Source organism: Vigna angularis, chromosome 6 (assembly GCF_016808095.1).
Source record: "Vigna angularis cultivar LongXiaoDou No.4 chromosome 6, ASM1680809v1, whole genome shotgun sequence".
NCBI classification, from domain to species: domain Eukaryota; kingdom Viridiplantae; phylum Streptophyta; class Magnoliopsida; order Fabales; family Fabaceae; genus Vigna; species Vigna angularis.
Window position 1 is genome coordinate 3,688,608 of NC_068975.1, and position 72,089 is coordinate 3,760,696.

At 34.7% G+C, this 72,089-nt stretch overlaps 5 protein-coding genes across 7 annotated transcripts; 2 read left to right on the forward strand and 3 right to left on the reverse strand.

The window, feature by feature from the left end:
- Positions 1-3,524: 3,524 nt before the first annotated feature.
- Positions 3,525-17,654, reverse strand: LOC108343253 (uncharacterized). Of its 3 annotated transcripts, none has more exons than XM_017581406.2 (10): positions 17,377-17,654; positions 17,047-17,075; positions 12,992-13,142; positions 12,693-12,805; positions 11,414-11,492; positions 11,121-11,149; positions 10,367-10,460; positions 10,043-10,132; positions 9,760-9,949; positions 3,525-4,105 (listed from the first exon to the last, which is right to left on the reverse strand). In XM_017581406.2, exons 2-10 carry the CDS (start codon positions 17,073-17,075, stop codon positions 3,813-3,815), a joined length of 1,068 nt encoding a protein of 355 aa, XP_017436895.2. In that variant the 5' UTR covers positions 17,377-17,654; the 3' UTR covers positions 3,525-3,812. The 3 variants fall into 3 exon arrangements, with proteins under 3 accessions (XP_017436895.2, XP_017436896.2, XP_017436897.2); XM_017581407.2 differs by having other exon boundaries at positions 17,047-17,113; XM_017581408.2 differs by lacking the exon at positions 17,047-17,075.
- Positions 17,655-31,288: 13,634 nt separating this feature from the next.
- Positions 31,289-36,925, forward strand: LOC108341175 (protein trichome birefringence-like 43). The gene is made up of 5 exons (XM_017578831.2): positions 31,289-31,721; positions 34,425-34,596; positions 36,022-36,197; positions 36,268-36,426; positions 36,508-36,925. The coding sequence occupies exons 1-5, from the start codon at positions 31,468-31,470 to the stop codon at positions 36,806-36,808; spliced, it is 1,062 nt and encodes a 353-aa protein (XP_017434320.1). The 5' UTR covers positions 31,289-31,467; the 3' UTR covers positions 36,809-36,925.
- Positions 36,926-37,961: 1,036 nt separating this feature from the next.
- LOC108341258 (egg cell-secreted protein 1.1) lies at positions 37,962-38,504 on the reverse strand. The gene has a single exon (XM_017578954.1). It carries the CDS (start codon positions 38,352-38,354, stop codon positions 37,962-37,964), a length of 393 nt encoding a protein of 130 aa, XP_017434443.1. The 5' UTR covers positions 38,355-38,504.
- An 11,723-nt stretch (positions 38,505-50,227) lies between these two features.
- Positions 50,228-50,544, forward strand: LOC108341257 (uncharacterized). Its single transcript, XM_017578953.2, has 2 exons — positions 50,228-50,343; positions 50,427-50,544. Exons 1-2 carry the CDS (start codon positions 50,276-50,278, stop codon positions 50,542-50,544), a joined length of 186 nt encoding a protein of 61 aa, XP_017434442.1. The 5' UTR covers positions 50,228-50,275.
- A 1,657-nt stretch (positions 50,545-52,201) lies between these two features.
- LOC108341256 (probable E3 ubiquitin-protein ligase LUL3) lies at positions 52,202-54,816 on the reverse strand. The gene is made up of 2 exons (XM_017578952.1): positions 54,723-54,816; positions 52,202-52,566 (listed from the first exon to the last, which is right to left on the reverse strand). Exons 1-2 carry the CDS (start codon positions 54,814-54,816, stop codon positions 52,202-52,204), a joined length of 459 nt encoding a protein of 152 aa, XP_017434441.1.
- Positions 54,817-72,089: the final 17,273 nt, after the last annotated feature.

The window sequence follows — 72,089 nt, forward strand, 5'->3', positions numbered from 1 at the left end:
ACCAGCTATTGGTTGAGAGTGAAGCAACAAGATAGAGAATTTTTCTCTTCAAAGATAAAATTTTCTGTTCTAATAGTCTTAGATTTCTTGTAAGTTATTATATATGTACATTTTATTTTAGTAATTTTACACTATTAAAATGGGATGTTATATAAAATATAATATTTTTTAACAAATTATTTAAATGTATTTATTATAACTATATATATCCATCTGAATTTTTGTAATAAATCTTGCAAAGTCTTTTAATATATTTTGTGAAAAGTAAAGTATGAATATTAATAATTTTTTTTAACAATTTCTTTTATATATAAGGTCATAATGATCAATGAATATAAATAATGTTATGAGATGTATAGAGGTTGGAATTAGCCAACTTGGCCCAGAATGTGATTGCATATAGAAAACATAACCTATAATTAATTAAATTAAATATGTATACATATGAACTTTATTAACTATGCATTTGATACATTCGCTTTTTTCTATAACTATTAAAACATAAATTCGAATATTTTTGTGTTTATCCGAAACAACACAATGGTTCAAAACAAGTTGTAAATTATTATTTGTTAGCCTTCTTTGGAGAAAATGCTATAATTGTTTATGAATTCTTTGTATTTGGATACTTTAATTATTTAAATGTAAATTAATAAATATATGTTTTGTTTTACGAGATAGTGGTACAATGTTTTTCAAAACTTATCAGAACAAATAAATTTTAAAGAACAGGATTGATGACAAAAAGAGGGATTATTTTGATATTCATTTTGGGCATAGAGGCATTTTCAATAAATATTTTAAGAGTGATAAAACTCTTTTATAGAAATATGAATTTTTTTAGAATGTTAAATATATAAAATATACTAAAAATTTAAAAAACTTTAAATAATATATTAATTTATATATAAAAAGAAATTGAGGAGACAAGGCCCCTTTTTTTCTAACTAAGCACCGTCACTGACTTTGGATAAGGACATTAAGGTCCAATCAATAAAGATAGGAACGTGAGTTATGAATGACTTGATTTTATAACTCTTGGACTTCATAAAGAGGATATTATTATTATTATTTTTCAAAATTCATATCTATTTCAAGTATAATATTTGGTACTTGTAATTAAAAATATAATAAAAATTATAAAAGAAACTCAATTTTTCACTCTAAATTATATTATTCCAATTAAAGAAAGGACATTTCTTCTAATATTTATTTGGTGCAGTAGGAACCCCTCCATTGTAATATACCATGTTTAATCTCTCAGTAGGTTATTATTTTCGGCGTGAATCTCAAATAGGTCTATTTTTCTTCAGCGTCTCAATTGAGTTTTTTTTTGTAAAATTGAAGCAATTAGAGGTCTATCGTCAAATTAATCAAACGTCCGTTAAGAGAGTGTTATGTGGCATGCTGACAGTGTAATTTTAAATTATGTGACATTAAAAACGTGTCTTAATTGTATTTATTTTATTTTTAATTAAAAATGAAGTGTACATAGTGGAAATATAATATAAGTAAGGGCAAAATTGGGAAATCAATTAAAAGTAAGTGTTGAAAGCTCTATTCTCTTCTGCGAAATCAATCGAAATCAAAATCGAATTGGGAGAAGTTGAGGTCTAGGGTTCCTTGATACTACGACATGATATTCAAAGGGACATTGTAACGCTTACAATAGTTAGCAAGACGGTGACCCGTCTCCTCAATCCTTTCAGAGGGACGAAATCCTGGTTGGGAAAACTTTATCCCTGTGATCCTTAACTTGGGAGGACCACCCTCTCTGTTTGATAAAAACTTTATAAGAATTGGCCATAGGAAACCATATAGGATGCCAAAATCAATGATATGGCCGGTTTCTGATTTTGCAGTAGCTTCCATAATCATTGTGTTTGCAAAGAAATATGTAAAGTTTTTGAAAGGGGTGGAAGATAGAAACACTTCATATGCCTTCACGTACTCTGCAGCAGTAATCCTCTGAGAGTTCAAGAAAGAAAATTGTTCATGACTGGCATAACCAACCCCAACCAAGCATGCATGAAGAACATTGGCGAAGTAGTGAGCTACCTTCTGCGATGCATCTCCAAAGGGAGAAGAGTGTTGCCGAATTTGCGTTAGTAATTTGGTGGCAGCTCTAATGTCATTGGCATACATCAGTAGAAGATTCCTCAAATCTACAGTTTCCTTCTTCCTCCCTTTTTTCTTTGATCAGTCCTTCCCTCCATCTCGCTCCTCACCTTTCACTACTCCACTCTGCAAGGAGTTGTGTTCACTACCCAGGTTTTCCACACTCAGAAACACCCGATCTATAGCATTTGTTCACTACCCACGATTTCCAAAATTACTTTTTTGTTCTTCACCGTTTGAATGGAGACCAGTTACAAGCTTAGGGCCAAAAGGAAGAAGCTTGGTAGTTTCCTCTAATCCTCTCCTGAATTGGGAAACAGAATCAACATCATTGAACATATTTTGTGTCAATAGTTTGGCGATAGAAGAATCCAAACATGTGATCCATGACTAACAGTAAATGAAGGTGGCTGAGAAAAGACAACGATATTTCCAGTTGCACATGCACAGTTATTTCAAGTCGATGTTCTTCACCCACCAACACTCGCGCTTCCAATTGAACAACAAGGATTTTGTGGATGAGTGACGAGCCCTAAAATTCAAATTTCCCCAATTTCATTTCGATTTCGCAATTGCAGAGAGAGTGGGGCTTTCAGCAGAAAGTAGAATATGAATTCCCAACTTTGCCCTTTCTTTAAATAAATTTTCACTCTGTTTACTTAATTTTTTAATTCAAAATTTAAAATAAAAGAATTGACACACTTTTTAATGACATGTATGTTAAAACTACAATGTCAGCATGTCAGGTGACAGAATCCTTAACGTCGTTTGATTAATTTGACAAAAAGTCTTTATTTACATCAATTTTACAAAAATAAAGAATCAATTAAGACGCCAAAAAAGAAAGAGACATATTTGAGATTCTGAACAAAAATAGAGACTTAGTGATACACTAAACCTAATATACCACTTCCAATTACAAGTACTATTGTTCTTATGCAATCATGCTTCCAATGTCTTTGATGACTCAATGTTCTTAAGCAATGGATAGGACAGACAGTTCTTTTTTCATTCTGAAATTTATATTTTAAAAAATATAATCTTGTCGTTATAACGCAGACAAGGAGCTTAATTAACATCCACTTTTTTGAAATTTTATTTCATTACCACTAGTTTTTAATAATATCACAATAATAGAGTTAATTCTTAGTTTTCTTTTCTAAAATGTAAGGTGTAGGTAAAGATACTTCAAGAAAATCATGTTAAATAATAAATTAGTAAAGTAATTTAGTTAAATATAAAATATACTTAAGTTAAAAGTGAAACAAACCCAAGTCTCCTTAATCCATCAAATGGAAATTCGTTTTAAAAGAAACAAGTCAAATGCATGTTTAAATATGATTCATGTTTCTCGACCTAAAAAAGTATATGATTGGTACGTACCAAGGAGTGTTCAAAACAAAAGCTAAGAAATCAAAAGAATAAAACTACCTTGTTATGTTTAAAATTAGTCTTTGCATTTACATCAGTAAATAAACAACAATAGCCATGACTCAATCTCCCATGTCATCCATTGTTTGGCCACTTCAATCTCTCATGAAGTTGAAGAATATCTTAACATCAATAGTTCATGACTCAATTTGGCCATATTTCCACGTCATCGAGCAACAAATATTATACAGAAGCTATGAATTCTTGCTTCAGCCCAAACATGATCCAAGTGTTGGTAACGTGCAACAGCTAGCAAACAGACACTAAGATGTGGGTCGAGTTAATGTAAGATCCTTGATGGAGACAAATGCCACCTTCTTTGGCATAGAATGGAGTTTATCATTGGTAGAAGACCTTGATGATGTATGCAAAACAGCTTGCTGTGAAGATTCGTTGATGGAGGTTTTTGTGGTGTCTTCATTTTCTCCTTCCTCACGGTACACAGTCATCTTAGTGTCAAATTGTGATGAGTCAGTCGACAAATCAGTATTCATATTATCTACATGACAGAGATCTTCTTTGGCAGCAACAGCTTCCACTCCCTCAAGCTGATCATCTACACAACACAATTTACTAAAATTTGGTTAAAACAAAGGTATCGACCATAAACAATCTCTTTGCGTATATGCCAAGATAAATTTACGTACAATGACTTTCCCTCATACCTTAACATAGATAAGAGCTTTCTGAAACAAGGGAACATTACCACAAACAAAGGGGAGAGAAAAGTAATTATTTTATTTGTGATTTGTATACAATTTCATGCATGTAATCACTAGCAGAAACTATTAACAATTGAGATGCCATTTTCTAAGCCCAATAGAAAGAAATCTATAGAGTATACGAAAACAAGCAAAGATGACAAGAACAATGCAACAGCAATAGTCTTATTCTAGTAGGTAAGTTTGGTCACATTGACCAGGCAATGTAATTGGGTTTGGCTAAAAACTAAGTTCTCAATTATATTATTCATCATGAGATCCCTTTTAAAAATTTCTGCTAATATTCTTCTCTGGTGACATGATCAATTCAATCGAATTATGTTAGGGGCTGACAAGTATATGAGAGAAGGAGGTAAAGGAGAGAAAGAGAAGGGGACCGAACGGTAGAAAGGGAGAGCAGGAGGGCCAAACGGTTGGAAGCATCCTCACTGCTGTGGCAGTTAGGATGGGCGGGAAATTAATTAGAGTAACAAGAGAGATATTCAACAAAGGATAATTAGAGTAATAAAGTCATATCTCAGTATATTATTACATATAAGTTAAATATAGTAAATAAGGCTAAAGATATTCGTATAAGATAATTATAATAAATAGGGTTATTTTCAATTATTCATTACCTTTTTGGGAGGGAATTAATTAGTATAAATAAAGGGGAAACCTAGGGTTAAAGGTATGTTTTGATTTGTGAGTTTTGTAAGAGAGGTTATGCTCTCAAGTAACTGACGGAGATCCTCCAGTTATTGTTTGCTTTCTTTGATTCAGTTGTTTCCATTCAATAAAAGAGGTTTATTAAGTGTTGAAGCGACAGAGAAGAGTAAGAAACGTCATGGAGGGGAGGATGAGTGCAGTCGAAGTCAAATTGGAGCACGAGGGGTTAAATTAGGAAAGCATGCAGGTGTCCATAGGCGTAATGGAGACGAAGATGGAAGCAATCTGCAAGAATTTACAAGAGTTGATGAGAATGATGACAGTACGAACCCATCACCTAGATGGGAAGTCAGACGGAAGTCAGGGGTCCGTTAATGGGAAAGTCAACAAGGAGAGGGCGAGAAGGATGAAGGACCTTTGAATTGGAGAAGGGTAGAGTTACCCGTTATCGAAGGGAGTGATCCATTGAACTGGATCAATAGGACAAATAAATTCTTCAAGTTACAAGGGGTGTCTGAGGAGGAAAAGTTGCATCTGGCGTACATCAGCATGGAAGGTAGTGCAGGATTCTCGTTCAGATTCTGGAGGGAACAAACCGACGACCCAAACGTGGACGGGAATGAAGGAGGCAATAGTGGTACTATTCGGAGGCAGTTAGGGACTAGTCTTTGAGAGACTAGCAGCCATTAAGCAAACAGGCTCGGTGGAGGAATACATCCAGGAATTTGAAATTCTGGTGGGACAGACAAAAGGAGTGACCAAAGCATAGCTGATGGGATACTTCATGGCAGGTTTACAGGATGGAATTCGAAAGCAAGTGCGATTGCTTGATCCGAGAGAGTTGATGATAGCTATGAGGATGGCGAGGGACGTGGAGGACGTCCAAGGGGGCGTGAAGGTTGGGAGTGGAAGTATGAGCAGAAATCAATCCTGGGGAAGACTGACCGGTTTTGGCACGCGTTTGGAGCCCAGTCGACCCAACCAAAACCGATCGGGAGTGACTGTAGGAAACCGAGCGGGAACCAGGAGAACAGGGGCGCAAGAGGAAGAGATGGATCACACAGGAGTGCAATAGACCGATCGGTCGCCAACAACAGAGAAAGAACCATAAGGAATGCGAGGGTATTTCACGAGCCTAGAGGACTACCTCTAGACAGGGGCATGGTTCATCATATTCCATTAAAAGAAGGTACGAATCCAGTGAACGTAAGGCCATACCGTTATCCCCATGTGATGAAGGGGGAGATTGAGAAGCAGGTGGCCGAGATGCTAAAGACTGGGGTCATAAGGCCGAGCACCAGTCCATATTCGAGTTCGGTAATACTAGTGAAGAAGAAGGATGGCAGCTGGAGATTTTGTGTGGATTATAGAGCCCTTAACCGGGCAACACCAGATAAATTTTCTATCCCACTGATAGAGGAATTGTTAGATGAATTGAGAGGGACCAAGTACTTTTCGAAGGTGGATTTGAAGTCTGATTACCACCAAATTCGGATGGGAGAAGGGAACATAGAGAAAACGGCCTTTCGGACTCACCAGGGTCATTACGAATTCATGGTGATGTCGTTCGGTCTCACCAATGCGCCAGCTACCTTCCAAAGTGCGATGAACAACCTGATGCAGCCTTACCTGAGGAAATTCGTACTCGTGTTCTTTGATGCTATATTGGTATATAGCTGATCCTGGGAGAAGCACTTAGATCATGTCGGTTTAGTGCTAGGGAGTCTCGAGGAGAACAGATGGGTGGCCAATAGAAAAAAATGAGTTTGGCAAAACTCAGATAAGCTATTTGGGTCATCGAATATCAGAGAGGGGTGTAGAGATGGATCAGGACAAAGTAAGGGCTGTGGTAGATTGGGAGAAGCCCAAGACGGTGAAAGCTTTGAGGGGGTTTCTGGGCCTGACAGGGTACTATAGGCGGTTTGTGAAGGATTATGGGAAAACTACTAAACCTTTGACTGATCTTCTTAAAAAATGGCAGTTTACATGGACAGAGCAAGCGGAGGAAGCCATGTCAAGATTAAAGAAGGTCGTTACCACTGCACCCGTGCTGGTTTTGCCTGACTTTGACCAATCGTTCCATATTAAGTGTGATGCATCGGGAAGAGGGATAGGAGCGGTTCTCACACAAGGGAAGAGGCCTATTGCTTTCTTCAGCAAGGCATTATCGAAGGGATCGTTGAGTAAGTCGATCTATGAGAAGAAATTGATGGCGTTGGTCCTGGCCATACAACACTGAAGGCCCTATCTATTGGGTCAAAATTTTGTGGTTCACACTGATCAAAGAAGCCTGAAGTACCTTTTGGAGCAGCACATCACCACTCAGAATCAACAAAATTGGATAGCGAAACTCCTGGGTATGACTTTGAGATTTTGTACAAGTCGGGGGTCACCAACAGAGTAGCAGACGCCCTATCTCGAAAGAAGGAGGAGGACACAGAGGAGGAAAAGGAGTTGAGCACTGTGGCCAGACCTTATTGGCAAGATTTCAGGGAGATTCTGGAGGAGGTTGAAGCAGATGAAGCGTTAAAGAAGGTGATAGAAGACTTAAGAAAGGACCCCAACTCGTCCCTCGTTTACTCTAGAACATGATCGATTACACTATAAGGGGAGGCTTGTGATTTCAGCTCACTCGGCCTGGGTGCCTAAGTTGATAGCAGAGTTTCATACGACTTAAACAGGAGGGCATTCAGGGGTCTATCGGACTTATCGCAAGGTAGCACAATCACTTTACTGGATAGGAATGAAGAAAGCAGTGACTGACTTTGTTGCAAGCTGCCTGGTATGCCAACAGCATAAATATTTGTCATCCTCTCTGTAGGGGTTGCTGCAACCGTTACCCATACCCAACGCCATTTGGGAGGAGATAAGTATGGATTTTATCATGAAGTTGCCTAAGTCCCACGGGTATGATGTTGTGCTGGTAGTAGTAGATCGCCTCAGCAAATATGGACATTTCATACCACTGAAACACCCCTATTCCGCCCGTACCATAGCTAAAGTGTTTGTAAAGGAGATTGTCCGATTGCATGGGGTACCCATATCTATCGTGAGTGATAGGGATCCACTGTTTCTGAGTATTTTTTGGAAGGAGTTGTTTAAACTGCAGAGAACTCAACTGAAGATGAGCATAGCCTATCATCCTGAATCCGATGGGCATACCGAGGTAGTGAACAGGGTGTTGGAGGGTTATCTCAGATGCTTTTGCTCAGAACAACCAAAGGGATGGAGCATAGTACTACCCTGGGCGGAATATTGATACAATACCAGCTATCAGGAGGCGGTGGGATGTACTCCATTTGAAATAGTTATGGGAGATCTACCCCTTCTTTGCACAAGTTCATACCAGGGGAGACCTTAATGGAAGCAGTCGGCCAAGAGTTACAAACAAGGGACGAAGCACTAAAACAACTAAAGTTCCATCTAGCAAGGGCCCAGGAACTGATGGTGAAGCAGGCTGACAAAGCAAGGAGACCAACAGATGTGGAGGTGAGAGATTGGGTGTACTTGAAGATCAGACCACACCGACAGACCTCGATGTCGTCCAGACTGCATCCTAAACTAGCCGCTCGGTATTTTGGACCTTTCCAGGTCATACAGAGATAGGAGAAGTGGCTTTTAACCTTCAACTTCCAGATACCGCACGAATACATCCAGTTTTCCATGTATCGCAATTGAAGAAGGTCGTGGGGGAGAGGAGTGTGGAGAAGGAGTTGCCAATAGATTTGCAGGTGGAGGGACCGTCTTTTTGGCCAATCAGAGTTTTGGATAGAAGACAAGTATAGCAAGGAGAGGACGAGGGGCAACAAGTGTTAATAGAATGGCAGGAGGGAGGACTGGATGGGGCGACATGGGAAGATGCCATGACCATCAGAGATCAATATCCAGACTTCAACCTTGAGGACAAGGTTGATCTTCAGGCGGTGGGTAATGTTAGAGACTGGCAAGTATATGAGAGAAGGAGGTATAGGAGAGAAAGAGAAGGGGACCGAACAGTAGAGGACCAGGGTCGAACAGTTGAAAGCAGCGAGGAAGCATCCTAACTACTGTGGCAGTTAGGATGGGCGGGAAATTAATTAGAGTAACAAGAGAGATATTCAGAGAAGATATTCAGCAAAAGATAATTAGAGTAATAAAGCCACATCTTAGTATATTATTACGTATAAGTTAAATATAGTAAATAAGACTAAAGATATTCGTATCAGATAATTATAATAAATAGGGTTATTTTCTATTATTCATTACTTTTTGGGAGGGAATTAATTAGTATAAATAAAGGGGAAACCTAGGGTTAAAGGTATGTTTTGATTTGTGAGTTTTGTAAGAGAAGTTATGCTCTCAAGTAACTGACGGAGATCTTGCTCCCAGTTATTGTTTGCTTTCTTTGATTCAGTTGTTTCCATTTAGTAAAAGAGGTTTATTCAACTATTTTTCATTGTTCCTTATCTGTGAGAATGTGTGAGTGAGCGTTCTAGTTACGTCCTATACTCGGGTACGTAACAAATTACTTAGTATTGTGTCATTTAATAGCACTCGACTGTAGCCCAACGTTGACAATAATAACTAAATAAACAGAACATTGGCTCACAATTATTCTGAACAGAAAAAGAGAAGCTACAGAATATAAGTCATATCAACAAGATACAAATTCCGTGCTTTCTTATATAAAATGCTTGACTGCCGTAATATAGTAATATGAAAAGGAAAAAATTGTTTCAAACAACAGAAAGACGTTCAATATAAAACAGTTAAACTGCCATGAACTGAACTAACACAATTAAATAGTAAAATAGACTTCGAGAATACGCAACAGCAGAAACAAGCACATCATGGTTCTTACCCCCGAGAAAAGAGTCAATACTATTATAATTCACATTTGAAGTTTGGACAGAGGCATGTTCATTAGAGTCCTCGGCTTGACTTTCATTTTTCCTTTTATGCATCCTCTCGTGTAATATAAACTTGTCTGAATTCCAAACACAATCTAATGTAATATAATCATCACTAAGAGGATAGAAATCTCTAAAAACCTGCATCAATAGGATATATCAATAAGGGAGAAGAAAATACATCAGCCTATCATTTTACATTCATATGTGGAAAACTTAGAGGAACAAACTAACCTCAATTCCATTAAGAGTTATTTTTGTTGACTGTTTGGTTATAGAGAGAGAAGAAACCATGTTGAACAATGAAACAACATCAAGTAATATCTGTGCAAGGAGTATAAAAGAGGTTCAAGTCAATTCGATCAATAATGCTATATGATAAATGCATGATCATAGTGAGTAAAATCTACGTTTTACGGTATCTAATATCAATCTAATAATGTCTTTTACTTACCAGCTAATTAGAAAAAAAGTACCTCTGCATTAGCTTACATTAGATAAATTGCAACTTAATAAATGATATAGCCAAGATTAAATACATAAACTTGGAAAACTTACTTGTTGAACCAAGACTCGAAGACGTGCAAGCAAAGCCATTATTGTAAGAGAAAATCCCATAAAAAAGGATTGTGCAAACAATACCGATACCTCACTATTAAATAGTCAAGGAAACAACTTTTATTTTGCAATTTTAACAGATTCTCATAAAATGATAAAAAGGAATACTAAAGGGCCTCTAGTTCTCTGACATTAATTGTGATAAAAACTTTCAAGGGTTTGTGTATTCTACTTCTCCAAAGTATAGAGCAGAATGATGATTCATGGATAAAATAAAAGACCAAAATCTCACATTAGATAACCATAACCAATCAAAATCAGAAATGTAACACTTCAAAATCAACATAATATGGGACTGTTGAAGGGAAGAGGAGATGAAATCAACACTGGCAAGTACGAATTAAGAAGTCCATGTTTCAATGAAAATCTAGATCAACCAACAAACACGGTGGGAAAAAAATCAGCATAAACAAAGAAACAAAAAGATAGAACACCAAAAAAAGTCCAGCATTAAGTTAGTGCATATAATCAAAGTAAATGTAAGTAAGCTCCTTATGTTTTACAAATAGCATTGTAGTTAAACGGGGGAAAGATAATGAAAAAATAACACCACAATCCTATTGGGAGCATGTTATAAGAAATAAGAAAAAATATTAGCATCATGCCATGATCGTAGTATGGCCAATTTATTAAATTATGAGCATGAGCCAAGTATTAAAATACAAATCACAATATGACAGTAGCAGATGGATACGAAGCAGCCTTGAGTATTGGTTCAACCATCTGCATAAGAAAACAAAACATAAATTGAAATAAGGGAGCAGGTTCCATAAATATAAACAATCCCATTATGATGCATAGGGAAAATTATTTCAATTAGAATCATACAATTTGTACCAAATCCTCATTATAATTATAGTGCATTGTATACATGGAAAGAGGACAGCTACTGACCTACGACAGTATATATATATGTTGATCTTAGGGTACTAAGTAAGGAAAACATTTAGAATTTAGAGCAACAATATTATTGATCAGCAATTTCACCTCAGCTAATAAGCGTGCAGCTCCTAACAATCGCTCCATAAAATTGTGCTTTTCACCATCACATTTTCTCCTTTTTAAGCTGTTAAAGAACAGTATGTCAAACACTATCATCATCAACATGACAGGAGTTATAAATTATAATATCATCATATGTAAGAATACCGCTGCATGATCCATATTCACACATTTAATATGTGTACAGCACACAGATCTATATAATGGTTTAAAAATAGTCATTTCCTATTTTTATGAGATCATGTAAATGAGAATTTCAAAGTTTTCCGTTTCTTATTTTTTTTCTCTTTGCCTTGTGTTAGGAATAAAAAAAAGGAGAGTAGAGACCGAACAGTAAGGCAATGGGGGAGTTTAGACCGAACGACATCAAGAAGGGAGGAGGGAAGTTAAAGACCGAACGGCAAGGCAATGGGGGAGCACAGACCGAACGACATCAAGAAGGGAGGATGGGAAGTAGAGACCGAACGGTAAGGCAAAGGGGGAGCATAGACCGAACGGTAAGGCAAAGGGGGAGCATAGACCGAACGACATCAAGAAGGGAGGATGGGAAGTAGAGACCGAACAGTAAGGCAAAGGGGGAGCATAGACCGAACGGCATCAAGAAGGGAGGATGGGAAGTAGAGGCCGAACGGTAAGGCAAAGGGGGAGCATAGACCGAATGACATCAGGAAGGGAGGATGTGGTCAAAGACCGAACGGTAGATATACGCTAGTACCGAACGATATTCAGTAGAAGTAGTTTAGGGTTAGCAGAAGGGTAGGGCGCGGGAAGACGACACTATAAATAGTCTTCCTGTAACCTAATTCCAGGAGGTTATTATCCTTTGGGTAAAGACTGGGCATATTTGCCATTGGAGGAAGATAGGCTTCCTTGGGGGAGATTACACTTGTAATTTTCTTTACATTACAGAATCAATAATACATACTTACATACTTTTATTTCTATTGTTCTAGTGTTTGCGTGAGAAGAGAGCGTAGATTTAGGTTACTCGTATAAAGTAACCTAACACCTTGCACAAACTACACATAAGGAAAAGGCAAAAAAAAATTCAACATCTTAGAAACAAATAATCCTCGTGACAAAGTGCTAAGCACCAGAGACTAATTGCCTGATATATCGTCACAATATAAATATAAATACAACATATTTTAAACATCCAATCATACTTCCTTGCCATTAGCACAATTGTATAGCTAAATTAATTCTTCGAACACGATTTGGGAAACACCAAGAAAAATAATTGTTAGCAATAATATAGAGCTACCTCTCTAAAAGAATAACTTTCTGCCTTGGTTTATCTCCTTTGATAACATGGAGGCATGATGTTACAAGCTCCTCCAAGTTTGCTGATTGCAGGAGTTTTAAATCCCTTCTCACCTACATTCAATACAGAACAAACAAAGCCCCAAGAGATGTAAATACAATTTTCCTCAAAAATGAACTCGATTTTAAAAATTGTATGTTACAAAGAAAAAGAAACTTTCATGATATTTGCGAAACATTATGCAATTACATATTGAATGTTGACTGTGCAGAAACTGTAAAGCATAACATGCAGAGAACCTTCAAAAGACGCTGGAAATAGGAAGAGCGTCGGTGCTGGTTCTTATTTTTGTACACTATTCTCTGTAGAATGCCACACTCAGATTGGAGTTGGGGAAGCATAGATGTTATTCTAGCCTCAATTGTTTCAAATTTGGTATCCATTGTGTCCCTGCCAAGCAGCAATCAGACTGTCATCTTCAAAAGCAATACCAACTAATTCTAAATTATTTAAAAACAAAGTTCCACTCTTCTAAGGATAGTGGAGAAGGAAGTAAATGAAACGAGTTAATAATCCATTTTCATAACCACTATTTTGACAATTCAACTTTATTAAAATGAGGATGCAGAGATCTTTGTATTCCTCTGTTGAATTGGTTTGATTATGTGATACATGGAAAGAATCTTGTTGTTTATGACTTTTGTCCACCATGATCAATCATTTTAATTCATATAAGGATTATGACTTGATAATTCTAATGAATGATACATACTTAAAGTTTAGTACTTAGATTTTCTAGTCATCACATGAATCAAGTGGCATAATGTTAAATTATATTAATTTAATATTTGATTCATATAATTTAAAGAATAACTTTAATACAAAGATTCTAATATGATGATTATTAGAATATAAATGTATTAAAGTTATAGGATTATTTTAGAGTTATTAAAATTAATCCCTCTTCTCACTTCAAAAAAGCATTTTCGATATTTTATTAATGTTTTTAAAATACTAGAAGTTAATATAGTTACTTCTATAAAAAGTGAAAAAGGGTTATGTTGAACGGAAAGATAACAGTGTTTTTTACCGAAGAAGACTTCTTATTTGGGTAATTCTATATCATCAAGAAGCCACTAAAGAAAAGTGAGAGAAAGGAAAACATCAATTAAGAGAACTTTGCAATAGATCGAGATAAGTTCTTTTTCTTCATAATTATGTATGAGAATTTGTGAGAATCATAAAATTCAAGATCCTGTATGATTTAAAAATTTTGAAATATAAAATTGCTTCCATGTGGTATCAAAACCCGGTTTCTGGATTCATGTAAGCAATTTTATATTTTAAATTTCTGAAAATCATACAAGATCTTGAATTCTATGGTTCTCATAAATTCTTATATACATAATTATGAAGGTAAAGAACTTACCTAAATCCATTGCAAAGTTCTCTTAATGTTTTCCTTCTCTTTAATGGCTTCTCGATGATATAGAATTACCCAGATAAGAAGTCATTAACGGAAGAACATAACCCTTTTTCTACTTAACTATCATTAACTTCTAGTATTTTAAAAACAGTAATAAAATACTCAAAATGACCTCCTTGAAGTGAGAAGTGGGATTACTTTTAATGACTAAAATAATTCATAACTTTAATACATTTATATTCTAATAATCATCACTTTACAATCTCTATATTAAAGTTATTCTTTAAATTACATGAACTAAATATTAAATTAATATAATTTAATATTCTCCCACTTGATTCATGTGATGAATTTTAATACTAAACTTTAAGTGCACACCATACATTACAATTATCAAGTCATCATTCTTATATAAATTGAAATGATCGGATCATGGTGGACAAAAGTCATAAATGACAAAATTCCTTCCATGTATCACATAATCAAACTAATTCAACATAACTTTAATCAATTTTATAACTTTCATGTCTCTAAAATAAACATAACATGTTACCACAATCAATAATAAATGTATATAACTTAATATGAATAACAATAAAATAAAGAGAAACATAACTTTAATTGAATTCACAAATGTCATGACAGTACAAGCATATAACTATACATATGAATATAGATAGATAGCATCTTCATGTTAATATTGACTTATCAATAATGTCCATACTTTCAACATGGCCAATAAAAGTTTTGGGCAGTAGTCCTTTAGGTAATGGGTTATAATCAAATCAGTACCAATATGCTGAATCTGTTTTTGCACTTCTTTGACTGGCAAATACTTCAAAACCATGTGTTTTGCACCCTTTGAGTACTCACCAATTTTAGAGAAGAAGACAGCTGTAAAATTATCACAATAAATCCTTATCGACCTAGCTATATTATCAATAATACCAAGCCTCGATACAAAGTTCCGCAACCATAATGCATGAATAGTGGCCTCAAAACATGCCACAAATTTATCCTCCATAGTGGAAGTAACAATGACGGATTGTTTTGCACTTTTCCAAGAAATTGCTCCTCTAGTCAATAGATAGACATATCCAAATGTGGATTTTCTTGAATCCACACATCCAACATAGTCTGAATCCGAGTAGCCAATCATTTCAAGATGATCTGATCTTCTGTAGGTGAGCATGTAGTCTTTGGTACCTTGTTAAGAACTTTCTTTGTAGCTTTCCAGTTATCCATTTCGAGATTACTTTGATATCGGCCTAACATTCAAACAGCAAAATTGATATCTAGCCGAGTACAAGTTTGAGTATACATCAAAGTCCATGAACGCATAAGGAATGGACTCCATGACCTTTCGTTTCAAATCATTCTTGGGACATTGCATTTGACTAAACTTGTCCCCTTTCTGAATTGGAACTATTACAAGAGAGCATTTTTCCATTCTGAATCTCTCTAACACTTTGTTAATATATCCTTTTTGAGACAAACTTAACAATCCTTGTGATCTATCATGAAATATTTCTATTCCTATCACATAAGATGCCTCATTTATATGTTTCATTACAAAGTTGCGAGAGAGAAACTTCTTTACATCATGTAACATACCTATAATATTAGCAGCAAGAAGAATGTTGTCAACATATAAAACCAAAATAACAAACTTGCTCCCACTGGTCTTTATGTATATACACTAGTCAACGATGTTCTCTACAAAACCATATGATGTTATGGTATCATTAAATTTTAGATACCATTGTTGGGAAGCTTGTTTCAATCCATATATTGATTTCTTCAATTTACACACCAAATTTTCTTTTCCTATTATTGGGAAACCTTCTGATTGATCCATATACACTTCCTCTTCTAAGTCATCATTTAGAAATGCGGTCTTTACATCTATTTGGTGAAGCTCTAAATCATAATGAGTCACCATAGCCAAAACAATTCTCCAAGAGTCCTTAGAAACAAGAGAGAAAGTCTCTTTGTAGTCGATGCCATCCTTTTGAATGAAACCTTTGGCGACTAATTTAGCTTTATACCTTTCAATATTGCCTTTTGAGTCATGTTTGGTCTTAAGTCACATTCATGTTCAACCGAGCAAACCACATAGTCATTCGAAATAGCCAGTCTTTTCTGCCTTACAAACCTTCTTAATACTGCTTCTTGTGGTTCCTCTTCAATTGTTCATTTGTGACTTGCTCATTGCTAGCTGGCTCAACATTTATATGTTCATTTTGTGGGATTGGAGCATTAACAGAGATAACAACTTGAGAAGATACATTAGGTGTAGAAACACGACTAGTATTCTCTTGAATGTCCACTTTCGTGATTCCTCACTCCCACTAAATTGTCTATTTTCAATGAACCAAGCACTACCAGACTCAACTATTCTTGTACTATGGTTAAGACAATAAAACCTATATCAACTATTCTTGTACTATGGTTAGGACAATAAAACCTATATCCACAACCGAGGTTTGAACATTAATTTCCTATTAAAAAAGAGACATCATCTATTTTCATGTATAGACATAAAATTATTTGGAACCTACTACAGTCGATTAATAGAAAATAATATGTAGCTCTGCACGATATTCCAAGTTTTAATATTCAACCTAATGTTCTGCACAAAAACTCTATAATATGTTCAAGCTCAAGGAGTCCTAAAAGCATTATTTTACAAAAATGCAATTTATCATTTTGATTATAACAATTTGGTAAGTTACATACATCAGATCATACCATTATTCATCCAATCAAGATGAGTAAAGATGGGGAGAGAATCAAGGAATGTTAAAATTGACCAGTTTAAGGACAAAATGATGCAGCATTCCTATTAACAGATATGGCTTAAATCAAACAAAAACCAACAATCAAACACTATGGTAAATAAAATTCAGAGTTCAAACAGAAACTTACATTTCTTCAGCTTCGCTTGAGTTTATCATCTTCAAAAGTTAAACAGCAACCCAGATAAGCATTAATTCTAGAAAATAGTTAAACCTTAAAATAGAAAGAAGTTCGAAACAGAATAAAGAGACTACAAAGATGGGAGAAAACAAGGGAAAATGAAAATTATTATTATTATTATTCAACCAAATGATCAACTGATCACCACCATTTGACGTCAACAATAGAGGAAAGGAGTATCAAAACAACGTATGAACAAATATCAATGCACAAAAGAACAGAACAACAAAATTACTCAACGTAAGGACATCAAAATTAACCTAAGTTAGCTTCCCATACCTTGTTCGAAGCCTTCCCACAATTAAACCCTCGACCCAAAACCCATAATCGCCTTTCGTTTTTCCATTGGATCACGCCCCCACGCCTATCGCTAATTGACTCCTAGGGTTTGCGTTTTTGGAAGAAGAGGATTTAAAACAGAGAGAAGAGAGAGGACTCTCAAATGGTAACGGGAACGAGGTAGGGTTCTAAGAAAACATAAGACACGAATTTTGGTTCCCGCCGCGTTCAAGAGCACGTCTACACACCATACACAACGGCACATACCACTAATCCTAGCCTAATTATATAACCATTTTATATCTTTATAACTTATTCTTATTTCCCATATGTTATATTTATATATTTTTAATACAAACTATTTATATATACTTATAGTATTTATATACATGATTGATAAGTGTGAAAAAACAGATGTTTTGACACTTACAAAGGATCTCAATTTTGTAATTATTCATGTTATTAGTCAGTGAAAAGTCGTAATAGGAAGTAGATTGTGTTGTAAATTATTGTACAGGAAAGGATGTATAATTGGAACTCTGTCAGCCAGTTCTCGCATAGCGCACGCCAAAACTCGCACTGCCAGGATATATAAATTCGCATAGCGCACCATCACATGTGCGCTAACGTCAGTTGAGAGGCAGCAGTTACGTGAAATTCGCATAGCGCACACACACATGTGCGCTGTGCGAATTAATGAAGTTATTGGTTTTTAAAGACGTGACAGAAAGGCAAAAGGGGGTCACACGAAAATAGGGAGAAAAGACTGGAGAACTGCTCTGGAGAACGGGGAGACCTCTCTGAAGACATCAAGACTGCACATCATGCAAGGAATTGCGGAAATGAGTATGTCTGTGATGTCTAGGATAGGCTAAACTTTCATTCGTTGGAATTGACTGTAATGGCTGACATTTGATGTAAATTTTCCTGTTCAATATAAATTGTGTTCATATGCTTTTCTTGTTTACTTTTTATTTTATTTTACGGAAGTAAAACATACTTGTTTTTATATTCAAATTGTACTGGGAAGTAAATTTGAGTATTAACGCAAGAAAAGCAACCAGAAGGAAAGATGCTAGGAATAGTTTCAATTCTCCTGGTCATCAATAACATCAGTTCTTAATGCAAAGTTTATGTTTAATTACTTAAGGAATTAATAATTAAACATAATTCTTTAGAACTTGTTTTAAGGAATTAAACCAAGATACTGTGATGTTGATGTTTGAACGCAAGTTATATGGCTCAGAATAGTTACTGTAATGTGGTCATGAAGTCAATTCCAATGAAGTTTTTTTTTTAAATTTTAATTTCAATTTTAAATTGTCATCTAGTTTGAAACTATTAATTCACTTATATTTTGTTGTTCAATTGATTTTGATAAATAAATTTTAATTGAATAACGTAACATAAATTCCCTGAGGAGAACGATACTTTACTTATCACTGTATTACTTGTAACGATTTGGTATACTTGCCAAAAAGTTAACAATGATTTTTATCTCATCTTCGTAGATTCTAACTAATTAACCATATAATAATACCAAATATAAATTTTATCTAAAAAATATTTTAATAACTGACTTATACGTAAAATAGTATTAATTTATCAGATCTTACACTTTTAATATATTTTAAAATTAAATTTCCTATTATTGATTTTTTTTAAAGTATTATAATAGAAAATATTTACAATCAATAATAATAAAAATAATGACAATAATGCTGTAAATTTTTAAACTTATCTTCTATTCCTCGTCCATAACTTTTTTTACAAACCATTATAATAATAACAAATTTTATTCCAAATTATATTACAAATTTAAGGGTAGAAAAAGAATCTACATATTTTAATAATACATAGGTAACTATAGAGTATGTAATGTTTAGCTCTATGCAGCCTTTACAACAACACAAGAAACCAGCCTTTACAACAACACAAAAAATTACTTAACATGTTGAAAGTCTTACTTCAACTAGAAATAAGATTAAATTATAATATATAAGTTAGTGTAAATTTCACCATCCAAACTGATTTTGTGGGGTTGAGTTAGACTTAAAATTCAGTTTTTAATATGGTATCAGAGTCATGTTTAAAGTCTATCTTAACGAGATTTATGTGTGCATTCTGTTTCACCTGCTATCGAGTCGTTATCGAATTACAGGATCTTGAATTTTCATGATACTCACAATTCCCACAATACACAGTAAAAGAGAACTAACCTGGATCCATTGTGCACTTCTTCCTGTCTCTTCCTGTCAAATGTTCTCTCCCCTCTTACTCCTCTTTAATGCCTTCTGGATGATATAGAAGTTGTAGGATGGTTTTCTCTGTCAGTTTCTCTTCTTTCCTGAGAAAGTTATCAGTTTCTCTTCTTTCCTGAGAACGTTACGTTCTCTATATCTCTTCAAAAACTTAATGTATCAACCGAAGTAAAACTTTTTTCTCTTTTATGATATTTTAATTAACTTTAATAAAATACCAAAAATGCCCTTTTAGAGTGAGAAGAGAGGGATTAACTTTAATAACTCTAAAATAATCCCAATAACTTTAATACTTTAATATTCTAATAATCATCACATTAGAATCCTTACATTAAAGTTATACTTTAAATTACATGAACCAATGTAAATTATTAATATAATTTAACATTCTCCCACTTGGTTCATGTGATGACTTGAAGATCTAAAATAAACTTTAAGTGCGCACCATTCATTAGAATTATCAAGTCATCATCCTTATATGAATTGAAATAATCGGATCATGGCGGGCAAAAGTCATGATCGACAAGATTCCTTCCATGTATCACATAATCAAAACAACTCAACATAACTTTAATCAATCTTATAACTTTCATGTCTCTAAAGGAGACCTATCATGTCACCACAATCAAGAATACATGTATATAATTTAATGTGGATAACAATAGAATAAAGAGAAACATAACTTTAATTGAATTCACAAGTGTCATGACAGTACAAGCATATAACTATACATATCTATATAGATAGATAACAATATCATGTTAACATTGACTTATCCATAATGCCCATACTTTCAACATGGCCAATAAAGGTTTTGGGCGGTAGTCCTTTAGTTAACGGATCTGCTATCATCAAATCCGTACTAATATGCTCAATCAACACTCTATGTTTCTGCACTTCTTCTTTGACCGACAAGTACTTCAAATCCATGTGTTTAGCACCCTTTGAGTACTTATCATTTTTAGAGAAGAAGACAGCTACGGAATTATCACAATAAATCCTTATCGGCCTAGCTATACTGTCAATAATGCCAAGCCTCGATACAAAGTTCCGCAACCACAAAGCATGAACTGTGGCCTCAAAGCATGCCACGAATTCAGCCTCCATGGTGGAAGTAGCAATAACTGATTGTTTTGCACTTTTCCAAGAAATTGCTCCTCCAGCCAAAAGATAGACATACCCAAATGTGGATTTTCTTGAATCCACACATCCAGCATAGTCTGAATCCGAATAACCAATCACTTCGAGATGATCTGACTTTTTATAAGTGAGCATGTATTCTTTGGTACCTTGTAAGTACCTAAGAACTTTCTTTGCAGCTTTCCAGTGATCCATTCCGGGATTACTTTGATATCGGCCTAACATTCCAACAGCAAAACTGATATCTGGCCGAGTACAAGTTTGAGCATACATCAAACTCCCAACCACTGACGCATAAGGAATAGACTCCATGGCCTTTCGTTCCAAATCATTCTTGGGACATTGCATTTGACTAAACTTGTCTCCTTTCTGAATTGGAACTATTCCAAGAGAACATTTTTCCATTCTGAATCTCTCTAACACTTTATTAATATAGCCTTTTTGAGACAAACTTAACAATCTTTGTGATCTATCACGGAATATTTCTATTCCTATCACATAAGATGCCTCATTTATATCTTTTATTTCAAAGTTGTTAGAGAGAAACTTCTTTACATCATGTAACATACCAATATCATTAGCAACAAGAAGAATGTCATCAACATATAGAACCAATATTACAAACTTACTCCCACTGATCTTCATATATATACACCGGTCAATGGTGTTCTCTACAAAACCATATGAAGTTATGATATCATTAAATTTTAGATACCATTGACGGGAAGCTTGTTTTAGTCCATATATTGATTTCTTTAATTTACACACTAGATTTTCTTTTCCTGTTATGGTGAAACCTTCTGGTTGGTCCATATAAACTTCCTCTTCTAAGTCACCATTCAGAAAGGCGGTCTTTACATCCATTTGGTGAAGCTCTAAATCATAATGAGCCACCAAAGCCAAAACAATTCTCAAAGAGTCCTTCTTAGAAACAGGAGAGAAGGTCTCTTTGTAGTCAATGCCTTCCTTTTGAGTGAAACCTTTGGCGACTAATCTAGTTTTATACCTTTCAATATTGCCTTTTGAGTCATGTTTAGTCTTAAAGACCCATTTACAACCGACTCTTTTTGAACCCTTAGGCAATTCAACTAGATCCCATACTTTATTGTCATCCATTGATTTCAACTCTTCTTTCATAGCATTCAACCAATTCTCTGAATTATTACTTTCCATGGCTTGTCTGAAAGAGACTGGATCCTCATCAATGCTTAAGTCACATTCATGTTCAACAGAGTAAACCACATAATCATTCGAAATAGCAGGTCTTTTCTCCCTTACAGACCTTCTTAATGTTGCTTCTTGTGGTTCCTTTATCAATTGCTCATTTATGACTTGCTCATTGTCAACTGGCTCAACATTTATATGTTCATTTTGTGGGATTGGAACATTAATTTGTTGTCTCTGCTTGTTGTGTGACTGTGATACAACAAGAGGGATAACAACTTCAGAAGAAACACTATCAGTATGCTCTTGAATGTCCACTATTCGTGATTCCTCACTCCCACTAAATTGACCATTTTCAATGAACCGAGCATTTCCAGACTCAACTATTCTTGTACTATGGTTAGGGCAATAAAATCTATATCCCTTTGACTTTCCAGGATAACCGATAAAGTAACCACTAATGGTTCTTGCATCAAGTTTCTTTTCATGTGGATTGTATAACCTTACTTCTGCTGGACAACCCCAAACATGAAGATGTCTTAAACTGGGTTTCCTTCCGGTCCATAGTTCATAAGGAGTTTTAGAAACTGCTTTGCTAGGAACCCTGTTAACCAGATATACAGCAGTCTTTAATGAATACATCCACAAAGATAAAGGGATATTACTATGACTTAACATACTCCTAACCATATCCATAAGAGTACGATTTCGTCTTTCTGCTACACCATTTTGTTGTGGTGTACCGGGCATTGTATATTGTGCACATATACCCCGACTTTCAAGGTACTTTGCAAATGGACCTGGACATTGTCCACTCTCATCCGTTTTACCATAATATTCACCACCTCTATTAGATCTCACCACTTTTACTTTTCTATCTAATTGTCTTTCCACCTCATTTATGAACACCTCAAGGGCATTCACTGATTGAGATTTTTCATGCAATAGATATATATAACAATAACGTGAGAAATCATCAATAAAGGAGATAAAATATTTTTCACCACTCCAAGATTTAATGTCAAAAGGACCACAAATATCAGTGTGTATTAACTCAAGAAGTTGACTGCTTCTTGTGGCAGAATATTTTGATATGTGCTTTGTTTGTTTACCCTTAATACAATCAATACATACATCCCAGTCATCAAAATCCAATTGAGGTAAAATTTCACTTTTTACTAACCTCAACATCCTTTCTTTGGATATGTGACCCAATCTTTTATTCCATAAGAAAGCAGAACATTCCTTTCCTGCACTAGAATTTCTATCAACAACATGTTCAACATTAAACAGGGATTCAGAAAAATTAACATCAAGATTTAAACGGTATAAACCATCCAATAATGTACCAGAACCATAATAGTACGAAAGTTTATACAAATGAAAAATACCATTTTCAATCCTAAAGTTAAAACCTAAACAGTCCAACTTTGCAACAGAAATCAAATTCCTAGCTCAACCAGGAACATAGAGACACTTTTCAAGATTCAGACAATAGCCAGTGTCTAGAATCAATCTGTAAGTCCCAATTCCTTCTATTCGTGCCTTCATTCTGTTCCCCATATATAAATACTTTTCAGTTCCTTTTATGGGCTGGATTGAAAGGAATCCCTGCATAATATTAGAAACATGAGTAGTAGCTCCAGAATCCAACCACCAGGTATTATTAGGCACTTCAACTATATTTGCTTCAAAACTTACAGAAACATAAAAAGTACCTTTCCTTTCGAACCAAGATTTTCTTTTCGGACAATCTTTCTTGAAGTGACCTACTTTCTTGCAAAAGAAACATTTCTGGTCCTTCTGGATACCGCCCTTATTCACTTTCATTGGGGCTTTGTCCTTCTTGTTCTTCTTTCCTGATTTACCTTTACTGAAGCTAGCACCTTCATGAGTTGTGAGATGGATAGAATGATCTCTCATTTTCTTTAATCTCCCTTCCTCTTGAACCAACATGGCTTTGATTTCTTGGAAGTTCCACTTATCCTTAATAGTGTTATAATTCACTTGGAACTGGCCAAATTCAGGAGGAAGAGAGTTCATGATGAACTGTACTAGAAAAGACTCATTCACCTCCATTCTCATTGACTTCAATCTTGCTGCTATATTTGCCATTCCAGTTACATGTTCATGTATGGGCTGTGACTAGTCAAACTTTTTGGTAGTCAGCTCACTCATAAGAGTTCCCACAATAGACTTGTCAGTTATGTCTGATTGTGAATACTCCTTGATCATTTTCATGAATTCCTTTGCGTTTTCCGTTTTGGGCATGGAAGGCTTTACGTTCTCTGCCATAGACATGCGCATCAAGTTTAATGACAACCTGTTAGACCTATGCCAAGCCTCATAAAGAGACTTTTCATCACTTGTACTGGTCTCTGTAATGGCTGCGGGCATTTCATCCATCATAATAGCCATATCCAAGTCTAGAACACCCAGTTGGACTGGATTTGTTCTGACCAATCGGCATAATTGAGCCCATTAAACTTGACGACATTGTTGCTCAAACCTGCTAAATTCATGTAAGCTGGAAATAATACAGAAGCTCATACATTAATGCTTTGATAAAATTAATGGATTCAAACAAATTACTACACTAGTCATACATTCAAGTTCACCTTTGGGTAACACTTAAACTGATAGGTAGTCAATAAAGTCATTCATTTAAGTTCACCTTTTGGTGATTCTTAAACTGACAAATTCCATATATATACTTTAATAAACAATCAATCATACTTAAGATTATATGTATGCTATCTTTGGATATACAAACATATACTAAGTACATGAAATGTTTCACTTTAATGTCATCAATTATAAACCATGGTTCACCTTTGAGTAATCCATAACATCCTTACATCAATGACTAATTACTCTCCGAAATTCAACATAATTGAATTTCCTTCTTCCAAAAACATATAATTTATAAAACAAAATTATATCATGCATGTCAGTAAATGCACTTTTCTGATTAAAAGCATTTAAAACATTTGAACTTTTAATTCACGCATGGTTTCCATTTAATGGACAACAATGTTAAAACTTTTTAACACGCAACAGTAAAAGTTCTTTAGTGTGAGAACATGGGAACAACCATAAAGTTGCTTTTATGCTTTAACAATCAAATTAAAACATTTATATGCACGGCTTTAAGTGGTCTTTGCTATAAGAACAATGCCGCAAACCAATAAAGTTATTTTAGTGAATTAAAATTCACGTAACAAAGCAAATTGAAATCTAGGAATAAAAGTTTTCAATTCACGTAACAGAGAAGTTACTTTGGCTTCTTGAATGAATGAAAATTCACGTTCCAAGGAATTTAATTTTCTTTCATCAATAGACCAATTAAAAACAAAAAAAAACCGTATGGCTTCCGAGATTCACACAGTACAGCGAATTTAATTCTTTCATGCCAACAAATATAAAATCCCTAAATTTTATAATTCAAAAAATTAGGGTTTTAAAATTTGGGAATATTACCATTTAAGGAGAATCATAAAATTGAGAACCTGCTCTGATACCACTTGTAAGCAAATCTTTAATTTTCAATTAAATGAAAATAACACACAGGATCTTGAATTTTCATGATACTCACAATTCCCACAATACACAGTAAAAGAGAACTAACCTGGATCCATTGTGCACTTCTTCCTGTCTCTTCCTGTCAAATGTTCTCTCCCCTCTTACTCCTCTTTAATGCCTTCTGGATGATATAGAAGTTGTAGGATGGTTTTCTCTGTCAGTTTCTCTTCTTTCCTGAGAACGTTACGTTCTCTATATCTCTTCAAAAACTTAATGTATCAACCGAAGTAAAACTTTTTCCTCTTTTATGATATTTTAATTAACTTTAATAACCAAAAATGCCCTTTTAGAGTGAGAAGAGAGGGATTAACTTTAATAACTCTAAAATAATCCCAATAACTTTAATACTTTAATATTCTAATAATCATCACATTAGAATCCTTACATTAAAGTTATACTTTAAATTACATGAACCAATGTAAATTATTAATATAATTTAACACAAACTTTCTTTTACAAGCCGATTTTTTTGGAATTGAGTTACATTTAAATGAACTTTTCTAGAGTAGCCTTTATCATCATGGATTATTTGGAAAATGTACAACAATGTTATATAATTCAATATGCTTATTGTGGATAAAAATTGTACTGTGGCAGGTAATTTTTCTAAGGGATACATGGCAAATGACAAAATAATTTTGTACTTTAATGCATTTCAACCTCAAAATTCATCCGACAAAACATATAACTATTAATGAAGGCTATCAATAGTGGGAATGATCAAATGCAATATAAATGGTGTAGCAATAGGAACACTCGGACCAACTACTTATGCAGGCATCTATACATATGAGGATTTTCGACCTTTATTCGCAATGCTCTGGCAATTAGAACCATTTTAGTAGAACCTTGGGCCACTAACTCATTTTAGTAATTAAGGTTTTTTTTTTTAATTTGAACGTCGTACCTTTGAAATGAAAATATCTACTTAATATATTTTTTGTTTAAAACAGTTTTAGAAATCTTTCAGTTCTAGAAATAATTTTTTATTTTAAAAATTAGTAATTATTTAAATTTAAGAAATTAATATTAAGATATGGTAAATATTTGATAATTAATATTATATTACATTTTGCTTTATATATATATATATATATATATATATATATATATATATATATATATATATATATATATATATAAGAGTATACACATAAAATAAAGTTTTTTCATATATAATATCTCTTATATCTCTCATATCTTCAAAAACACAAAAAGTTTTCATAAATGGTATCAAGAGTCCTTGTTCTTACAAAATATATAAAATGAGAGAATAATGATGATAAGTTGCCAAAAAAATCTCATCATAACTCAAATCAAAATGCAAACAGAAAAAAAAGACAAATAAGGCAAAATACATGTCTGTTAGCGTTCGACAAATGAACATTACTAGGAACATGACTCTAAAGACATCCAGAAAAATTTGAGAATATTTGAAATGAGAATACGAAGGAAAAAAGAATATTCAAGAAAATTTTAAACATGTTAAGGAAGTTTGAGATGTGTGAGATAATTAAAGAATACTCAAATAAATTGTTGGGAAGAGTTTCCAGATTCATTGAGAAAATTTTGGCAAGAGTGTTGAAAAGATATAAAAGATCTATTGTTTTCTTAGAAAAAACAAAAGGTTTGTCTTCAAATTTGACAAAGGTGATACATGCATTAATTATTAAGACAAGATAAATTAAGAAAACTTTATTTTGAAGTTTAACAAAAGCATTTAACGAAATAGTGTTTGATTATATTGTCTAGTATAAGTCTGATAAACGTTGCATGCATAAAATATATCCTAAACGTTGAATGTTTGATAAGTTGTCGTTGAAGCTATCAAATTAATACTACTTTTCAAGGCAACTTCATTATTTCCAAGTAGTATCTAATAAAGTAGATAGGGCTAAAGTAACCCTGAGTCGTCTCCCAATGAATACAGAATTGTCTTTCAATATTTTATCTTATGAATGCAATGCAATGCTCAAGAATAAAAGTAATGTTTGGAGAATGTTTAAAGAACAAATAAGAAACTTAAAAACAATTATGATGAAATAGACTAATTCCACTGTTTTTCCAAGATAGATTCATCATCGGTTATTCACAGATAATTGTTCAATTGATTATTATTTAAGTTTCAAATTAATTAAAGTACATTCTTAATTAATTTGAGGGCGATCATGCAATTAACCAAAGTAAATTCTCAATCAAATGCAAAACTTTTCTAGATTATTCACAATAAATTCAACCAAAGTACATTCTCAATCAAATTCTATTGTGTTTAATCATGTATATTCTTAAATCTCCTAACCAAGTTAAAAGCTAATCAATCAAAGTAAATTCTCAATTGATTATAGTTGAAATTATTACTACCAATCAAAGTACATTCTCAATTGATAGTAAAACCATTTAATCATATGAAAGTTCCTAAATTAAATCAAAGTAGAGTCTCAATTAAACCTAGAAACCTTAGAACTCATATAATCAATATGCATGTAGATTCAAACACATTATGATACAATAAATCTCTATATAATTTAAAATGTCTACAATATTTAATAATGATATCTCTTTTAAATATCTAAACCCACGAAAATTAGATCTCCTATTTTCCCGGATCTTATACATAATTAAGTTTATGCTGAAGGTGCTTCCATGAACAGACCACCACATTTATTGGTGATAATTATGCTCTCTAGAAATTGAGAATGTAAATTTTTATGGGGCATGTTAACAAAGACATATGGGAAAATGTGGAAAATGGTCCTTTTATTTCAACCCAAATTGTTGATGGTATTGAAAAAGAAAAACCATACTTGTCTTGGACTACTGAGGAAAATAGAAGAGCCCAATTTGACAAGGCTATAAATATTATTTCTTCTACTGTTGTGCTTGATGAATTCTACCCGATACCTGTTACACGCTCCATTATCCATCGGATATCCATTTAAAAAATATTTGCGGGTATTTTAAAATCCATAGATACCATGGATACTTGCAAATATTAAAAAAAAATATTTTATAAATTCTTAAAATAAAATATAAATAAAATTACAAATAAAAAATAAAAAATATAATATAAGTTAAATTAAATATAAATTAAAATTTAATTTTAATTAAATTTAACCTAATAAATATAATTAATTTTAATTTTAATTAAATTTAACTTAATAAAATATTAATTAGTTTAAATTTAAATTTTTGCAAGTAATGTATACTGCAAATATGGAAAACATGATATTCGCACCCAACCCATTTATAAGCAAATATTAAAATTCTCATTACCCACCACTCATAGATAATAAATACAAGAGAATACCTACTATCAGTAGTAGATTTTATCTACGAATATATGTCGTACATGTTTTTTTTCCATCCCTATCCCTATTCATACCCATAATCATTTTTTATGGTTTCAATATCAATTAATTATTTTTTATAAAAAAATGTAAAAAAACATAAAAAAAACATAATAATATTAAATATTCAATATTAAAAAGACATATTCCCATATTCCTCAAATCTTTAGAAAGAAATTATAATGGTATAAATTTTAGCATTATACCAAATAAAAACTCAATAAAAGTGAAATAATTATATAAAATAATTTCATAATTAACATAAATAAAATTTCACAACTAAAACATCTATAAATTTTTTAAACATTAATGAAAAAAATTAATAAAGTTAAAAAGTTTTTCTAAAAAAACTATAAAAAAATATTCATGTTTAAAAGTATTTCAAATCTCTCATTACTCGTCTCTTTTCTTATATATATATATATATCGACAAATATATTGAATGAAATTGCACAGAAAAAAAAAATAAGTATATGAAAAATTTTCGTGCAATTGTAGTGATAAAATTATATTTATGAAAAAAATTTAAAATTTAAAAAAAATTAAAAACAATATTTTACATAATAAAAATAAACCGTAAAAAATATATTTAAAAAAGTAAACAAATAAAACGATTTGATACATCATCGAATAAAATCACACAAAATTAAAAAATTATACTTAAGAATATAATAAAATAAAAAATATCTTGAAGAAGATTTGAGAAATTTTCAATTATTGAAATAGTCAAAATCTTTGAAAGATAATCAAATTTGTTTTAACAAAACAAAAAGTTTTCATTTAAAAAAGGAATAAAAAAAATAAAAACAAAATAAATTTCTATGTTACCTAATAAATGAAGGACTTATACTATTAACACTTGAAATTAAGAATCAATTTTTTTTATGTGAAAAATATAAACAATAAATAAAAATATTAAGAATAAGTAAAAATAATGGAATGTAAGACTTAAAAAATTTATTTTGTTCATAATACCATTTGAACATAATGATAAAAGAAATATAATTGAGATTATGATAAGAAAAAAATATCTTAAAGATATATATAAATTTTGTAATATGAAATCAACTAAACAATTAAAAGAAAAGAGGAAAAAAATTATATATATATATATATATATATATATATTTATATATTAGCAAAGGAATAAGAAGTGAGATGAGTTGTGTATATATCCACCTATCCTATCCTCATACCAAAAAAAATAAAATATTATCTAATCCCTTCATATGAACTTAATCAATATGAAAATTCTATGTCAAAACGCAAATGAATTCGAACAATACCCATTTAAACGGATTTATTTGTCATACATAATTTTGCAATCTTCATTTATAAATAAGGAAATAGATACGCTAAAATAAAATATTATAATATAAAATATTTATGATCAATATTAATACAATTATAATAATGTTTTAAAATTTTGAATTTATCTTTTATTTCTCATTTATATTTTTCTATAACAAATTTTATCACAAAATTAATATTACTAAACTAAAAGTTATTCACTCTTAAATTATTTTTTAGTTTTTCTTCTCTCAAAATAATTAAAATTTAGTCTCAACATTTTAAATTTATTTTCTATCATTTGAATATTAATTTGTTTATTTTTTTAATTTTATCTTTCTAATTTAAAAAAAACAAAACAAAAATCCTCTAAAAATTCGATTCAAGGAGAACTGAAATTCCGAAAAGAATTTCTGACCAAACATAGAAAATTAGTTAAATTTGGCTCCCCTTAAAGAAATATTAAAAAAATAAAAAATTAGTTTTTTAACAATATTTTTATAATTTATGGTGATTGGTCTATTTCAAATATACATATTGTGAAAAAGTTGTTAAAAAAAAAGTTATTAACTTAGTTGTCCAAAGAAATAATATTCTATATTAAATCCATTCGAAGAACGTGTCTCAAAATATATTATTTAGGAAAGAATTTGACGACATTAATTATTCAAAATAATTTGAACTAAATATTACTATTAATATAATGGTTTGTAAAAAAGATGACTGAAAATTAAAAGATAAATTTAAAATTTTACAACACTATTATCATTGATCATAAATAACTTTTTTATTATACTTTTATTTTTCATGAAATCAATAATAACAAATTTAATTTGGAAATTAAATTAAAAAAATCATAAATTATTCTTTATGTCAATCCTTTCACAAAGTAATTAAAATTCAAATCAAGTTTTTTAATTAATTATTTTAATTATTTTTCCTCTCTCATTAAAAATAAAAAAAAGTAAATAGGTTGATTTGGAGAAATAATAGTCCAGTAAATCTATTTAAGAAAATTCTCTTTAAAAGAAAATATTATGATGGGAAAAAAGTTATTGATTGTAAGTCTTAATTAAAATGCATTAATGCTATTTTTTCTTCTCTCATATATGCCCAAGCGGCATAGTTGATTCTTTGACAGAAAACAGCACAAACAAAGTTTTGAAACTGCTTTCTTCCATCGTACCAATTCAATCAATAATCTTGCGTCATATTTACAAAACTCAAATTCCAAACATCACCATCCTCCATCGATATTCATTATAAATACTCCTTCTGAGCACACCTTCAAGCACACTTCTTCTTCCATGGGGTCGTCTTTCTCCATATCTGTTGTGCTGTTTCTTACCCTTCTCATTCAGATACATGGAAGTGGTATAAGATCTGCAGAGAATGGTTGCAACTTGTTCGAAGGAAGTTGGGTTTATGATGATTCATACTCTCTCTATCATAGCTCAATGTGTCCCTTTATAGAGCCGGCATTTGATTGTGAAAAAAATGGCAGACCAGATAAGTTCTATCTCAACTATAGATGGCAACCAACGGGGTGTAACATAACCAGGTACATGTCTTCATTCTTCTCTCTTTCTGTCTCTGGTTTTTCTCACTACTCATTCTGGTGGACATAGATTCACCAGTGCATGTTTTTTGCTTCAGATTCATCGTTTTCTTTCATGTTTTTTCTGCTTCAAGAATTATGTCTTTTCAGTTAAATGATATGTTGACTTTTACACTTCATCCACCATCATAGAGAGGAGTGCCACTTTCAAGTTTATATGTTCTTTTGCTGATAAAAACAACCCATCCATTTAAGAGAAATTCTTTCTCACATATTCAATTAAAAGAATGTATATATTCAAACCAAAAGATAAGAGAAATTGTTAAACCTAGTATATTGATGAATACTGTAACAACAACATTAAATATTACTTAAATTAAAATTTCTCAAATTATTTATATTATATATACATTTCAAACCGTTTTTCTTTTATTATTTATTAAACGCATTTGGGTATAATAAATGTTATAACTTTATGAAAATTTTATAGTTGGATATTTTAAAAGGTTTAATTAATAATTTTGTCATATATTTCTTTTTTATTCAATTAATATTTGTGAAATACATTTAAGTCAAATTGACGTTAATAATTTCCTTTTAAAAATATTATATGTTAAAATTTGGACCTTCTTTTATATTGAAATTCTCTATTTCCATTTTTCATCATTTTTTGGAATCAATTATATTAACAAGTACGGCAAATCAATTAAGTATAGTGTGTGTGTGAGTGAGAATAAATTATATATATATATATATATATGCATATACACAAGTGTATTTTATTATAATTAATTGTTAATATTTATTAAGAAATAAAAAATATATTAAAAATAGATGTATTAATATTTTTGAGTAAAGGTACAGAGGAATGAGAGAAGAATAGAGGCATACTACTTAATATTAATCATAAGAATTATAATAAATAACATTACTTTTAGTAATTACAGAATTAATGTATTCTACATAAGAAAGTTAGAAAGTAATAGGAACTCTCTATTAGAGAAAGAGAAAAATAAAATTATTTAATAAATAAATTACACTGATCAGAGAGAAAATAGGGGTTATTTCCAATATTTTGTTTCACAGTTTTTAATAATAATTTTACTTTCCATCTCTTTGTATCATAAAGTTAGATTAGAATTTTCTGTTTTAGTTTTAAATGGAAGAAGACAATAGAGAAATACAAGAGTCCTCAGTAGCCAGTAAGTTTTTTTCTCTGGTGAGGTTCAAGCGTAGATAAAATAACAAGTATTAATTAAAATATCAAGTTAATTTTTTTTATTAAATATCTTTACATTTCACAAGTAATAGTGATATTGGTTCAAAACTAAAAGGTGTCAATTTTTTTATATTCCACCCTCTAAAGTGCACTTAGAATGTCTGGAAAATGTTTAGCACATAATTCCCCCAGATTTCTCTTCTTTTGAAACTTGACTGTTTATTGTGAAACTGTGTGATTTTTCCTTAATAATTTCTGAATGAATGATCTCTATTAGGGTCACTTGTACTTGCTTTCTTCATTACAATTCATATTTTGTTGGTAATTTTGACCTATAACAAAGCTTTCTTGTTACTAAACTTTTTGCTATGTTAGAACCAGAAAACAATTACAGTCACAAGAGAAAAATTATAGAAATTTTCATTTTTTGGCATGTATATATAGATAGAAAACCTCTGGACATTGAATTACAAGGGAAATTAGAAAATTAGGGTAGTATCTTTAACCAGTACTCTTTCTTTAAGTAATGAAATTCCCTTTGTTTATGGAAATATATGAAGAGTACAGATTAACAACTAATTCATATAAGTGAACCTTATATTGGTAAAAGACCTTTGTCAAATACTGACTTTATGATGCAAAAATAAAAATCAAGAACAATGAAATTAAAATCAGATGGTTGTTATCTCAAAAAACACTATGTGAGAACTTAAAAGGAAAATATTTGAACCATGAAAGGACCTTTTACTTGTTTTTTATGACAAATGCAGAGCTAGTGATACGTGGTAGCAAATCACATTTACAAGTAAGCTGTATGACTCAGTTTTGTTTGTGATTTTAGAAATCTTGAACAAGATTTTAGCCTTCTAAATATAAGTTCAATTTGGACAAATTTCCATTTCATTGCTACCATTTCATAAATACTTTTATTGATTTAAAATGTTTCTTATTAAAAAATGAGAAGGGAAGAAAAAAAAACAATATACTAAACCAATGGTTAGTGTTATTCATGTCAGAAGCAGCCATCTCCAGTCATTAAACTGTTCAGATTTTTCTTCTAAACCATTATTCATATCTGATCCATTAAGGAATAATAGTATATTATGTTTCTGATTTCTGATACTTTAACCAACAGAACAGTTGCTTCTATCTTTAATTTATATCATCTAATCTTTCATTATGTAAAACATGACTGTCACAATTTCTTTTTATTTTGTATCCTTTAACTTGTTTTTTTCTTTTTATGTTTGAAATTTTAGAAGACTCCAATTGTTTTTGGTTTTATATATCCTTTCTTATCGATAAAAGAAAAATTAGGTAATAAGGTTGAAATTAGGTAATAAGGTTATATATACTTCATAAATTTAGTGCTTGAATCTCCTCCATTAAGAGAATGCTGCTGTGAGGTTGCTTTCAAACATTTTAGGTCGAAACAAAAATCATTTGAAACCCACTTATCATCACTCTGAATGAAACTTGTTCTGCAGATTCAACGGTGAAGATTTCTTAACAAGACTGAGAGGGAAGAGTGTGATGTTTGTGGGTGACTCTTTGAGTTTGAATCAATGGCAGTCACTCACTTGCATGCTTCACGTAGCTCTGCCATCTGCTCCATACTCACTAGTCAGGAATGGTGGTGTCTCCATTTTCACCTTCACGGTTAGATCACTTTTTATATATAACTTTTATCTCATGATTTTTTTTTCTCAACTCGTATTAAAAATATACTCATATTTTTATATATTAAAATTCTTTTCAATGTATTTTAAAACATTTAAATAAATATTTGTCAGTCTATTTTAAAAGCATAACTGAAAAACAACATAAAAATGATTGATTTAATTCTTTGGTGTGGTTTCTCCATCATTCAACAATGATGACATATGTTGTTAATTATTCAGATACATAACAGAAGAAAAAAAAAATAATAGTTGAAAACACACAGACATATAAAGAAGGAGAAAGAAACAAATTGTGTTTGAGTTATACTCATAATTTCTTTATAGCATAATTATATTAAATAGTTAAATATACTCTTACTTTTTATATTTGAATAAAACATTAAAATTTATTTTTATTCCAAATTTTATTACATTTTAGTTACTAATTTTAAAAATAAATAGATATAATCATTTTAATATAATATTATTAGTTTTTTAGATTTGTTAAATTAAAAAGCTGATATTTATTTTCTTTTAAAATTTATAGATTTCAATATGTCAAAATTTAAAACAAAAATAATTTTAATTTAATATCGAAATTTAAAGTTTAAAAACATATTTAATTCTTACATTTTTCCTCAATTAAAAAGAGAAGTAATACCTATTTATTGATTTAATAGGTACTGTGAAATAATATCTTCATGTGTGATTTGATACGGTTGAAGCAATCAGAATATATATTATTTTAGGTTTTCAATTTTTAAAATAAAAATTATATATATATGTATATAGTCTCTCAAATTAAGTAAAAAGGCACGTTTAATCATTAAATATTAAAGTTCAGACAATGATATTCAAAGTCATGTTTAGTTTCTAAATAATTAATTTGACGAACTAAAATTTCATTTTAACTTTAAAAATATGAATGGGTAAGTTTATTAAAATTTTTATAACCAGAACCGGATTCATTTAACAGAGAATAAAAATAATTTAATAATGGTTAGTCCCTTTTTAAATTTTTCCAACCGGATTCAGTTGGAAAAGGGCTCTGGCAAAGGTCTACTACATACATATTTCCTCATAATTCTTTCAACTTAATAATAAGCACAAAAAAATCGAAGATTAACCACAAATAATAAATTAACAATTGGTCATCAGTAAACAAATCAGTAAAAAATTTTAGGTTTTTGGTTCTGTTATTTAAAAAGATTTAAAAACACACAAGAGAACAACATAAAAAACACATACATGTGTGGTATATTGGTAAGTATTATTATACAAAAACATGTCTACAACAGTGTCTGACATAGAGTTGATCAATGTAATTTTGAAACTTGAAACTGTTTATGTGGCAATCTAACTTCAAGTTGAATTCTTGGGTAATACCTCTCATAACTTTAATAATGTATGAGATAATTTGCAGACCTATAATGTGAAGTTGATGTTCTCACGCAATGCATTTCTGGTGGACATTGTTGGAGAAAAAATTGGTCGAGTTCTAAAACTAGATTCAATTGGAGCTGGTCAAACGTGGAAAGGAGTAGATGTACTGATATTTGACTCTTGGCATTGGTGGCTTCACACAGGAAGAAAACAACCGTATGAAAAACCACTCGAGCTTCTTTCACTATCTTCATCATCTTTATCACTTTCTCTCATAATTTTGCAGATGGGATTTCATTCAAGATGGGAATCAAACAGTTAGAGACATGGATCGATTGGTCGCTTATGAGAAAGCAATGAAAACATGGGCCAAATGGGTTGACGACAATGTTAACCCTGCACAAACAAGGGTTTTCTTCCAAGGGGTCTCTCCAGATCATGATAAGTAAGTTCTTCTGCCATTAAATTCATCTTTCAGAACATTACAAACCTTGTTTAACTTGTAATTTTTATAATATTGTTGCAGTGCAGAAAAGTGGGGTGAACAAGCAGGACAGACATGTTTGAGGGAAAGTAGGCCAGTTTTGGGATCCAAGTATCCTGGAGGAGCAGTTCCAGCAGAGTTGAGCTTACAGAAAGTTATAAGATCCATGAAAAAGACAGTGGAATTGTTGGACCTTACTACACTTTCACAGCTGAGGAAAGATGGCCACCCTTCTATTTATGGTAATGGAGGGCATAGGGGTTTGGATTGCAGCCATTGGTGTCTTCCTGGCGTTCCTGATACTTGGAATATTCTTCTCTATGCTGCTCTCATGCAAAAATGACTTCCTATTCTTCGTTAAAACTAAAATGTCTTCCAGAATAAATATATTTACACAAATAAAATTACTTCAGCTTCCTTTGATTTTAAAATGGTATTATTAATTCGGATTTTAAGTTGATTCCTGTCACTATACAAACTTGGGCTAGTAGCTCTAATAAGGGAAACTATAAATATAAGTTAAATTATTTAATTAATTAATTATGAAGCATATAAAAATTTAAAATACTTATAATTACGTGATAATTAAAAAATAGAAATGTGACATGAAAGAGTTCATAATTTACTTATATCTGAATAAAATTGTAAATGGAAGTAAATTTTAATTCATTTTAATAGATAAATTTCTTTTAGTCCTAGCATTCACAACTTTAAGTACAAATTTATTTAATTTTTGAAAAAAAACATTTAATTCAGTTTAATTTGAATTCTTTTAATTTCTAATCAAATTAAGTTAATGAAAACATAAATTAATTTAATTTGAGTAATTAAGTTTTAAAATAGGAATGTTATTCGATAGACTAAGATAGGCAAATTTAATTTCAAAAATTAGTAATTTGCACAATAATTATTTCAAAAATATGAAAAAGCCACCCGATGGTCATAAAAGGAATAACTCTACGCCACACCTGAATTTCACAAATAATCAAATTAAACACAAAATGTGCCTTAATTATTTGAATTATTACAATGTATGTTAAAAGTATATTTTTTAATTAAGATAGGTTTATAAATAGATAAAAACTTCTACTTTTAACACTAAATTTCCAGTGTATTAGTTATTCTTTCCTTCTTTTAAACAATAGTTTTTTACATTACTTTTTATTACATTTATTTAAAAAACTAATTTCATTTATTTAGAAAAGTATTTCTAAACACAGGATTTTGATATAAAAAATTAATTATTATTATAATATCTTAAACTACATTTGGACTACGAATATGTATCATGCAATTTTTGCAGGATTTCAGATTCTACCGATTAAATGAGAAATAAGTCAAACAAAAATATATTAAGAAGAGAAATGTTTCTGCAAAGAAACACAATATATGCTCAGAGTGCAGATCATATATTAGAAAAGGAACAAACATAGAATTTGATTATTGATTCATGAATGTCTAATGACATTGTTATTCAGTTATACTTTCAAACCCCTTCAAGGATCTACTGATAATGGTGGTGGTGGTGGTGAATGAACAGCCTCATCACAATATCCCTCCAACACATCAGTTTCTTCAGAGGTAAACCCTAGAGAACCAACAATGTTAGGCCAGCAATCATGTCCAATAACCCTAATAGCTTCACAGCAACTTCGCCCTAGGTAGGTCTCACCATTCAGAAAAAACGTTATGATTTCTCCACTACATGCTTGCATACGCCACAGTGATTCCCAACAGTTCGAGGGTTCACCCTCCACCTTCAACCTAAGAGCAAGGCTTAGAGGGGTAGCTGGGTCGGAGAGTGCTCTAGAATCACCAACAGATGCATTTAAGACCATTGCAGTAATCACAAGAACAGTCAGAACAAAGGGTATGCCAGACAAAGCCATTAGCTTTAGCAGAAAACAAGGTGAGTTTTTTGCTTAGTGTGGATGGTTTTTGGAGAAAACTTGTGTGCGATTTATATAGTGGGGGGAGTGTTAGTAACGGCTGATTTTTGGGGAGATGAAGAGGGTGGAAATAACTATGCTGTGGTTACATAAGGAGAAAGAATAAGGATTTTTCATCTGGTGGATATTAATGTGGGATATGAAGATTCTGTTGAATTTAAATGGAAACTGATTCTGTATTATGCAAGTGTGTCTATTTGTGTTCTTCATATTGGATGGTCACTTGTTAGAGACTATTCAACTCAAATATTCTTTGATGTTAAGAAGACGAAAAGTTAAAAATAAACGAGTCTGCATAAAGAAGGTGAAGAACTCAAAAGTTAATCATTATACGTTACGAGGTGATCAAATTTTAAGACTTATATGAAGGTAATTTATGACATTTAGATAACTTCACTTTTTTCAGTAAAATTTGCATAGATACGTAACACTATCAAAACTTGAGATAAAACTAAAATTTTGCATGTCCAATAATTCTATACATAGATGAAAAAAGATAATTTAAAGTAGTGTTATCACTACCAGCTGGCCGTGATTGATTGCCATGTACTTGGAATAGTGTATTTTGTTGGGGTGCCAGCACTTAGGTTACATTAAGTTTCTTTTGTTCATAAGAGGTAGTGTGCATCCATTTTAGAGGGGATTCCTGTGTAAAACTAAAACTTGGGGTTACGTTTCATGGAAGGGGTTTTCTTATTTTGAAAAAGCTAGGGGTTTGTTTTCTTTAAAAGCAAAAGTTTGTTTTGGAAATTCTCTTGAACTCAATCAATGATTAAAGTCAAGGTTTTGAGGTCGCAGATTAGTGGTGCGCTGCATTTCTTTTAATTATTTATAAATAATTAGATGTTTCAATATTACATTTTAAGTTTAGGAACTATTTTATGTATAATTATGTTAGGTAAATTTATTTATGAACTATCAAAATTTATTTACATTTTGATGTGTTAATAGAAACAATATTGATTATTTTGCTTGATATTGATTATTTAGACTGTATTATGTATATGATTGAATTTTATGCAGGTCTGGATATAGATAGTAGTTCATACAAATCAAATTTTAAAAAAAAAACATCCCGGCTATAACCTCATCAGGTATAAAAGTGAGACTCCTTTATACCTGTGTCCAACACTAGCAGGTATAAAAAAGTGATCTTTTTTTAACAAATGAGACTTTTTATACTTGGTCTCATAATATCAGGTGTAAAAAAATCAGACTTTTACACCTGTTACAAACAGAACCGGTGTAAAAGTTAGATTTTTTATGCCGGTTCTAGAACAGGCGTAAAAAAGTGTAAACTTTCTATATCCTCTGCTTGAGAATCGGTGTAAAAAGCCCTTTTTAACAGGTATAAAAAATATTTTTTGCACTAGTGAATGATAACTAATAATATTGAAACACAAAATAATAATTAATTAAATTAAATTTGGTGGGTTGGTGAGCCAACATTGCCCACCACGGGTTCAACCAGGTGAGCCGGGTTCTAAATGAGTCGAGTTCTAAATGAACCGGGTTGAAAACTAGCCTGCACAAAAAAAATAAACTTTTTTCAAACTAAATTCGGCTCAAACCCGTGGTGAGCTGGGTTGGTTCGCGGGTTACAATCCATTTTGACAACACTACTTCTGAAGTCTCTTTATCCTTTCTTACTTCGGTAAGGTTTTCTTAATTAAATTTTGGTAAAGTTTCCTACTCCGTTGATGGTTTCACTAGTAAAAAAAGTAGATTTAACTTCGCCCATTACGCTTCGGTTTTGTCAAAACCGAAGCGTATTCCAACGCGGTGGCATTTCTGTAATTCTGAATGATCTTATATGCCTCGGTTCGAACATAACCGAAGCCTACTCCACATACTGCCTCGGTTCGTAGAGGCAACCGAAGCATATACGTTTAAAAAAATTACTCATTCAGACGTTTCAACTGCTCACTTTTTTAGGACAAAGATACTGCCTCGGTTAGCACTTCCAACCGAGGCAGTATGCCCTGCTTTTCCTGCCACGTTGCCCTGCTTCCACTGACAACCTTTTCGAAACAGTGCTATGGCCTCGGTTAGTACTAAGAACCGAGGTCGTATCGATGTCTGATCATCTGACACTGTGAACTGCTTCTTCTGACCACTGTGAACTGCTTCTTCTGAACATGGACAGTTTATCAGGCTACTGCCTCGGTTGCTAGAAACCGAAGCCGTAGAGGACTTTCCGCCTCGGGTTGGCGGAAAACCGAGGCATATAGCCAAATTTATTTTCAAAAATTGAATTTACTGGAATGTTTATGCCGCGGTCTGGCATATAACTGAAGCCGTAGAGTCCTTTCTGACTCGGTTTTTTGGTTAACCGAGGTAAATTCCGTTTTATATTTTCCCAGGCAACGCTTCTTCTTCTTCACGCGAGTTTCGTTCTTCACTCACTGTTCCTCTTCCACTGCGATTTCGTTGCCGCCACTCCCCCTCCGCGGTCTTGCTTTCGTTTGCTCTCGTTCTCCGGCCTCAACCGTCCACGACAGTGTCCTCTCGCTGTGCGCTACCTCCGACAACGCTGCCACCTCCGAGAACGCTGCTGCCTCCGACGACGTTGCCGCCTCTGACGACGCTGCTGCCTCCGACGACGCTGCTGCCTGCGCCGGTCACACTCCGTCACTGCAGCCGCCACCGGTCACAGTTTGCCTCCGTGCCTCAATCGTCCACTTGCATTTCTTACGCGCATTTCACGGTTAGTTGAATATATTCGACTTTGGTAGTAAATTTACTGTTTGATTGATAATAATGGATGAGAGATTGATATATTGGCCATAGTAGCAATTATAGAATTATTTGATAATAAAATTTTGGTATTTGTTTGATAATAATTGTTGTGAGATGTTATAGTGGTGATGAATAGAATTAGAAATAGAATTATTAATAAAATTAGAAATAGAATTATATAGTTATTTGATTATAAAGTTTTGATATTTGTTTGATAATTGTTGTTGGGATATTGATATATTTGTTATTGTTATTTGATGATTACATTGGTATAATGGTTATTGTATTAAATTGGTTGATTTGTTGATTAGATAAAGTTTAAGGTTGGAAATCATGAGTTGTTTGCTTCAATATATTGTTTGTTGTTGTAATTTAGCCTTAGTTTCCCGTTTGAGATTCAATACAAAAATTATTTACTATCTCCAGACTTTTTGAACAAATGTACTTTTTTTACAAATGTACTTTTGGATGACGACCCTCTAATTGATGATATACAAGCAATACGAGAAGATCACAATGAGGGAATATATATATGACCAATCCATATGATTATGTATGAATTTCATGTTTGTTTAAATTTTTATGGCTTTTGTTAAGTAATATATGTAAGTCTTTTATTTATATTTCATCTTATTTATTGTGACAGATATATGGCTGAGTCACCTCATTTGTCGGGCGATGAAGTCCCCACCACTTCTAGACGGACGAGAGGAGCAACGAGGTTACGACAGCTTCTACTTAGAAGAAATGCAGGTGAGAGGACACCTGTCATTATTGACGTGGTCACTGGAGTTGCATCTGGCCCAAATGCAGATGTATTTAGGTCTTACCTTGGAGTATTGACACGTGATCGTATCTCTATACTTACTCCATCGTTTGACCATGTTTCTGAGGCTGATCGGAATCTCATCTGGCAAGATCTATTGGTAAGTTAAGCAATATTGCTCAATCTTCTATATTCAGTATATTGATAAATCTGTAGATATATGAGGTTATTACTTTCTTTATTGCAGATAACATTTGATATGCCAAACGTCGAGAGCTTAAGGAATAGGTGTTTATCTGCAATTGCAGAATGCTTTCGAGGGTTTAAGACAAAATTGACGTCTAGATATATATTTGGACCAAAAAGTGATGAAAATCCATGTTCCAAATATTCAGCAATTGACGAAGAAACATGGCGTCAGTTTGTAGAGCTTCGTTCTTCTGAGGCGTGGCAGGTAACTGTAGTAAAATCATTCAATTTTTCCTTCGTAATTATTTACCATGACAACTGTTAAATTTTGTCACAGGAAAAAAGGTCAAAAGCACAAGGAATAAGCGCTCAGAATAAAAATCCACACCTCCTGTCTCGTGGTGGATATAGGAAGCTTGAAGAGAAAATAATGAAGCAGAAGTCAGATAGTAGACTTCCACTTTCTGAGGGTGATGACCCTCTTCCTCCTCCTTCACCACCATCTCGGCACGACAAGTGGAAGTTAGCCCGTATGAGACCATCGGGCTCCTACACTTCCGAGTCTGCTAGAGAAATATCTGAAAGAATTGTAAGATGTCATTTCTTATTATATTACATTAATTTTGTTATATATCTAACATGTATATTAAAAATCCATTGAACTGTTGTTATGTGACAGGACTCCTTGGTTGAGAAGAGCTCCCAAGGTCAATTCACACAAGAAGGTCGTCAAGATATTCTTACCACAGCTATTGGACGACCTGAGCACCCAGGACGGGTGCGTGCTGCTGGGACTGGCATAGGCATACGACATTTTTTTGGGTCTTCCTCGCGTCCATATTCATATGAAAAGATGAAGGACGAAATAAGAAAAGAGATGACGCAGGAGATCACAAAGAAGGTTCGAGCAGAGTTATATGATGAAGTTGCTGAAATGGTTGCGCGCCAGTTCCAGCAGCATTATGAGGATTATGGCAATCGTCCTCCACCATCTCCTATAGCGGAACATGCTGTGCCCCCTACAGGTAAGGTTATTTATTTTTGCTTACTAATTTACTTTATGCATAAACTAACATTTAATTTGACAGGTAGAAGCGGTAAAGGAAGTTGCTCAGCTGCCGGTGCCCCAGGGGACGACTTGGATGACACTCGTCCATGTGAGTTATATATTCTCTCTGATACTGGGACCATGCTAGTGGCTCGTGGTACAGTGTATGAGACAGCCACTGTAGTGCATGGGGTACAGCTTGCAGAAGATGAGGTCAAGGTCACGGTCGATGAAGTTGTCATAGCGGATGCCGTTCTTCCTGTGCCTACAGATGAGTTCTTCACTGTGGAAGAAGCATTTAGGTCCTTTGTCGCCTGGCCTAGACATTTGGTTGGTCATGTATCTAATCCCCCGGTAAACACTCGTACTATATACTTCTTAATTTTAATATTTACTTCTAATTGACGTTATAACAACCAATTTTGCATTTAACAGCAGATAGGTCAAGAGGGAAGTCCTAGACCGAAGAAGACTCATTTATCTGAGGATGACCCTCTTGGTGCGTTAGATGACCTTGCTAAACTCATTTCAGAAGTGCCGATGAATGTACATTGGGATCCTACTACATTTGGAAGAGAATCTCATATCCCATTGTACTTGCATCAGCAAGATGTTAGGGAGCTTGCGTCGGGGAGAGATGAAATTAATATTACACTCATTCAGCTGTGGATGATGTAAGTTTATGAAAACTTTTATATATATTGGTATTTTATGAACTTACTTACATCATATTATTTCTTCATTTTAGGTATCTGTTTGATGTTAGTAACAAGAAGGGGTTCAACGATGTATATGGGTTCATTGACCCTTCTATGACTCATGAGAGAAATAAATTTGATGATATCCAGACATACATCACCACCTGCTTTGGAACGGGGAAGGAGATATATTTTCTCCCTTATATACATGGGTAAGTGAAGTTTGTTAACTTCAACACATTCATTTATTAATTTTGGTATATCATTCATAAGTTATTACCAATTTCAGGTGTCATTGGCAGCTACTTGTGATCTCCGTACCGGAGAACACGGCTGTTTGGTTTTGTTCGTTGCATAAGTCTCCTCCCAGCCCTCTTAGACATGCAGTAGATTGGTAAGAATCTCAATGTCTGGTCCTTTTTTTATATAAATGTATGCTAAAAGAATTTCTTTTGATAGTTCCCTTGCAGCACATATGATGTTATCTGGGAGATCTACTGCTACAGCTAAAAAGCTTGCATGGGTTTCTCTTAAGGTTTGGTATTTTAGTCCATACTTTGTTACATTTGCTTCCATTCAAATGATGTTACTTAACATTTTATAATTATGATGATATATTGTAGTGTAATAGACAAATGGGGTCATACGAATGTGATTACTACGTTATGTTTTGGATGATGACCATCATTCGTGCACATTACACCACTGGATGGGAAACGGTAATATTTAGGTTTGAATTTTATGTTCTCTATATTTGGATTTCATATACACTAATTGAAATCATTGTACTTTATGCAGAGATTTAATAGGACTGCTCCAATTCCAGAGAAGTCAAGCCAACTTGTGAGGAAAACACTTGCAAGATATGTAATTCGTTTATATAATAGTATGTAGTAGTAGATATTAGAATATACTAAGTTTTAAGTTTATGTTTCTAAGTTGTTTTATGCTTTTCTACGTTACTATAAATTGAACATGTACATTGCATTGATTTATGCTTGGTCCCTTGATTTATGATTGCATTGGATTTATTTATGCTTCTAAGAATTTGATTTATGATTTGATTCAATATATTTATGTTTTAATATAGATTTCATTTAAAATATATATTTCTGCAACATTATGGACTGTTCTGGTTATTGAAAAATATGCAGGTCTGTTTTTGTGAATGGGAATGTTGCAGAAACTGACACCATTTTAAAAAAAAAACGTACTTATATGCCTCGGTTCTGGTCAAAACCGATGTCGAAAGACCACTTACGGCCTCGGTTGTGGTCAAACCCGAAGCAGAATGTGTAGCGAAGGAGGAAAAAAAAACTGGAATCTACTGCCTCGGTTCAGGACACACCCGAGGCAGTAAAGTGGAAGTTACGGCCTCGGTTGAGACGAACCGAGGCCTAATGTGCTACGAACAAATAAAATTAAAAAAACGTAAATCTTTTATGCCTCGGGTGGGGCTCAACCGAGGCCGTATAGGGGGACGTTATGCCTCGGTTGACAACCGAGACCAAAAGTGTCTGACTTTTTACCTCGCCTGAATATGCCTCGGTTCATAAACCGCTGCCTATAGCCAAAAATAACCGCTGTCGTTTCTCCTTATTGTACTAGTGTTTGAAGAGAATAGTTGAAGTTATCTTAAATTAAATTAAACTATAAGTGATTAATAAATTAATTATTAAAATAATTAACAAGACACAATACTATAAACTTTTTTTTTCTATAAATAAATTTTTAACATTTTTAGTTTAGATATACCACGCATTTATATTAACAGTAGATAAATCTATAAATATATATTAGACATACATTGATTAAATGAGTCTAACATACATTAGATAAATATAACAAAAAACATTAGATTAGTCTAGCAATATAAACATTAGATGAGTTTGTTCATATAATGATTAAATGAATATAACAAAAAATATTACACAAGTCATTCCATACATTGATAAGGTGAGTCTAAGAATACACTGATTAAACGAATATAATAAAAAATATTAAACGAGATTGTCTATCCACTGATTATATAAGTTTAATAATACACATTATAGGAGTCTCTTCATATAATCACTAGACAAGTATAACAAAAACAATAAACAAATTGTAAGACCCTAGGAAATTATGGTAATTAAGAAATAATGTGGCTATGAGACTTGGACATTATTGTTTGAAAATTGGTGTTTGATGATTAATTATTTTCTAAAATTATAATTATTACGTTTATTATTTAATGTTATTATTGATTAAGTGAAACACACTAGTACAAAAAGAAGATTTAAACTCGCACAATAGGCTTCGGTTTAGGAGCAACCGAAGCCTATCAAAACGCGGTGAAATTTTCGTAGTTTAGTCAAACTTTTTTGCCTCGGTTCAAGGGGAACCGAGGCATATACATCATATGACCTCGGTTAAAATTTCAACTGATGCCTAACACCCTAAAAAATTTCTACAGATTTGACTTTTGGCCTGACAGCTTTTTGAATCCTGATCTACTGCCTCGGTTCACTGGGAACCCGAGACATATATATCTTATGACCTCGATTAAAATTCCAACCAACGCCTTAACACTTGAAAAATTGTTTTTTGAATCCTGATATTTTGCCTTCTAAGGACCCGAAGCACATTAATTGGATAATTTAGAAGCATGGGGAGAGATGGGCTCCGCCTTCAAACTACTTCAGATTCAGAAGCAACACAACATAATCAACCGTGGCGCCACCGTTCTCGACCTCGACTGAGCTTTCGGAGGGTGCCTCCAAGTGCCTTGTCAGAGCTTGGGACCCTTCCACGGCGGAGGCTCTGTCCTCGGCGTCGACACCAAAAAAGTCAAGGTTCCCCCTCTTCACTATGATTCTAGGGTTCAGACCATCTCTGCAGGTTTCGATTTCTGTATGGTGCTATTCTCGTTGGAGGTTGAAGCTTTATGGTTTCAGTCATGGAGGCGCAACTTGGGATTTAGGATTTATCTATTTTTGGGTTTGGTTTGATTTTGCAGGTTCATGTTGTCTGATGATGATGAATGGAGATTAACAGGGTTGCATCATGGAGACGAACATGGAGGTTGGCAGCGACGCTAGGTGGTGATGAACGGAGCTTCGTGATGGTGCGTCAATGGAGGTTTTTGGTGAAGAAGATGAGTGCAGCGACTTTCGATTAGGGTTTTTCTGATTGTAGGTCTGTGTTGATGATGGTGGTGCAAATTAGGGTTTGATGGCGACGACATTGACGGTGAAGATGATTAACGATGGTGCTAGGTTGCGGTGATGGATGCCGGCGGCACATGATAGGTTCGTTGTGGATGGTTGCCGTTTGGCTATGATCATCAGGCACAATGAGAATCTTAAGAAACAGGAGATGAACGAATATATGCTTTTGGTGATTCAAAAGGGGATTTTCAAAACAGAGAAAAAATGCGAGTGGAAAAGGCACTTCGGCAGCTTTATGGTCGTTTCTTCTACAGATTTCCAAGTGGAGAATCCACGACTTATGTGTATGATAGAATAACTGGTAATATTAATACATATATGTTGTTCAAGAATCAAAGTTACGAAGTTAAGTACTGATGTAGAGTTTTATACTTGTGGTTGAGAACAAATATTAATATTTTGGAAGGTATCAACCACTTGAGGAGAGGAAAACAAAGATGAACTTGGTCATCGTGTCTCACGGTCAAATGGAAATATGCTCGTCAATGGAAATATTCTTGTCAATGGAAATATTCATTTTGTTTACTTTATTGAATTAAAAATAGGTTATTGAAATCTAAGAGGAATGTGCATGAACATGATCGGTAAGAATCATGATCTTTTCACTTTTTACTATGGATATATATTTCTTGTAATCTTCATCAGCTTTTTAATTTTTGATGAAGTATTGATTAGTTGCTATTTATTTTTGCAGGCTACTCAAAGATCTGGAAGACCTATCAAATCAAATCAATATGTAGCAGGCTCAAGACCCAATACATCATTTGAGATGATGGACAAAGGCTTGATCTTAGATATTCAAAGAAAAGTAAAAAAGGGCTTGATCATCATTTAAAGCTAAGATATAGAAAGCGAAAAAGTAAAAAAAAAAAGCTCTACTGCCTCGGTTTAGATGGAACCGAGGCGAAAAGTACTTAAAAAAAAAAAGAAGAAAAAAGCCTACTACTTTGGTTACCTGTGAACCAAGGAAAAATCCTACCCCTTTTTGCCTCGGTTCTGAAACGAGGCAAAAAGCCTAACCCTTTTTGCCTCGCCCGTATATGCCTCGGTTCAAGAACCGATGCCTATGGGCGAAAATAATTGTTGTCGTTTCCCTTGACTGCACTAGTGACATATGATAGGTATATTGCTATTGGAATGATTTGGGTGGTGTGTTGTTACCAATATGATGTGTTGGATTGATGATAGGAGGGTGATTTAGGACTGAATAGGTGTGAACCAATTTCTAGAAAGAAAGAGAGTTAAAGTAAACTTTTGGGTTTTAATTTGTATTTTGGACCGAAGGGTAAAAAGATCATTTTACCCTCATTAATTAGTGTAGAAATTAAGTTATGAGGGTGTAGAAAGTAAAAGAAAGAAAAATAAATCTGAAATTAAAAGATTCTATGGTGGTTGATATTATTTTAATTAAAAAGATAAAAATAGAATAAGAAAAGATAAAAAGGAGAAATGGAAACTAGGGTTTCATAATTAACCTACATCTAAAATGAAAAAGAGAGAGATAGGGAGAGAGAGAAAGAGAGGCGGTTTTGTGAGAGAGAGAAAGAGAGGCAGTTTTGGGAGAGAAGAGGAAGAACTACAGAAATCTTAGAGATTGATGGTGTTTTAAAGTGTATACAAAGCCCTATGATTGGTCAAGGTATGGGAAAGTCTACCTTTGTTTGTTAATTATTGTATATTATATGTGTTCTTGGTTATTTTGATTAATAATTCTTGTTGATATATGTTTATATGATTATGAATATGGTTGTATGTTGCTCTTGTTGGGCAAAGGTTTATGTAAGCATGGGCATAGGGTTTATGTAATATTTGTGTTAGGTTTTTCGTATAAATGTATGTATGGTTGTTGGGTTATCCTAACAAAGGGTTTGATGCTAAGGGAAAATAAAGTTATGAGGCTTGGGGGTTTTCCATGCAAATGTATATGTAAGGGTGTGGTAATAATCATATGCATTACAATTGTGTTGTTTGAGTTATAATATGTATAATGATTGAATTTGGATGATTCAAGTGTTGTGATGTATGTATTCGAGTATGTTCACAAGGATATGTGATGCTTGAACATGAATGATGTTTTGGGGGACTTCCTTCGTGATTTAGGGTTGTTGGATGTGTGTTTGCAAACTTGATTTATATCCAAGATGTGTTTCGTTTTGCAGAAAATCGATCGATTATTGCGCGTCGACATTGAGTCTGGTTGCGGGAATAATCGATTATTACTTATGATAACCAATCATCCATTCTTGTGTGATGTTTCTGGGTGATTTTCACTGAAATAATCGATTATCAAAAGTGATAATGGATTACCACAGTGTATTTGTGTGGAAAATGGCGAATTTGATGAAAAATGAACGTGGTTCAAGCCCATGAAGCAGTGGAATGCGTTGATACTCAAGGAATGAAAGTAAGGGATGAAGGTGTCTTCCTTGTCCTTGTGTGGCAGGATTACATGTTCCTTAGTTGGATTGCTGGACTACTCAGATGTATATGTGTGGGAAATCTATAGATGGGGCTGTAGGAGCGGCTACAAGCGGTGAGGTAGGGTACAAGAGTGTGACTGATTCTTTCCATGGTGGTGTTTATGGTGTGGTGATGCTCATTGTGTTGTTCATGATTGGGATAATCATGATGGTGTTAACTCTTTATTTTTTCCCATTTTGTTGTGTTTAGAAGTCATTTTTAGTTCATATTTGTTCTTAATTGTATAGAATTAGATTAATTTTAGGTTTTTCTATTAAATCTTTGGATTTGTAGATATTTAGTTAAAAATAGGTTTTTAGGAGTATTTTTAGTATTTTTGTAAATAAGTAGAAAATTTAATCTTTCTCTGAATTTTTTTAATAAAAGTTTTTTTTCTTTATTTTGTTTTTAATCTTTTTAATTGCTGAAATGCCTTTTATAATTGTAGATTGGGCCTTGGTTCGGCTGCATATGAATTAATAATGCTAACACTTGGATAGCAGGTCTGAGGGAGTTACTTCCTCTACCGTCACATAGTGCTTCCTGCACCTCCTCATTCCTCTTTTACCCTTTAGTGATATTTAAACGAATATGAATATGCGTTGTATTTTTAAACGGATGTCAATATCCGTAAACGGATATCGACATCCGTTAAAGGATAAACGGATGGTTAAAGGATGTTGTAGTGGAATTGGATTCATGCGTGAGTGTGGAGTGAAGATTGGTAACTGAAAAAGAAAAGAGAGTGTTGAATGGAGAAGAAGCTTACTCTCGTTCAGACCATTGCTACTTCAGGCGTGTTTTCCGCCATTTCTTTCTGGTAATCCGATTCAAATTCATTCTCACTCACTGCTAATACTATTATATTCACTTTTATCACATTCCTCGTTGTCCTTTTCTTAGGTATGGCTTCATGATTGGCAGAGAATCATCTCGGAAAGAGCTCTCTCACCTAATCGAAGATCTCCGTTGCGGAACCCCTCCATCTCCGTCTTCCACCTCCTCTTCTTCACATTCTTGATTCGATTCAGCTATCTCTTTTTTTCCAATTCGGTTTCATTACCTACGCTTTGTCTCTTATCTTATAAACTCACCATTTTTCCCTAACAATCCTCTAATCTAGTGGTTTAGGTTGGGGTTGCTTCTCCATCCTTTAATTTGCACAAAATGTTGTTACTTTCCTTATACATTACTCTGTTCAATCATCTCTGTATTATTTCAAAGAATCATGTAAAAAGGTGCCTGGATTAGTTCGTTTTATAATTTTAGTGAATCCCTTCGCTTACTAATAATTTTATAATACTTCAACTAATTCCTTACGTTGTTAGTTTCATGTTTTCTATTTTATTGTTGTTGTGTAAGAGAGAAAGAAATGTTGATTTATTACTAATGGATTTCTTATTGTTAGTTATATTAGAAAAATGTTTCTTTGTTTTTAGGAGGACCATATTCTCTTCCTTAAGAACGTCGAAGGATCTAAATCTCATCAAAATATGCATATCTCCAATTAAACCTTAGATTACTTAATGTTTTAGACAGTAAATTCCTTTACAACATTGGTTGGTGTAGTTAAAAGATTGTCTTCTTTGTTTTATGAATGTTAAATACACAATGCCGGCTAAAATTTAGGAGAGAGAATATTTGTAAAAAAGATAAATAAAGTTAAATGATAAAAATTAAATTAATGTAGGGTATTTTTGGATTTAAAAAAATAAGGGAGAGGTATAGGAAGCATCTAGGGTGGTGGAGGGAACAACTCCCCAGGTCTGATGTTTTTAAAAGTAATTGGGCTAGCTGTTCTACACTACTGGATTTGGGCCGCTGCTACCACACTTGGAATTGGGCCGTAAGAATTTGTTGAGCTGCACATTACAATTGGGGGTGTTGCTCCCTCCACCACCACACCATGCTTCCTCTACCTCCCCAAATTGTTTTAAATTCAATTTTATCCTCAGGTTAAAACCACTTTATTTTTACCATTTAATTATTTTAAATTAATTTAAAAATTCTATTTCTACTAATTTATTTTTACTAGGCAGCTACACCTCCACCCATCTCTCACGGATTCTACTCTCTTTCCCCATTTTCGTTTCACTTCCTCTCCTTCCCCATTTTTGTTTCTCACCCATTTCCGTTTCACTTATTCCTTTCCTGAACCCTACCCTTTCCCATGTCACTGTCTTCTTTTTTGCTTTAATTATATCTTTATTCTCATCAGTTATGGGATTAAAAAATATACAAGTAATATAAGCCAGTGAGGATCATAAATCACCGAGAATCTTCAGCTCCATTCATGAATGGAATATAATATAGAAATTCTTCTCTAAGGTAAATTACTTGAATTACAGAAATATTGCTTTCCTTCTTAAGGAAGCTAAACAAAAGTAATAACGACTCTCATGGGAAAAATTACATTAACAAAATCTCAGAGATTACATATGCTCTATCATATACAGAAGAAAAAATACGATCCAGTGAAGCACAACAACAAACTATATGAAAACTTCATCTCTGTGCATGGAAAGAAATAAGGGGAGCATTGCAATTCACACCTCAAAAAGGGAGAAACAAACAAAAATAGTAATAATAATAACAGCAAAATCAACAGCATTAACAGTAAATCAGAAAAATTAACAGAGAATTTCCAAGAACTTGTTAGAAATTATTAAAAAGAAAAGTCAAAAAATTTCAAGAATCTCCAAAATGAAAATGTTGCAGAGTGGGCAATTCCTCGTACTAACCATAAGCTCCCTTGAACACATCTTGCAGAAAGTGTGGCCACATGGTATAAAAGAAGCAGTCTTATGCGTGACCATGCAAATACAGCAAGTGTGCTCCATGGAACCCCCTCCATCTCCATCTTCACCACCATCATCATCTGCATCCTCATCAAAATCCTCATCATCACTCAATATATACCTTGATCCTTCAAGGCCCATTTCCCTATCAGTCTCCTCTAACAAGTCCATCAACGACATCATCACCGACACCTGCTCCTCCTCCTCCTGCGCCTCCTGTGCCGCCGCTTCCGATGCCTCCTGCGCTACCAGTCCCAAATATGATTAAAGCAAAAAAGAATACTATAACATGGGAAGGGTAGGGTTCAGGAAAGGAAGAAGTGAAATGAAAATGGGGGAGAAACGGAAATGGGTGAGAAACAAAAATGGAGAAGGAGAGGAAGTGAAACGGAAATGGAGAAAGATAGTAGAATCCGTGAGAGATGGGTGGGGGTGTAGCTACCCAATAAAAATAAATGAGTAAAAATATAATTTTTAAATTAATTAAAAAAATTTAAATAATAAAAGTAAAATGGTTTTAACCTGAGTATAAAATTGAAATTAAAATAATTTGAGGAGGTGGAGGAAGCATGATGTGGTGCTAGAGGGAGCAACACCCTACAATTGGACTGGTTTTGGTTTGGACCTGCGGATAAGTAGAACACTATCGTTTAGGTCCTACTACCTTAGGGGGTTTTGGTTTTGGATGATCATTTGGCAGAAGCAACCCTCGAGTTAGGACTCCTATGCAGAAGAGAGCAAGGAGACAGCCTAGAGCTCGTGTCACTGACCATTTACTGAGAGGATGACTGGAGGCACGTGTGGAATCAGAATCGGCAAAGATGTTCAAGTTGATCGAAGGGTAGAAATGAGAGCAGTGCGAGGAAGAAAAGGAGAAGCGTCCGATTAGGAGAATTACGAAGCGCGAAACGTCGAGGTTTTTTTCCCCTTCCCCATTTTTTTCCTTTTTTTTGTTTTCTCTATAAAAAGAGACTTGTACAGAGAGTTAGTGTGTGTGATCGAGTGAAGGGTGACAGACTCCGCTCTAGAGTGTTAAAGCGGAGGGTGACAGACTCCGTGAGCGAGCGAGTGAATGGTGGAGGGTGATAGACACCGTGAACATGTTCTAGGGTTCTTTGTTTCCTTTTCTGATTTCATGCTCTTAGTTTTAGGTTTTCAAGCTTTTCGTACAGTAGCTTTCTGCTGTAATTCTGGACTTGGATTGAGCAATCACAGTGGTGACAAGCCGTGGTGGTCTCGATCATGCTTTTCTCAGTGACTTTACATTGTATTTCCATTTCTATCTCAATAAATTTTACTTTTGTGCACTGATTCTGTTCTGTTATACTTTCAATTCTGGTTTTGTTTTCAATTCAACGATTCTTTATGCTTTCTATTAATTCAGTTGTAATTTGAGATTGTTAATGCTTTGGATAGATATAGTTGTAATATGTTTTGGTATCTGTCGCTTTGGAAGTTAGCTTTGTGCCTTTGTTGTCTTGTGATTTAGTATCAATTTTCAATTCTGCATTTAGGTTTTAGGTGTTTACTTCAATTTTAGTTTGTGTACATTGCTTTTACATTTACTTAGATTAGGATAGGATCAAATGCGTTGGTTGATTTAGTTTAGGTGTATTTTGAATTGAAATTAGGGATTTGTCTTTGACTCTGTTATGGATAATTGTAGTCTAGATTTCTTTTTCTTATTCTTTTGTTCCACTTTATTTTCTTTCTTTCCTTAAACTGATTCAATTTTTAATTCTTTCCTTTTAAAATTCATTTCTTTTCCCCACCTTGCATTAGTAGTTAGATAATAAATAAAAAGCAAGAATAACTTTACATTTTCTAAACTTAACTTTGTCGCGACTACGGATTGATATCTTGGCCAACCCTATATTGCATTAGTGGGGACCAATTTTGTTCTTTTTTTGTGCGATCGAAGCGATCGAAAGAAGTTTAACAAATGGCGCCATTGCCCGGGACTTTGGCGACATAAGATTTAGATTGTAGAGTTAGCCTTGTAGGTTTTTGTTTTTGTTTTTCTATTTGCATTTTGAGTATTTAGCTTCTGTTTCTGCAATTTTTTTCTTAAATTTGTAAATAATTGGTTTTGTTCAATTTTATTCCACGTGTTCATGATATAATCTCCTTTTGAAGTGATACCCAGGTTTAGACTGGCTCTGTACCAGAGTTAAGGAGATGGCCAATTCTCAGAATTGGTTGTACAAACTTGTCAAAAGGCTGCCTAAGTATCATGGATTGGTTGGAGAAGATCCACTCATGCATCTGAAGGAGTTTTGAGTGGTCTGCCTCATGTTTAAACCAGTAGATGTCTCTGAAGAATGGGTCAAGTTGAATGTGTTCCCTTTTTCTCTTCAAGATACAACAAAGGACGAGTTTTATTACAAGACTTATTCAACACCATTCACTGCTTGGGCTGAGATGCAAAGAATCTTTCTGGAGAAGTTCTTCCCAGCCTCAACAATAGTCTCTAAACGGAGGGAAATTAGCTCCATGGTGCAACTACAAGGAGAGCCATTGAGGAAGTATTGGGACATATTCAACAGTTGTGTGCCTCATGTCTAGATCATCAAATCAGTGAGCAGCTTCTCATCCTATACTTTTGTGATGGACTAAGCATGAAGGAGAGATTCTGTGTTGATGTTGCTACTGGAGGGTCTATTATGGATAAGCCAATTTCTGAAGCCAGGACTTTGATAGCCAAGTTAAGTGGGTTTCATGATGAAGCTAGTGAATTTGCTGAGAGCACAGGTTCTAAGTTGCAATGTTAGGGATTCTGAAAGGAATTCCTAACCAGCTCTCTCTCTAACTCAAACACCACAGTCAAGGATTGGAAAAGAAAGAATAATATCATTGGTATTCACAATAATGAATCAAGATTACACTGTATCTTAGGAGCTTAAGCTCCTCCACCTGGTGCTAAGACCCGTCTACACATACAACTACTCAACCAACTAACTGAAACACTAAGGGTCCTAATATATAGGCCCTTTTCCCGCCCCCTCACTTAACTGATTAGCAGTTAAGTAGTTACGTGTTCTGCTTCCCCTTCCTCCTCTCATAGACTCGCCACGTCCTAACATCACTTCCCCCCTGGAGATTAACCTTGTCCCCAAGGTTAAAATCTGGGAACTGCTCCTGCATCACCACCCGATCCTCCCAAGTAGCGTTCTCCACTCCTCCATTCTGCCACTCAATTAATACTTGCTCGCGTGGGTTTCCTTCATGTTGCTGAACCCGTCTAGTGATCACCCTGCTTGGCCAACATGTGGGTCCATTTACTTGCAAGTCAGCTTGCAATTCTTTCTCCACTTGCTTCGTTCCTATTGCTAGTTTCAGTTGGGACACGTGGAACATAGGATGTATTCTCGCATTCTCGGGTAACTGTAGCTTAAATGCCACCTCTCCTATCTTCTGAATTACCTTAAATGGTCCGTAGTACCGTGCTGCCAACTTTGGGTGTAATCTTACCGGCATAGAAGTTTGTCGGTGTGGCCTGATTTTTAAATGCACCCAATCGTCAACCTTGATGGATACTGGTCTCCTCTTACGATTGGCTTGCTTCACCATCATGTCTTGCGCCCTTGCTAAATGGAAACGGAGTTGCTGCAAGGCTTCATCCCTCGTCTGCATCTCTTGCGCAACTGCCTCCACCATGGTCTCCCCGGGGATGAATCTGGTTAGTGTCGGTGGCGCCCTGCCATAAACTACTTCAAACGGTGTACACTTGGCTGGTCCTTGATAGTTGGTGTTATACCAGTACTCGGCCCAGGGAAGGATGGTACACCAGCTCTTTGGCTGCTCCGAACAGAAGCAACGTAAATACCCTTCTAGTACGTGGTTAAGTGCCTCGGTCTGCCCATTGGTCTCGGGGTGGTATGCGGTACTCATCTGGAGACGGTCCCCTGCATCTTGAACATTTCTTTCCAAAAGATGCTGAGGAATAAAGGGTCGCGATCACTTACTATCGTTTTTGGCACCCCGTGCAACTTAACAACCTCCTTTACAAATGCTTCAGCTACGGTTCGCGCAGTGTATGGGTGTTTGAGAGGAAGGAAATGACCGTATTTGCTTAAACGGTCCACTACCACGAGTATGGCGTCATTCCCTCTTGACTTCGGTAGTCTCACAATAAAGTCCATACTGATGTCTTCCCAAATTTCTTGGGGAATCGGTAATGGTTGTAGCAGATTTTGTGGAGAAGCTGCAAGGTACTTGTACTGCTAGCACACTAGGCATCTAGCCACATACTCCGTTACGCTCCTCTTCATCCCAAGCCAGAATAACGATTGGGCCATCCTCCTATACATTCGGTACACCCCCGAATGCCTGCCTGTCGGTGTAATATGAAATTCAGCGAGCAGTTTTGGGATCCACTCCGACTTAGCTACTAGGACCAGTCGGTCTTTGTAATGTAACCGCCCATGTTCCATCATATACGCGGGTGCGTGTTCGGGTCCCGGGAAATGTCCTCCTTGATCTTCTGTAACTCGGTGTCTTCCTCTACTTCCCGTATCACCTCTTGGAAATCTCGCCAGTATAGTCACACTACTCCCATTAATTCGGCCTCCCCCTTTTCTTTTTTCGGGTCACCCTCTTCAACCAGCTCTTCCCTTTCACTTGGTGATAACGCATCTGCTAGAGCCTCCCCCTCTTCTGCGTTTGGGTCACCCTCTTCAACCAGCAAGAACCGTAAGCTCTTCTGGTCTGTATACACCACGAACTTCCGCCCCAGCAAATAGGGTCGCCAGTGTTGCACTGCCATCGCCACCGCCATGAGCTCTTTTTCGTATATTGATTTCCCCATATTCGCACCTGATAAAGCTTTGTTGTAATACGCTATCGGTCTCCTCCCTTGTGACAGCACCGCCCCAAGTCCTCTGCCGACGCGTCACACTCCACCAAGATCGGCTGCGTGAAGTCCGACAATGCCAGCACCGGTGCCGTCGTCACCGCATTCTTCAGCCTCTCCATTGCTTCCCTGGCTGCCTCGGTCCACACAAAGTTTCCCTTTTTCAACATCTCTGTGAGGGGTTTCGTTATTTTCCTGTAGTCCCGAACGAACCTTCGATAATAGCCTGTCAACCCTAAAAACCCCCGTAATGCCTTCAGTGTTTTGGGTTTGGCCCATGCGACGACCACCCCGACCTTTTCTTTATCCATCTTGACTCCTTCCTCCGTAATGACGTGCCCCAGATAGCGGATTGACCTCTTCCCAAACTCACTCTTCTTCCGATTGGCCACCCAGTTCTGTTGTTGTAGTCGGTCCATCACTTGCTTCACATGTTCCAGATGTGCCGCCCACGTCGTGCTGTAGATAAGAATGTCGTCAAAGAAGACGAGCATGAACCTCTGGAGGTATGGCCTGAATAGGTCATTCATGGAGTTTTGGAAAGTGGCGGGGGCATTGGTGAGGCCGAACGGCATCACCAAAAATTCGTAGTGCCCCGAGTGCCTTCGAAACGCTGTTTTCTGAACGTCCGCTTCGCCCATCCGAATCTAGTGGTAACCGGCCTTGAGGTCCACCTTCGAGAAATAACGTGCGCCTTGGAGCTCGTCCAGCAATTCTTCAATCACTGGAATCGAAAACTTGTTAGGGACGGTGGCCCTGTTCAACTCTCGGTAATCTATACAAAACCGCCAGCTACCATCTTTTTTTTTAACGAGGATGACCGGGCTGGAGTAAGGGCTCACGCTCGGCCTTATAACTCCTGCATGCAGCATGTCCGACACTTGTCGTTCAATGTCTGCCTTCATGACGTGGGGATAGCGCTAAGGCGTACGTTTACGGGGTCTGTGCCTTCTTTTAAGATGATCTGATGCTCCTCCTTTCTATTAGGTGGCAAGCCCTGGGGTTCCCGAAATACCCCTGTATAATGCCTCATAATTCCCTAAAACTCCTCCTGTTGTTCCTTTCTGGTCTCTTCTTCCTCTCCCAGCTCACTCTCTACACTCCACACCAAGGCCCACGCGTCTATCTCGCTCAACTTCAACAATTTCTCCGGTTCGACTACCCTCCTCTCCAATGCCGGATCGCCCTTAACGACCACCTTTTCTCCGGCATGCTTGAACGCCATGGTTGAGTCTCGCCAGTTGAGTGTGATTTCACCAAGCTTGGCCAGCCATTCGACTCCTAGGATCATGTCAACCCCTCCTAACTCGAAAAGATAAAATCTCTCTTCGATTTCAACGCCCCCCATGCCTACTTTCACCTTTGGACAACACCCTCGTGTTCCCTTCTTATGGTCGTCTCCCAAGCTCACCTGGTAGGGTAGGGTGTCCTCCTGTTCGAGCTTCAACTCTCCACCAACCGCTTGCTTACGAAATTATGACTGGCACCGTTGTCAACCAGTACTAAGACATTCCTTCCCTTGACTCTGCCCTGCAGTTTTAGCGTCTTCGGTTGCGTCAGCCCTCCGGCCGAAAACGCTGAAAGCTCCATGCATGGGCCCTCTGTTTCAGCCTTGATCCCTTTCGTATCTTCTTCTTCATCTTCGGCGAGCAGCACCACTCTCAAACTCTTTTCCGGGCACTGATGGCCCGAACTGAAAGGCCCACCACAGCGGAAACATCTCCCCTCCTCTCTTCGCTTTAAAAACTCTGGGTAGGGCAGGTTGCGAAAGTTTCATACCCGGTTGTCTCCTCTGCCGAACCCGCCCCTTCTCTCCAGTTCAGTCCTCGACGCTCCGTCCGGTCTTGCCGACCCCACACTCTCTACCATAACGGCCCTCCTCGGCATGCTCCTTGGCGTCTCGGCTCTTGCCACCACTGCTCCGCCGTTGGTGGATTGCCCCAATGACGGCGGGTTCTTGGCCCCAGACCACCCCAGCAAACCTAACCCGCGTAGCGCCTCCTCCACGCCGCGCGCAATTCTCACTGCCGTCATCAGATCCCGTGTGTCATGGGGCCTCAATTGACACCTCAACTCCTCGTGCAATCCTGCCAAAAAGTAACCCAACAGCTGCTTATCGGAAAACTCCTTCGTTTGTCCAGCTAACGCTTCAAACTCCCTCACATACTCCTCTACCGTGGACGTTTTTCTGATCATCGCCATTCTTTCAAAAATTCTGCCTCGGTGCCGACTCTGGAAACGGATTAACAACGCCTCCTTGAGGCCCTCCCACGTTCTGTTACTCGCCTTATCCTTCCAGAACTTGAACCAATATTCGACGCTTCCCTCCATGCTAATGTGCGCCAGTTCAACCCTCTCCTCCTCTGCTACCTTTTGAATCTCGAAAAATTTCTCCGCTCTACTGATCTGGTTCAAGGGGTCGGTACCCTCGAAAATGGGTAATTCCACCCGTCGTCTCCAATTGGGTAAACTCCCTGATCTCTCCCCCTCACCATTTCTGTCCCTCTGATCAACGCGTTGGTTTCCACCATTATGGTTTACGGACCCTTGACTTCCATCGGAGCTTTCCTCGGTTTGCTTGTTGCGCACCCCCATCACCCTTATCAGTTCTTGAATGTCTTTGCGCATTGCCATAGATTCTTGCCGATTCATCGCTGATTCCGCTTTCATCCCATCCACCGCCATCTCAATGTGTTCCAATCGTCCCTCAACAACGTTCATCCTTCCCTCAATAGCACCCTATCTCCTTCGCACAGATCCGGCAGGTCGGACCACTTTGTTAGGGATTCTGAAAGGAATTCCTAACCAGCTCTCTCTCTAACTCAAACACCACAGTCAAGGATTGGAAAAGAAAGAATGGTATGATTGGTATTCACAATAATGAATCAAGATTACACTGTATCTTAGGAGCTTAACCTCCTCCACCTGGTGCTAAGACCCATCTACACATACAACTACTCAACTAACTAACTGAAACACTAAGGGTCCTAATATATAGGCCCTTTTCCCGCCCCCTCACTTAACTGATTAGTAGTTAAGTAGTTACGTGTTCTGTTTCCCCTTCCTTCTCTCATAGACTCTCCACGTCCTAACATGCAACCAGTCCAGGTTTTCTCTGAACTTAGCATTCCTATTAATTTGCCTGAAATTCAAACTTGTTTTGATGTTTTTGATATGTTAAAGATTGAACCTGTAAAGTCTGCTTTGGATTCTGTTATTGATATGCCTGTGCACACTCATGTTTTAGATTCATTATGTTCTATAGAGCACATTGACATACCTGATGTTCACCATCCTTGCACTGATTTTGATTTCTGTGATAGCCTTGATGATGCAGCTACTAACTTGGAGATTGGTAAGATAATTTTCAATGAGCCAACACATGTCTATTCTGAACTTGAGATTCCAGTTGTTTTACCTGTGCATTTAAATGCCTTTGATCTGCTGCACATTAATTCTGAAGAGTTTTTAGCTGAAACTGATGTAGTTTTGAATGATCATGCTAAAATTCTTGATTTAGTTTCAGCTATTGAACCTATTGATATAAATGTTGTTATTTTTAAATCAAATGTGGATGATTGCCTTGATTAAATTTTTAATGATAGTAGCCTTGAATTGACCTTTGATTCTGTTGATGATGCATATGTCAGTATTACTTTTGAGATAGAAACTGTGCAATCTGATAACTTGACAGAGTTAGGGCTAAACTTTGATCTAACACAGTTTTATGAGAATTTCAAATGTGATTGTCAATCTGGTTCTTGCTCCATTTGTACTGAAAAAATTTTAATGATACAACCAGATTCCAAAGTCCTAAAAGATGCTACTAACTGTGAACTTGATCTTTGTGCAGAATTAAAGGAAGCAAGGAATGCTGAAATCACTAAGGCAGTTATTTGGGAAGAGGAAAGTGCAGAAAGGCTTGGAAAGGTCTCTAGTTTAGTACCACATACCCAAGAGCTGTCTATGAAAGGAGAACTGCTAGTGCTGCAGCAGTTTGCTTGGAAAAGTGAGAAGCAGAACTTTGCACCTGAGAGGGAAGTGCTGCTCCAACCAAGTCCTCTGTAGAAGCAGATTGATGCAGCCAGGAAGTTATTGCAAGCAGTGGTTGAGAACATAAGGATAAAACTGATAAACTCTTTCCTTTCTTTCCTTTTGCATAATTTTAAATATTTTCTAGTAGATATAGTAGTTATAGATAGCATAATAAATAGTAGAGTAGAAAATATGCTATTTTTCATAAAGCTAAAAAGAATTAATTTTGATCTTTGGCCAATTTGAAATTTTCTTTTTCTTGTAGCTTTGTAGATTTAATTTAGTTTTTCTTTTCCAGTTTTGTTCATGTATATTTTTGTGTTCTATTGTGTTCAATTCTTTTATTCTATTTTGTACATACTTCTGGTTCAATTTGTGTTCTTTTTGAATTCTGTTTGTGTACATATTTGTTGTTGTCGGATCTGTATATATGTTATGTGTTGTTAGAAAACCTTACTCACTCACACATTGAGGGCAATGTGCCTCTTAAGTGTGGGGGTGAGAAGGTATAGGTTTAATTTTTTTGTTTGTTTTTCCTTTGATATATAATATGTGCTTTTTTAGTAAAAATAGGTGTAAATTTTTTGAGTTGATTTTTGTTTAGTTTTAGTCTGTTTGAATTGGTAAATACTTAGCTTGTAGGTAGTGTAAATATTCATACTTTGTTTCAGCTTCTAAATACCTAGTTTTAGCTTGTAAATACTTAGTCTTTGGTACTGTTATAATATGTTCTAGTTTGTAGGAGTAAGCTTTAATTTTGTTTTGAATTCATAGTTGCTTGTAGAAATTTTTTTCTTATATTCTTGCCTTCTATTTCAAGTATTGGATATTCTTTAATTTCTATTTTAGCATTAGCAATTGTCTTAGGTGTTTTTCATTTTCATGTTCTGGTTTAGTTTATGTAAATAGGCATTTGTTTTAGGATTTTTTCCTTATAGGTTCTGTTATGAGATTTTAGTCTTTGGGTTCTGTTTTAGTTTTTAGAAAAAGCTTCCTAGGTTTTCTTTCATTGCTACTGTTAGGATTTTCTTAGGTTCTCTTTCTTTTAAATTTGAGTCTATTTTAGGTTCATAGTTACTTCTTCATCTTCTTTTCTTTTTACTGTCTTTATCTCGTAGAAGCTTTAGATGGGAGTTGTTTAGGTTATGTTTCATTTTATTTTAGTTGTTTTAGTTTAGTTTACGTTTTCTTAGTTACATGTTGTCCAGTTTTAGCTTTTATAGGTTGTATATGGTTTTAAGTCATACTGTTAGGTTTTGTTTCATGCTTTTGCTCATTTCTTGCTGATTTATTTCATTTTACAGTTTCATTTCCTTAGTTAGAACTGTTAATTGTGTTTTGTGCTTTAAATTCAAGTAGAAGTAGTCCTAACTTTGGTTTTTGCATCTGGGTACAGTCCAATGAAGCAATTTTTTTCATAAAAGAGGGTAGCAAGTCAATTTTAGCAATTAATTAACCCTGGAGAGATTTTGGGCCCAATTGTTTTCTTTCTAGTGTGATTTCATGCATGTTTGACTTAAATTTTGATTTTGCATTGATTCTTTGTGATAAGCTTGCTCTTGGTAGATTTTAGACATGATTTAGGCATTCTTTCTTACCATCCATAGCCAAATTATATTACTCATTTCAGTTTCTTACCATTGTACCTTATTTGAGCTTTAGCCATTTTCTTTGTTTCCATTCATTACAAGCCCTTTCCCACCAAATACCTAACCTGTAGAGACCTATGAGAGTAGGGGGAGCTGGAACTTGGTGAGTACAATATAAAAGAAAGGCCATGTGTGAAAAAGAAAAAAAATGAGCTGAGAAATCTAGTTGTGTGAAAAAGAAAAGAGTAGGTCTGGAAAAGAGCAAAAATAGTAAAAGAATTGAAAAAAATAAGACCTGACAATGTAAAAACCAGAGAAAAAAAGAAAAAAAATGGATTGGCCAAAGTTAGACAAAGAGTGCACTGAGTTCTAGGTTCTTTCCTCTTCTTCACAATTTCTCTACTTCCATATAGCCTTGTGTTTTCTGACCTTTCATACCATTTACATTACAAGCCATTAAGACCTTTTGATCTAGATGAAAACATGACCTGAGAACTATCACTTAGAGTCTTTTCAAAGTTAAGAATGGAGGTTGACATGACATGAGTAAGTGAAACAGGACAACCTTAAACACTTGAGTGAAAATGAGTGCAAACACTTGTTCCTGTGAGACTGAAACTGACTTCTATTTTTCTGATTGTGTTCATTGCTGAAATTGGTTGAATTTGGTTGTTTATCACCTGTTGGACTGTTGATACTGAGGTTTAAAGCTGAGAAATATTGTTATGCAGTTCTGAACGAATGAAATGGCTGGGAAATGATTAATTGGCAGGATTGAATATGCTGTGAATAGGTCTCGTGTTTCCGAGTTTTGTTTTAAGTCTTATCTCTTTAGTTTGAGTCTTTGTTTTCCTTTTTCATTTTAGTTCCTTAAGTGTGGGGGTGTGTTAACTCTATTTTTCCCCATTTTTCTGTGTTTAGAAGTAATTTTTAGTTCATCTTTATTCTTAATTGTATAAAATTATATTAATTTTAGGTTTTTCTATTAAATCTTTAGATTTGTAGAATTTTAGTTAAAAATAGGTTTTTAGGTGTACTTTTAGTATTTTTGTAAATAAGTAGAAAATTTAATATTTCTCTGATTTTTTTTAATAAAAGTCTTTTTCTTTATTTTGTTTTTAATCTTTTTAATTGTTGAAATGCCTTTTATAATTGTAGATTGGGCCTTGGTTCGACTGCACCTAAATTAATAATGCTAACACTTGGATAGCAGGTCTGATGCTTTTACAAGTAATTGGGCTGGCTGTTTTACACTACTGGATTTGGGCCGCTACTGCCACACTTGGAATTGGGTCATAATAATTGGTTGAGCTTCACATTACAATTGGACCGATTTTTGTTTGGACCTGCGGATAAGTGGAACACTGTTGTTTAGCTGCTACTATCTTAGGGGTTTTGGTTTTGGATGATCATTTGGCAAAAGCAACCCTCGAGCTAGGGCTTCAATGTAGAAGAGAGCGAGAGAGATGGAGACAGGCTGAAGCTCGTGTCACTGACCATTTACTCATTGGATGACCAGAGGCATGTGTGGAATCAGAATCGACAAAGATGTTCAAGTTGATCGGAGGGTAGAGATGAGAGCAGTGCTAGGAAGAAAAGAAGAAGCGTTCGATTAGGAGAATTACGGAGCGTGAAAGGTCTTTTTCCCCTTCCCCATTTTTTCCCTTTTTTAGTTTTCTCTATAAAAAGAGGCTTGTATAGAGACTTAGTGTGTGTGATCGAGTGTAGGGTGACAGACTCCGCTCTAGAGTGTGAAAGCGGAGGGTGACAGACTCCGTGAGCGAGTGAGTGAATGGTGGAGGGTGACAGACTCCACCCCTGAGAGACTATTCGAGAGTGCAAGTGTTGAGTAATGGTAGGTGACAGACACCGTGAACAGGTTCTAGGGTTCTTTGTTTTCTTTTCTGATTTCATGCTCTTAGTTTTAGGTTGTTAGGATATTTATCCTATTTTATCATCATTATAGTGTGTCAAGGGTTACCCTATTTATCATGATTATATTGTGTCTAGGATTATCCTATTTATCATGATTATATTGTGTTTAGGGTTACCCTATTTATTATGTACTTGTGTATCAATTTATTCTTATAAATAGAAGATTGTGAGATAGATCAATTAAGCCCTCTAGTATTATTTTACAGTTTCAATCTTAAGTTGGTATCAGAGCAGGTCGATCCCGCTCTAATTTTTGTCTCGTAATATATATATCTGTCCGACGCCACAGTTCTTCGTCGCTCGCCATCGTCTGCCGCTGCCCGCCACCGGCCACCGCCCGCCGTTGTCGGCCACTGTCGTCCATCACTGTCACAATTTCCTTCGTCTATACCCTTAGGGTTTTCTTGTTCCTCGCTAGTACGATTCGTCTTCTTTAGAAATAGCGTCTGACAGTCTCTTTCCTTCTCCGGAAGTCCATCAATTACCTTCGAGAAGCTAAATGGAAAAAATTATCTATCATGGTCTGCTGCCGTTGAAATGTGGTTCCTTGGCCAAGGGCATTATGACCACCTTGAGCGAGATGGAAGCCATGTGCCTACTGAAAAAGCTGATAAGTGGAAACAAGCAGATTTCCAGTTGTGTGTCCTGTTATGGCAATCAATGGAACCCAAACTTCTTGTATATTTTAGGGCTTTCAAAACTTGTCATTCCTTTTGGAAGAAAACCCAAAGCATTTATGCCAACGATATTCAACGTCCTCAAGGCACATACTGTAAAAGGATGGGTCATACTCAAGAGAATTGCTACTCCTTACATGGTTTCCCTTCCAAAACCGCCAATATTTTGAAGACTGAAACTTTCACTTCGAAGACTGAAAATTCCACTTCTATGTTTTCTGAGGATGAATATCAAGAGTATTTAAGGTTAAAGTCTAACAGCTTGGCACAACCATCTCAATCTCCCAATACATCAACCACTTGCGTTTCTCAATCTATGGAAGGTCAAAATTCATGGGTAATTGACTCAGGTGCTTCTGATCACATTTCTGGTAATACCTCTTTGTTCTCATCTATTTCCTTTCGAGAAAAACCTCATTTCATAACCCTTGCAAATGGATCTAAAAATTCTTCCAAAGGAGTCGGTCATGTTTCTTTGTCTCCCTCCCTCAATCTCAACTCAGTCCTTTTTGTCCCTAATTGTCCTTTTAATTTAATTTCCTTAAGCCAGTTGACTAAAATGTTAAATTGTTCAATAACCTTTGATCATAAATCTTTTGTTATACAGGAGCGTGGTTCGGGGAGACAGATTGGAGAAGGATATGAAGTTGGCGGATTATACCAATTTGGATCTCGTCCAAGGGTGTCCTGTGTCGCTGCTCCTAATCCTAAAGTGCTACATGATCGACTTGGCCATCCTCATTTTTCCAAATTAAAAAAGATGTGTCCTGAACTTAGTGGTCTCCAAACCGTAGAATGTGAGTCATTTCAATTAGGAAAACATGTTAGATCTTCCTTTCCTAAAAGGTCTCAATCAATATGTAATTCTACTTTTTCCATCATCCATTCTGATTTATGGGGACCTAGTCGTATCTCCTCCTTTGGTTTTTGATATTTTGTTACCTTTATTGATGAATATTCAAGATGTACTTGGGTTTATCTTATGAAAAATCGTTCTGAATTCTTAGCTATCTTTACATCCTTTTTGAATGAAATGAAGAATCAATTTGGTCAAGTAATCAAAATATTAAGAAGTGATAATGCAAAAGAGTATTTCTCATCCTCCTTTTCTGCCATCTTGAGTTCCCATGGTATCTTACATCAGTCTACTTGTCCTCATACACCACAGCAAAATGGTATAGCAGAACAAAAAAATAGACACTTGGTTGAAACTGCTCGTACCCTTTTGCTTGGTGCCCATATTCCTGTCCATCACTAGGGGATGCCATCTTAACTGCATGTTATCTTATTAATAAGATACCCTCCTCCTCTGTTGATAATTGTGAGAAATAGAGAAGATTGGGAGAAAATATCCCTTGTGTGTTTAGCATACACATAGGGTAATTTATTTATATTGTAAGATATGGGCCAATGCCCTTAATACAGAATAGGCTGAGCCCAAATAACAGAAACACACATCTTAACATCTAACAATAATAAAGTCCCTTTCTCCATTTTGTTTCCTAATGATCCTCTCTTTCATACATCTCCCCGAGTGTTTGGCTGTGTATGTTTTGTTCATGACATGTCTCCAGGTCTAGACAAACTCTCCGCTCGCGCTCTCAAATGTGTCTTCTTAGGCTATTCTCGACTTCAAAGAGGATACCAGTGTTACTCTCCTGAAACTAAGAAGTATTACATGTCTGCCAATGTCACATTCTTTGAACAGACTCCTTACTTCTCTCCATCTGTTCAGGATGTTTCTATCCTCCAGCAGGTCCTTCCTATTCCAATGGCTGAGTCAAATAGCTCTACTGTCTCTGTCATTCCAAGTCTTGATCACAATCCTTCTACACATGTTTCTCCACATACTGAGATCATACCACACAGGGCCCCAATGGATAGTCCACCTCCCCAAGACAATGGTGAATCTCCTACTTCAGATTCTTCTCCCTCGTGACCTCCCACGCTCCACTCGAAACCCTTATCCCATTTATAATTTTCTAAGCTATAATCGATTATCGCCCTCCTATTTTTCTCTTTTATCCTCAGTGTCCTCTGTTGTTATACCCAAGAATGTGAAAGAAGCACTTGATCATCCTGGATGACGACAAGCTATGATTGCAGAAATACAGGCTCTTGACCACAGTAATACTTGGGAGCTGGTGCCCCTTCCCCCAGGAAAAAAGGTGGTTGGTTGTCGATGGGTCTATGCAGTTAAAGTTGGCCCTGATGGTGAAATTGATCGGCTCAAAGCTCGGCTTGTTGCAAAAGGTTACACTCAGGTTCATGGTCTTGATTATTGTGACACTTTCTCTCCTGTAGCCAAGATGACTACTATTCGTCTCTTCTTTGCCATGGCAGCCATTTGTCATTGGCCACTTCATCAATTGGATATCAAGAATGCCTTTCTACATGGTGATCTTGAGGAAGAAGTTTATATGGAGCAACCTCCTGAGTTTGTTGCTCAAGGGGAGTCTGGTATGGTATGCAAATTGCATCGATCTCTATATGGCCTCAAGCAATCCCCACGTGCTTGGTTTGGAAAGTTTAGCTCCATTGTTCAAAAATTTGGGCTAAAACGCAGTGAAGCAGACCATTCAGTTTTTTATTGTCATTCTTCTCTCGAAAAATGTGTTTACTTAATAGTATATGTTGATGATATTGTCATTACAGGAAATGATGTTGTTTCTCAACTAAAAGAGTACTTGTGTAGACATTTTCAAACCAAGGATCTTGGAAGTCTCAAATACTTCTTAGGCATTGAAGTAGCGCAATCAAAAGATGGAGTTGTAATCTCCCAAATGAAGTATGATCTTGATATATTACAAGAAACAAACATGATTGATTGTAGGCCGGTAGACAGTCCCATGGACCCAAACCAGAAATTAAGGACAAAAGAAGGTGAATTATTCTCCGATCCAGAGAGGTATATGAGGCTGGTTGGAAAACTGATTTATCTCACTATTTTAAGGCCAGATCTATCCTTTGCAGTTGGAGTGGTTAGTCAGTTCATGCAGGCTCCATGTTTTGACCATTGGAATGCTCTCATTCGCATTCTAAGGTATGTAAAGAAGGCTCTCGCACAAGGATTGTTATATGAAGATAAAGGAAGCATTCAGGTCTCTGGGTATTGTGATGTAGATTGGGCAGGTTCACCTATTGATAGACAGTCTACTACATGATATTGTGTTTTTTCTGGGAGGAAACATTATTTCATGGAAAAGTAGGAAACATAATATAGTAGCTCGATCCACCGCGGAAGCCAAGTATAGGGCAATGGAATCACTAACATGTGAACTTATATGGGTGAAACAGTTCCTTCAAGAGGTTAAATTTTGTTACATCCATACTATGAAGATGTATTGCGACAATCAAGCTGCTCTCCACATTGCATCAAATCCAGTGTTTCACGAGAGGACTAAACATATAGAAATTGATTGTCATTTTGTTCGTGAAAAGTTGTTGACCAAAGAAATATGTACTGAGTTTATTGGGTCAAACGATCAACTCGCAGATGTATTAACCAAGTCATTAAGGGGTCCTCGGATTGAGTTTATTTGTTCCAAGCTTGGTACATACAATTTGTATGCTCTAGCTTGAGGGGGAGTGTTAGGATATTTATCCTATTTTATCATCATTATAGTGTGTCAAGGGTTACCCTATTTATCATGATTATATTGTGTCTAGGGTTACCCTATTTATCATGATTATATTGTGTCTAGAATTACCCTATTTATCATGTACTTGTGTATCAATTTATTCTTATAAATAAAAGATTGTGAGAGGGATCAATTAAGCGCTCTAGAATTATTTTACAGTTTCAATCTTAAGTTAGGTTTTCAAGCTTTTCGTAGAGTAGCTTTTTTCTGTAATTCTAGACTTGGATTATGCAATCACAGTGGTGACAGCCCGTGGTGGTCTCGATCATGCTTTTCTTGGTGACTTTACATTGTATTTCCATTTCTATCTCAATAAATTTTACTTTTGTGCACTGATTCTGTTATGTTATTCTTGCAATTCTGGTTTTGCTTTCATTTCAACGATTCTTTACTCTTTCTATTAATTCGGTTGTAATTTTAGATTGTTAAAGCTTTGGATAAAGATAGTTGTAATCTGTTTTGGTATCTGTCGCTTTGGAAGTTAGCTTTGTGCCTCTGTTGTCTTGTGATTTAGTATTAATTTTCAATTATGCATTTAGGTTTTAGGTGTTTACTTCAATTTCAGTTTATATACATTGCTTTTACATTTACTTAGATTAGGATAGGATCAGATGCGTTGGTTGATTTAGTTTAGGTGTATTTTGAATTGAAATTAGGGATTTGTCTTTGATTCTGTTATGGATAGTTGTAGTTTAGATTTCTTTTTCTTATTCTTTTATTCCACTTTATTTTCTTTCTTTCCTTAAACTGATTGAATTTTTAATTCTTTTCTCTTAAAATTCATTTCTTTTCCCCACCTTGCATTAGTAGTTAGATAATAAATAAAAAGCAAGAATAACTTTACATTTTCTAAACTTAACTTTGTCGAGTCTACAGATTGATATCTTGGTCAGCTCTATATTATATTAGTGGGGACCAATTTTGTTCTACTTTAGGTGGCTAAAAAGTAGTTTAACAGTGGTGTATCTATGATGGTGATCATAGTGGTTTAGATGCTTCAGGTGATGCTATGTGATAATGATGTTACTATAATAGTTATAGTAAGTAGTTAGCATATGTGCTAATGAATGGATAAACCAAGGGTGTATGTGTGAGGTGCTAGTGAGTACATCAAGTATTAGAGATCAAGGATCGAGGATTGAGAATCGAGGACCGAGGACCGAGTAATTCATTTTGATTTGATTGTTATGTTAGAGGATTGGGAATCCTATTGTTATTACGAATATGTATGAGGTGTTTGATTATTGTTGATTTAATCAATATGTTTATATTATGTTATTATGATTGTTTTATCAGTAGCTTACCCCATACGTGTTTGTGAATGAAATTATCGATGATGTATGTATAATGAGTTATATGTTAGCAGATGATGTTACAGATGGTGCTAAGACATGATAGATTCGAGAGATGACAAAACTTGGAGTTTTTATTCAAAGTTATTGCATTTGAATTTTATACAAAGTAATTGAAATTGTTTTATTTCCTTCGTTATTTCTATTGGACAAATGTTTTTAGAACTATTATGTTTTGAAATAAATTATGATGTTAAATGTTGATATTTTTGAAAATACGTTTCTGGACAAAGTTAAAGTTTAAATTTTTAGTTGTTTATGAGTAACCTATGACACCGTGAAAATTTGGGGCGTTACATAAATTATTTCACACATTTATCATGAGTCTAGGAATACCCACTAGATGAGTTTGTCTATACATTAATTAGATGACTCTAGTAACAAACACAACACAAGTCTCTTCGTACACTCATAAGACAAGTTTGGCAATATACATTGCATATATTTGTCCATACACAAATTATATGAGTCTATTAATACACATTAAATGAGTTTGTTCATACTTTGATTAAGCGAGTATGTAAATATATTAATTAGACGACTCTATTCATACACTAACTAAATAAGTTTAGCAATAAATATTAAACGATTATGTATATAGACTATCTAGACAAGACTAGCAATATATATTTGACAAGTTTTAATACCAACAAAATAAGCTTCATAAGAATACATATTAATTCTTTAATCACCTCCTTCTTATAATTACACGAGGAAGAAAACATATTATCAATTTTTTTTTTACCAAATTGATGTAATATTACTTGATTTTGTTCAAACAAATAAATTAAAAAAAAAACTATAGGTAAATCTTGAAAAAGATTAAGAAATGGTACTCTTAAACACAATTCTGAGGTGAATTGAAAATTTTTGTATTAAAATCATGCTTCAAAGTTGTTTTCATATTCTTTTTTAATTTTTTTAATAGAAATTAATTATATGTAGAAATATCATTTTTCGGTTTAAGGGGTTGGTCTTAAGTCTATTTATTACTGTGGTCTTCAAATTCCAAGTTTGAATCAAGACTCTTCCTTCACTTCACGCTAATTGTCGTTCGGTCGAATCAGGTTACTATACGCAGAAGGAACTTTGATAGTGAATGTTTGACCGTGTTAGTAATAAATGTGCAATCAATGTAACCAACTACCTCAATACCATAAACATGTATTTATAGATTTCAAAATGAACTTCTGATTAGTACTGACCTAATTATGATCTAAATAATAATGATCTAACTTATGATTAATATAACTATACTTATTGTTAACTTCACTTTTAATTTGACTATTTGGTTTCCCAACTGGCTGTTATGGGACTTTAAATTGATCGATTGTTGATCCCTGATTGACCAGACGATCGTATTATACAATTTCTATTTTTTAGTATATACTTTTTCTAAAAGCTTGCATATAATATAAGCATGAAAAAGAATTGAGATTTCATTAAATTCCTAAATTCGAACAGGATGTCTTCTTCGAATAGGATGTCGAAGGATTATTTTTTACTCGACTTCTCCACCTTCAATCACTACCTCACCCTTACCCACCTCGCTGACAAGGTAAACCGCCGCTAGACCATCATCATGCTCGCCATCGGAAATGGCGCCATGAACGCCCTCCTTGACTAGCACCTCACCCTCCCCACGCTAAAAAACATCCTCTCCCTCCACGTCCTCGTTGACTACTTT

Bases quoted from the DNA above. Each gene is read 5' to 3' on its own strand.
- LOC108343253 (XM_017581406.2), bottom strand. From the start codon at position 17,075: ATGATAAACTCAAGCGAAGCTGAAGAAAT. The intron at 11,493-12,692 runs GTAGCTCTATAT...GTTCTTTAACAG, and splicing joins AAAGTTATTCTTTTAGAGAG to CTTAAAAAGGAGAAAATGTG. The intron at 10,461-11,120 runs GTATCCATCTGC...ACTATTTAATAG, and splicing joins CCAATACTCAAGGCTGCTTC to TGAGGTATCGGTATTGTTTG.
- LOC108341257 (XM_017578953.2), top strand. From the start codon at position 50,276: ATGGAGAAGAAGCTTACTCTCGTTCAGACCATTGCTACTTCAGGCGTG. The intron at 50,344-50,426 runs GTAATCCGATTC...TCCTTTTCTTAG, and splicing joins TTTTCCGCCATTTCTTTCTG to GTATGGCTTCATGATTGGCA.
- LOC108341256 (XM_017578952.1), bottom strand. From the start codon at position 54,816: ATGGAGCTAATTTCCCTCCGTTTAGAGACTATTGTTGAGGCTGGGAAG. The intron at 52,567-54,722 runs GTGTTGAATAAG...TGGGACTGGTAG, and splicing joins CTCAGCCCAAGCAGTGAATG to CGCAGGAGGCATCGGAAGCG.
- LOC108341175 (XM_017578831.2), top strand. From the start codon at position 31,468: ATGGGGTCGTCTTTCTCCATATCTGTTGTGCTGTTTCTTACCCTTCTC. The intron at 31,722-34,424 runs GTACATGTCTTC...CTTGTTCTGCAG, and splicing joins ACGGGGTGTAACATAACCAG to ATTCAACGGTGAAGATTTCT. The intron at 36,198-36,267 runs GTATGAAAAACC...ATAATTTTGCAG, and splicing joins CACACAGGAAGAAAACAACC to ATGGGATTTCATTCAAGATG.
- LOC108341258 (XM_017578954.1), bottom strand. From the start codon at position 38,354: ATGGCTTTGTCTGGCATACCCTTTGTTCTGACTGTTCTTGTGATTACT.